The 64,065-nt window shown below is 46.8% G+C and overlaps 3 protein-coding genes across 6 annotated transcripts; 2 read left to right on the plus strand and 1 right to left on the minus strand.

Annotated features, from left to right (window-relative positions):
• Nucleotides 1–26,692: 26,692 nt before the first annotated feature.
• Nucleotides 26,693–30,212, minus strand: LOC123188313 (calreticulin). 2 transcript variants are annotated; one of them, XM_044600371.1, is made up of 4 exons: nt 29,560–30,212; nt 29,382–29,475; nt 28,482–28,631; nt 26,693–26,957 (listed from the first exon to the last, which is right to left on the minus strand). In XM_044600371.1, exons 2-4 carry the CDS (start codon nt 29,431–29,433, stop codon nt 26,845–26,847), a joined length of 315 nt encoding a protein of 104 aa, XP_044456306.1. In that variant the 5' UTR covers nt 29,434–29,475; nt 29,560–30,212; the 3' UTR covers nt 26,693–26,844. The 2 variants fall into 2 exon arrangements, with proteins under 2 accessions (XP_044456306.1, XP_044456298.1); XM_044600363.1 differs by having other exon boundaries at nt 29,382–29,472; nt 29,560–30,208.
• Nucleotides 30,213–38,538: 8,326 nt separating this feature from the next.
• Nucleotides 38,539–53,914, plus strand: LOC123188326 (protein unc-13 homolog). 3 transcript variants are annotated; one of them, XM_044600378.1, is made up of 28 exons: nt 38,546–38,799; nt 39,055–39,567; nt 41,883–41,956; nt 42,049–42,224; nt 42,302–42,366; nt 42,691–43,024; nt 43,483–43,549; nt 43,650–43,803; nt 44,274–44,441; nt 44,526–44,636; nt 44,744–44,953; nt 45,043–45,144; nt 45,796–46,026; nt 47,951–48,025; nt 48,489–48,560; nt 49,268–49,453; nt 49,530–49,688; nt 49,837–49,929; nt 50,142–50,213; nt 50,412–50,529; nt 50,816–50,994; nt 51,628–51,709; nt 51,834–51,944; nt 52,023–52,129; nt 52,347–52,424; nt 52,504–52,599; nt 52,877–52,972; nt 53,323–53,914. In XM_044600378.1, exons 2-28 carry the CDS (start codon nt 39,055–39,057, stop codon nt 53,491–53,493), a joined length of 3,900 nt encoding a protein of 1,299 aa, XP_044456313.1. In that variant the 5' UTR covers nt 38,546–38,799; the 3' UTR covers nt 53,494–53,914. The 3 variants fall into 3 exon arrangements, with proteins under 3 accessions (XP_044456323.1, XP_044456318.1, XP_044456313.1); XM_044600388.1 differs by lacking the exon at nt 39,055–39,567 and having other exon boundaries at nt 38,539–38,799; XM_044600383.1 differs by lacking the exons at nt 52,347–52,424; nt 52,504–52,599; nt 52,877–52,972; nt 53,323–53,914 and having other exon boundaries at nt 38,545–38,799; nt 51,834–51,928; nt 52,023–52,074.
• On the plus strand, nt 39,603–41,956 carry LOC123188344 (uncharacterized). Its single transcript, XM_044600402.1, has 2 exons — nt 39,603–41,186; nt 41,277–41,956. Exons 1-2 carry the CDS (start codon nt 40,830–40,832, stop codon nt 41,346–41,348), a joined length of 429 nt encoding a protein of 142 aa, XP_044456337.1. The 5' UTR covers nt 39,603–40,829; the 3' UTR covers nt 41,349–41,956.
• Nucleotides 53,915–64,065: the final 10,151 nt, after the last annotated feature.

Here is a 64,065-nt window from a genome sequence, read left to right on the forward strand (position 1 = left end):
GATATAATAAACCGGCCGCTGAACTGGATATTCCTTGCCTGCCTCTGTTGGAAATATGCCCTAGAGGCAATAATAAAAGTGTTATTATTATATTTCTTTGTTCATGATAATAGTCTTTTATTCATGCTATAACTGTATTATCCGGAAATCGTAATACACATGTGAATACATAGACCACAATCTGTCCCTAGTGAGCCTCTAGTTGACTAGCTCGTTGTGATCAACAGATAGTCATGGTTTCCTGGCTATGGACATTGGATGTCGTTGATAACGGGATCACATCATTAGGAGAATGATGTGATGGACAAGACCCAATCCTAAGCCTAGCACAAAGATCGTGTAGTTCGTATGCTAAAGCTTTTCTAATGTCAAGTATCTTTTCCTTAGACCATGAGATTGTGCAACTCCCGGATACCGTAGGAATGCTTTGGGTGTACCAAACGTCACAACGTAACTGGGTGGCTATAAAGGTGCATTACAGGTATCTCCGAAAGTGTCTGTTGGGTTGGCACGAATCGAGACTGGGATTTGTCACTCCGTGTAAACGGAGAGGTATCTCTGGGCCCACTCGGTAGGACATCATCATAATGTGCACAATGTGACCAAGGGGTTGATCACGGGATGATGTGTTACGGAACGAGTAAAGAGACTTGCCGGTAACGAGATTGAACAAGGTATCGGTATACCGACGATCGAATCTCGGGCAAGTAAAATACCGCTAGACAAAGGGAATTGTATACGGGATCGATTGAGTCCTTGACATCGTGGTTCATCCGATGAGATCATCGTGGAACATGTGGGAGCCAACATGGGTATCCAGATCCCGCTGTTGGTTATTGACCGGAGAACGTCTCGGTCATGTCTACATGTCTCCCGAACCCGTAGGGTCTACACACTTAAGGTTCGATGACGCTAGGGTTATAAAGGAAGTTTGTATGTGGTTACCGAATGTTGTTCGGAGTCCCGGATGAGATCCCGGACGTCACGAGGAGTTCCGGAATGGTCCGGAGGTAAAGATTTATATATGGGAAGTCCTGTTTTGGTCACCGGAAAAGTTTCGGGTTTTATCGGTAACGTACCGGGACCACCGGGAGGGTCCCGGGGGTCCACCAAGTGGGGCCACCGGCCCCGGAGGCTTGCATGGGCCTAGAGTGGAAAGGGACCAGCCCCAGAGTGGGCTGGTGCGCCTCCCACCCTTGCCCAAGGCGCAGCTAGGAGGGGAGAGGGGAAACCCTAGGCGCAGATGGGCCTATAGGCCCACCCTAGGGCGCGCCCCCTCTCTCCCCCTCTTGGCCGCCCCCTCCAAGTCCCATCTAGGGCTGGCCGCACCCCTTGGGGTGGGAAACCCTAAAGGGGGCGCAGCCCCCCTTCCCCCTATATATACTTGAGGTATTGGGGCTGCCCAAACATGAGAACTTCTCCCTCTTTGGTGCAGCCCTGCCTCTCCTCCTCCTCCTCTCCCGTGGTGCTTGGCGAAGCCCTGCTGGATTGCCACGCTCCTCCATCACCACCACGCCGTTGTGCTGCTGTTGGATGGAGTCTTCCTCAACCTCTCCCTCTCTCCTTGCTGGATCAAGGCGTGGGAGACGTCACCGGGCTGTACGTGTGTTGAACGCGGAGGTGCCGTCCGTTCGGCACTAGGATCTCCGGTGATTTGAATCACGACGAGTACGACTCCTTCAACCCCGTTCTCTTGAACGCTTCCGCTTAGCGATCTACAAGGGTATGTAGATGCACTCTCCTTCCCCTCGTTGCTGGTTTCTCCATAGATAGATCTTGGTGACACGTAGGAAAATTTTGAATTTCTGCTACGTTCCCCAACAGTGGCATCATGAGCTAGGTCTATTGCGTAGATTCTTTGCACGAGTAGAACACAAAGTAGTTGTGGGCGTTGATTTTGTTCAATATGCTTACCGTTACTAGTCCAATCTTGTTTCGACGGTATTGTGGGATGAAGCGGCCCGGACCGACCTTACACGTACTCTTACGTGAGACAGGTTCCACCGATTGACATGCACTTGGTGCATAAGGTGGCTAGCGGGTGCCAGTCTCTCCCACTTTAGTCGGAACGGATTCGATGAAAAGGGTCCTTATGAAGGGTAAATAGCAATTGGCATATCACGTTGTGGTTTTGCGTAGGTAAGAAACGTTCTTGCTAGAAACCCATAGCAGCCACGTAAAACATGCAAACAACAATTAGAGGACGTCTAACTTGTTTTTGCAGGGTATGCTTTGTGATGTGATATGGCCAAGAAGAATGTGATGAATGATATGTGATGTATGAGATTGATCATGTTCTTGTAATAGGATTCACGACTTGCATGTCGATGAGTATGACAACCGGCAGGAGCCATAGGAGTTGTCTTTATTTATTGTATGACCTGCGTGTCATTGAACAACGCCATGTAATTACTTTACTTTATTGCTAACCGGTAGCCATAGTAGTAGAAGTAATAGTTGGCGAGACAACTTCATGAAGACACGATGATGGAGATCATGATGATGGAGATCATGGTGTCATGCCGGTGACGATGATGATCATGGAGCCCCGAAGATGGAGATCAAAAGGAGCAAAATGATATTGGCCATATCATGTCACTATTTGATTGCATGTGATGTTTATCATGTTTATGCATCTTGTTTACTTAGGACGACGGTAGTAAATAAGATGATCCCTTACAAAATTTCAAGAAGTGTTCTCCCCTAACTGTGCACCGTTGCTACAGTTCGTCGCTTCTAAGCACCACGTGATGATCGGGTGTGATGGATTCTTACGTTCACATACAACGGGTGTAAGACAGTTTTACACAGCGAAAACACTTAGGGTTAACTTGACGAGCCTAGCATGTACAGACATGGCCTCGGAACACGGAGACCGAAAGGTCGAGCATGAGTCGTATAGTAGATACGATCAACATGAAGATGTTCACCGATGATGACTAGTCCGTCTCACGTGATGATCGGACACGGCCTAGTTGACTCGGATCATGTAATCACTTAGATGACCAGAGGGATGTCTATCTGAGTGGGAGTTCATAAGATGAACTTAATTATCCTGAACATAGTCAAAAGACCTTTGCAAATTATGTCGTAAGCTCGCGCTTTAGTTCCACTGTTTAGATATGTTCCTAGAGAAAATATAGTTGAAAGTTGACAGTAGCGATTATGCGGACAGTAGAAAGCTTATGTCCTTAATGCACCGCTCAGTGTGCTGAACCCCAAACGTCGTTTGTGGATGTTGCGAACATCGGACATACACGTTTTGATAACTACGTGATAGTTCAGTTAAATGGTTTAAGTAGAGGCACCAAAGACGTTTTTCGAAACATCGCGGAACATATGAGATGTTTCGAGGGCTGAAATTGGGATTTCAGGCTCGTGCCCACGTCAAGAGGTATAAGACCTCCGACGATTTTCTTAGCCTGCAAACTAAGGGAGAAAAGCTCAATCGTTGAGCTTGTGCTCAGATTGTCTGAGTGCAACAATCACTTGAATCGAGTGGGAGTTGATCTTCCAGATGAGATAGTGATGTTTCTCCAAAGTCATTGCCACCAAGCTGCTAGAGCTTCGTGATGAACTATAACAAATCAGGGATAGATATGATGATCCTTGAGATATTCATGATGTTTGACACCGCGAAAGTAGAAATCAAGAAGGAGCATCAATTGTTGATGGTTGGTGAAACCACTAGTTTCAAGAAGGGCAAGGGCAAGAAGGGATACTTCATGAAACGGCAAATCAGCTGCTGCTCCAGTGAAGAAACCCGAGGTTGAACCCAAACCCGAGACTAAGTGCTTCTGTAATAAGGGGAACAACCACTGGAGCAGAATTACCCTAGATACTTGGTAGATGAGAAGGCTGGCAAGGTCGATAGAAGTATATTGGATATACATTATGTTAATGTGTACTTTACTAGTACTCCTAGTAGCACCAGGGTATAAGATACCGGTTCGGTTGCTAAGTGTTAGTAACTCGAAATAAAAGCTACGGAATAAACGGAGACTAGCTAAAGGTGAGCTGACGATATGTGTTGGAAGTGTTTCCAAGTTGATGTGATCAAGCATCGCACGCTCCCTCTACCACAGATTGGTGTTAAACCTGAATAATTGTCATTTGGTGTTTGCGTTGAGCATAGACATGATTGGATTATGTCTATCGCAATACGGTTATTCATTTAAGGAGAATAATGGTTACTCTATTTATTTGAATAATACCTTCAATGGTCTTGCACCTAAAGGAATGGTTTATTGAATCTCGATCGTAGTGATACACATTTTCATGCCAAAAGATATAAGATAGTAATGATAGTACCACTTACTTGTGGCACTGCCATGTAAGTCATATTGGTATAAAACGCATGAAGAAGCTCCATGTTGATGGATCTTTGGACTCACTCGTTTTTGAAAAGTTTGAGACATGCGAACCATGTCTATTGGTGTATACGCATGAAGAAACTCCATGCAGATGGATCGTTTGGACTCACTTGATTTTGAATCACTTGAGATATGCAAATCATACCACATGGGCAAGATGACTGAAAAGCCTCGTTTTCAGTAAATGGAACAAGATAGCAACTTGTTGGAAGTAACACATTTTGATGTGTGCAGTCCAATGAGTGCTGAGGCATGCAGTGAATATCGTTATGTTCTTACTTCACAGATGATTCGAGTAGATGTTGAGTATATTTACTTGATGAAACACAAGTCTGAATTATTGAATGGTTCAAGTAATTTCAGAGTGAAGTAGAAGATCATTGTGACAAGAGGATAAAATGTCTATGATATGATCATAGAGATGAATATCTGAGTTACGAGTTTTGGCACACAATTAAGACATTGTGGAAATTGTTTCACAATTAATACCGCCTGGAACACCATAGTGTGATGGTGTGTCCGAACATCATAGTTGCACCCTATTGGATATGGTGCGTACCTTGATGTCTCTTATCGAATTACCACTATCATTCATGGGTTAGGCATTAGAGACAACCACATTCACTTTAAATAGGGCACCACGTAATTCCGTTGAGATGACACCATATGAATTATGGTTTAGAGAAACCTAAGTTGTCGTTTCTTAAAGGTTTGGGGCTGCGACGCTTATGTGAAAAAGTTTCAGGTTGATAAGCTCGAACCCAAAGCGGATAAAATGCATCTTCATAGGACACCCAAAACAGTTGGGTATACCTCCTAATTCAGATCCGAAAGCAATATGGATTGTTTCTTGAATCGGGTCCTTTCTCGAGGAAAGGTTTCTCTCGAAAAGTTGAGTGGGAGGATGGTGGAGACTTGATGAGGTTATTGAACCGTCACTGCAACTAGTGTAGCAGGGCACAGGAAGTTGTTCCTGTAGCACCTACACCAATTGAAGTAGAAGCTTATGATAGTGATCATGAAGTTTCGGATCAAGTCACTACCGTACCTCGTAGGGTGACAAGGATGCGTACTGCTTCAGAATGGTACAGTAATCCTGTCTTGAAGGTCATGTTGCTAGACAACAATGAACCTACGAGCTATGGAGAAGCGATGGTGGGCCCAAATTCCAATAAATGGTTAGAAGCCATGAAATCCGAGATAGGATCCATGTATCAGAACAAAGCATGGACTTTGGTGGACTTGCCCGATGATCGGCAAGCCATTGAGATAAATGGATCTTTAAGAAGAAGACGGACGTGGATGGTAATGTCACCATCTATGAAGCTCGACTTGTGGCGAAGAGTTTTTCACAAGTTCAAGGAGTTGACTACGATGAGATTTTCTCATCCGTAGCGATGCTTAAGTCCATCGGATTCATGTTAGCATTAGCTGCATTTATGAAATCTGGCAGATGGATGTCAAAACAAGTTTTCTTACCAGTTTTCGTAAGGAAAGGTTGTATGTGATACAATCAGAAAGTTTTTGTCGATCCTAAGGATGCTAAAAGGTATGCTAGCACCAGCGATCCTTCTAAGGACTGGAGTAAGCATCTCGGAGTTGGAATGTACTCTTTGATAAGATGATCAAAGATTTTGGGTCTATACAAAGTTTATGAGAAACATGTATTTCCAAAGAAGTGAGTGGGAGCACTATAGAATTTCTGATGAGTATATGTTGTTGACATATTGTTGATCAGAAATGATGTAGAATTTCTGGAAAGCATATAGGGTTATTTGAAAGGTGTTTTTCAATAGAAAACCTGGATTAAGCTACTTAAACATTGAGCATCAAGACCTATGAGGATAGATCAAAAACGCTTAATGGTACTTTCAAATGAGCATATACCTTGACATGATCTTGAAGGTGTTCAAGATGGATCAGTCAAAGAAGGAGTTCTTGCCTGAGTTGTAAGGTACGAAGTTAAGACTTAAAGCTCGACCACGGCAGAAAAGAGAGAAAGGACGAAGGTCGTCCCCTATGCTTTAGACGTAGGCTCTACAGTATGCTATGCTAAGTACCGCACCTGATGTGTGCCTTGCCACTTGTCTGGCAAGAGAGTACAAAGGTGATCAAGGAGTAGATCACCAGATAGCGGTCAAAATTGTCCTTGGAGTAATAAGGACATGTTTCTCGATTATGGAGGTGATAAAGAGTTCGGCGTAAAGGGTTACGTTGATGCAAGCTTTAACACCTATCCGAGTGACTCTGAGTAGCAAACCGGATACGTATAGTGGAGTAACCATTTGGAATAGCTCCAAGTGGAGCGTGGAAGCAGCATTTACAATATGACCTAGAGATTTGCGAAGTACATACGGATCTGAATGTTACAGATCCGTTGACTAAAACCTCTCTCACAAGCAGAACATGATCAAACCCCAGAACTCATTGAGTCTTAATCACATGATGATGTGAACTAGTTTAGTGACACTAGTAAACTCTTTGGATGTTGGTCACATGGTGATGTGACCTGTCAGTGTTAATCACATGATGATGTGAACTAGATTATTGACTCTAGTGCAAGTGGGGGACTGTTGGAAATATGCCCTAGAGGCAATAATAAAAGTGTTATTATTATATTTCTTTGTTCATGATAATAGTCTTTTACTCATGCTATAACTGTATTATCCGGAAATCGTAATACACGTGTGAATACATAGACCACAATATGTCCCTAGTGAGCCTCTAGTTGACTAGCTCGTTGTGATCAACAGATAGTCATGGTTTCCTGGCTATGGACATTGGATGTCATTGATAACGGGATCACATCATTAGGAGAATGATGTGATGGACAAGACCCAATCCTAAGCCTAGCACAAAGATCGTGTAGTTCGTATGCTAAAGCTTTTCTAATGTCAAGTATCTTTTCCTTAGACCATGAGATTGTGCAACTCCCGGATACCGTAGGAATGCTTTGGGTGTACCAAACGTCACAACGTAACTGGGTGGCTATAAAGGTGCATTACAGGTATCTCCGAAAGTGTCTGTTGGGTTGGCACGAATCGAGACTGGGATTTGTCACTCCGTGTAAACGGAGAGGTATCTCTGGGCCCACTCGGTAGGACATCATCATAATGTGCACAATGTGACCAAGGGGTTGATCACGGGATGATGTGTTACGGAACGAGTAAAGAGACTTGCCGGTAACGAGATTGAACAAGGTATCGGTATACCGACGATCGAATCTCGGGCAAGTACAATACCGCTAGACAAAGGGAATTGTATACGGGATCGATTGAGTCCTTGACATCGTGGTTCATCCGATGAGATCATCGTGGAACATGTGGGAGCCAACATGGGTATCCAGATCCCGCTGTTGGTTATTGACCGGAGAACGTCTCGGTCATGTCTACATGTCTCCCGAACCCGTAGGGTCTACACACTTAAGGTTCGATGACGCTAGGGTTATAAAGGAAGTTTGTATGTGGTTACCGAATGTTGTTCGGAGTCCCGGATGAGATCCCGGACGTCACGAGGAGTTCCGGAATGGTCCGGAGGTAAAGATTTATATATGGGAAGTCCTGTTTTGGTCACCGGAAAAGTTTCGGGTTTTATCGGTAACGTACCGGGACCACCGGGAGGGTCCCGGGGGTCCACCAAGTGGGGCCACCGGCCCCGGAGGCTTGCATGGGCCTAGAGTGGAAAGGGACCAGCCCCAGAGTGGACTGGTGCGCCTCCCACCCTTGCCCAAGGCGCAGCTAGGAGGGGAGAGGGGAAACCCTAGGCGCAGATGGGCCTATAGGCCCACCCTAGGGCGCGCCCCCTCTCTCCCCCTCTTGGCCGCCCCCTCCAAGTCCCATCTAGGGCTGGCCGCACCCCTTGGGGTGGGAAACCCTAAAGGGGGCGCAGCCCCCCTTCCCCCTATATATACTTGAGGTTATGGGGCTGCCAAGATATGAGAACTTCTCCCTCTATTGGTGCAGCCCTGCCTCTCCTCCTCCTCCTCTCCCGTGGTGCTTGGCGAAGCCCTGCTGGATTGCCACGCTCCTCCATCACCACCACGCCGTTGTGCTGCTATTGGATGGAGTCTTCCTCAACCTCTCCCTCTCTCCTTGCTGGATCAAGGCGTGGGAGACGTCACCGGGCTGTACGTGTGTTGAACGCGGAGGTGCCGTCCGTTCGGCACTAGGATCTCCGATGATTTGAATCACGACGAGTACGACTCCTTCAACCCCGTTCTCTTGAACACTTCCGCTTAGCGATCTACAAGGGTATGTAGATGCACTCTCCTTCCCCTCGTTGCTGGTTTCTCCATAGATAGATCTTGGTGACACGTAGGAAAATTTTGAATTTCTGCTACGTTACCCAACAGCCTCCTTGCGTTCCACCACAATAGCCACGCTAACTGCTCGAGCATTGGCTGCTACGTATAATAATAGTGGCTCCTTGTCGACCGGAGCTGCAAGAACAGGCGGATTGGCTAACTGCCGCTTCAAGTCCTCAAATGCTTCATCAGCAGCCGGACTCCAAATGAAATGGTCTGTCTTCCTCAGCATTTGGTACAAAGGAATGGCCTTCTCTCCGAGGCGGCTGATAAACCGGCTTAGTGCGGCGATTCGACCCGCCAAACGCTGAACATCATTGATGCACTTCGGTTTAGCCAGGGAGGTGATAGCTGTAATCTTCTCCGGATTGGCCTCAATTCCTCTATTAGACACCAGGAAACCCAGTAACTTGCCTGCCGGAACACCAAAAACACACTTGGCCGGATTAAGCATCATCTTGTAAACCCGCAAGTTGTCAAAGGTTTCCTTCAAGTCATCCACCAGCGTCTCCTTCTACCTTGACTTTACTACAATATCATCCACATAGGCGTGCACATTGCGGCCGATCTGTTTATGCAGGCAATTCTGTACACACCGTTGATAGGTGGCTTGGGCACTCTTGAGTCCGAAGGGCATAGATACATAGCAGAAGGCTCCAAAGGGAGTAATAAACGTTGTTTTCTCCTGGTCCTTAACCGCCATTTTGATCTGATGATATCTAGAGTATGCATCCAAAAAACTCAAACGCTCACAACCCGCCGTGGCATCAATGATCTGGTCAATGCGAGGGAGGGCAAAAGGATCCGCTGGACAGGCCCTGTTAAGATCTATGTAATCCACACACATACGCCAAGTGCCATTTTTCTTAAGAACCAGCACCAGATTAGCAAGCCACTTTGGATGGAACACCTCAATGATAAAGCCAGCTGCCAAAAGCCTGGCCACTTCCTCTCCATTGGCCTTTCGCCTTTCTTCGTTAAACCGGTGGAGGAATTGTTTCACCGGTTTATACTTAGGATCCACATTAAGAGTGTGCTCAGCGAGTTCCCTCGGTACACCTGGCATGTCGGATGGTTTCCATGCGAAGATGTCCCGATTCTCACGGATGAACTCGATGAGCGCGCTTTCCTATTTGGGATCCAAATTGGCACTGACAGTGAACTGCTTGGATGAATCGCCGGGCACGAAGTCAACAAGCTTGGTCTCAGCTGCCGATTTGAACTTCAGATCTGAATCATGCTCTGTAGTTGGCTTCTTCAATGGAGTCATATCCACCGGATCAACATTGTCCTTATAGTACTTCAACTCCTCCGTGGCACAGACCGACTCTGCATAAGCCGCATCACCTTCCTCACATTCCAAAGCGACCCTACGGCTCCCATAAACCGTTATTGTCCCGTTGTAACCCGGCATCTTGAGCTGCAAGTAGATATAACAAGGCCGCGCCATGAACTTGGCGTAAGCCGGCCGACCAAACAAGGCATGATACGGGCTCCGGATCTTCACCACCTCAAATGTTAGTTTTTCCGACCGGGAGTCGTGCTCGTCCCCAAAAGCCACATCCAGGGCTATCTTACCAACAGGATATGCAGATTTGCCAGGCACCACACCATGGAACACCGTATTAGACGGTCTGAGATCTTTGTCTGTTAAACCCATGCGGCGGAATGTCTCATAGTACAGTATGTTAATACTGCTTCCTCCATCCATGAGTACCTTGGTGAATTTATAACCCCCCACCTGAGGGTCTACCACTAATGCTAACTGGCCCGGATTATCAACCCGGGGCGGGTGATCCTCTCTGCTCCAGACGATAGGCTGCTCCGACCAGCGCAAGTAACGTGGTAAGGCCGGTTCAACAGAATTCACCGCTCGGTTGTGGAGTTTTTAGTCGCGTTTATCCAAGCTAGTTGTGAAAACATGATATTTCCCATTGTTCAACTGTTTTGGCTGGCTCTGATAACCCGACTGCTGCTGCTGCTGCTGCTGGCTGTTTTGATTATTCTGGTGATTGTGACCGCCCTGATTGCGACCTGAACCGGAAGCTCCATCATGATCCGGCCCATGAAAACCGGATCCTGAACCGCCACCTAACCCGTGATCATACCGGAAGGCATTACAGTTTTTAAACTCCCGCATGATATAACAATCCTTCCAAAGATGGTTAGCCGGCGCCTCCTTCGTCCCGTGCTTCGGGCAAGGCTGATTCAGCAAATAATTCAAGCGGCTTGCGTTAGGATTGGGAGCCCCATTACGATTTGCCGCTTTACCTCTGCGCCGCTGCCCCCTGTCCTGTGCGTTAGTGTTGGCCACAAAGTCCATGCTGCCATCCGCCTTGCGCTTGCCTCTGTTTCCATGACCCGCCGGTTTGTACTGCTGCTGTTTGGAGTTGCTATTCTTCCTTCCCTTCCCTGCTTCGTCATCATCAGTCTCGGGATCCTTGGTACTGTCCGAATCAGCATACTTCACTAGAGCAGCCATGAGGGTTCCCATGTCATTACAGAACCGCTTCATGCGTCCCAATTTCAATTTTAAAGGTTCAAACCGGCAGTTGCCTTCCAGGGTTAAGATCGCAGAGTCAGCATTAATCCTGTCAGACGAGTGCAAAATTTCCGAAACGCGGCGCACCCAATGGGTCGTTGATTCTCCTTCCCCCTGGACACAAGCCGCCAGGTCTACTATGGACTTGGGCTGCTTACACGTATCCTTGAAATTCTGGATAAACCAGGCCCGCAACTGGGCCCATGAGCCGACAGAATTGGGCGGTAGGCTCTTCAACCAGGTACGAGTCGTGCCTTCAAGCATCATGGTGAAGTATTTTGCACACGCGGCCTCATCCACGTCTAACATCTCCATGGCCATCTCATAACTCTCTATCCACGCTTCAGGGGATAAATCAGCGGTGTAATTCGGCACCTTGCGTGGACCTTTGAAATCTTTGGGCAGGCGCACATTGCGTAAAGCGGGGATTAAACAAGGCACTCCCAAAGCGGATGCGACTCCTGGTCCGGCGAAGGTGGTAGGGCGAACCTGTGTAAGTTGACCCGCATCATCCTGTGCTGCTAACTCGGCCTCCCTTCGTGCCCGGGCCCGGTCCACCACATCCTGAGCATCGCGAACACCACCTGCCGGGTTATTGCCGCGGGCCGCTTCACGGCCTCGCGCATTGCTCGATATGGCCGGTTCATCCATGCACCTGCTATAGCTCCGGCTTGGACGGGGCGTAGAGTGAATCCGATCACGGCTGTATGAATATGCTTCCTACTGAATCAGCGCGGTCCGGAGAAGCTCCTTAACCCGGTGCGTCTCTATTGCTTGCGGAGAGTCCCCTTCAACTGGGATAGCCTCTAATCGCGCGGCAGCTGCAACAAGGTTGTCCATAGGATTAGAATAATGACCTGGGGGCGTCTGGACCGGCGGAGGAATCACAATGTTCTGCTGAGGAGGTTCCATCAGGCGAGGTTGGACCGTCCCCCTGGTCCTGGTGCCTCAATCCGGTTTGTCTCCAGGTGCTGCGGCGGATTACTGGGTCCAGCTCCTGGAGTGTGAAAGAGATTCCGGGGATCAAACCCTAACGGCAGGCATGATCTGTGCTTCCGCTTTAAGACCTCCTGTGATGCGTTCTGGTCAAGCATGAGCTTATAAGCCTGGGCATCTAAAGCGGCCCGCTCTGCGGCCATCCTGTCTTTTTCTGCTGCCAGATCCGCTTTGGCTTGCACGATCTGCTCTCTCACCTTTGCAATTTCTGCATTATGGGCCTCCTGATCCGCCGGATTGTCCTCTGCCATAAGCGCGGCTAGTGCATCAAATAGATCAGATAGAACTTGAACCGGCGGGCGCACAAGGCCTCCTGCCCTTGCTACTGCCGCCGCTGCTGATCCGGAGAGCATCGCTGCGGCGGTCGAAGAGTGATTCGCCGTCTGTGTGCCGGCCATGAATATTCCAACCCGGTTGACCTGGCCCGGGGGGTCCGGAATACTGTCGCCATCGGAACAGCCCCTAACCTGGTCGTCTTGTAACTGGTATAGTGATTCGGTCTCTCCGGTCGAGGACTCGTCGCCGGAATAGACGACGGTCTCGCTACCGTGTTCTGACTCGTCCTCACGCTCTCCTTCGTGGATGACTCCAACGAAGGCACGCTTCACGGCCGGTTTAGCCTGGGTAGATCTTGCACGCTGAGCCGTCTCGACGAGGCCGATGCAGATGTCCGGCTCAGGCCCCGGCTCACCGATCTTGCCGATGAAAACGTGTATGCCACCAAAGGGGACCCGGTACCCGTACTCAATCGAATCGGCCTCGGGACCCCATCCTGCGTCGTCGATGTAGATCTTGCCACGACGACTCTTGGTCATCTGGCCCACAGCATAGCCTTCGAGTCCTTTGAGCTTGCCCTCCAAGATCGTTAAACCATCGTGCGATAGCCCCACGGTGGGCGCCAACTGTCGTGGATTTGTCACGGCAGATGTCCTAGCGAAAGGACTTAGTCGTGGAGCCATCGCCACGGGTTTACTTGAAGGGGTTAAAGCGGACACAAAGACACGAGGGTTTTATACTAGTTCGGCCCCTTCGATGAAGGTAAAAGCCTACGTCTAGTTGCGATGGAATTGATGTGGTCTCGATGGCTAGGGAGCAAACAAGCTTCGCCTAGACTCGAGTTGTCTTCTTTGAACCGCCGCCGGGTCGTCCCCTTATATACACGGGTGACACCCGTCGGTCCATAGAGTCCCAACCGGTCCGTACTCGTATCCCGGTTGGTATCTCTCTGTTCCTAACTTACAATACAAGTTACACATCAAGTCAGTTTACGGCTACAGGTTCTAAACCGGCTACAGGCCTTGGGCCTTCATCTGTTTATACCACTAATGGAGTTATCCCAGCCCAATCAGGCCGGTTCACGCCTAGTGGTCATATCCCCAACATTCGTGATGAACTATAATATGCAAGGGATGAACAAGACTATTCCCGAGCTCTTCGCAATGCTGAAAGTTGCGGAGGTAGAAATCAAAAAGGAGCATCAAGTGTTGATGGTCAACAAGACCACTAGTTTCAAGAAAAAGGGCAAAGGGAAGAAGAAGGGGAACTTCAAGAAGAACGGCAAGCAAGTTGCTGCTCAAGAGAAGAAACCCAAGTCTGGACCTAAGCCTGAAACTGAGTGCTTCTACTGCAAGCAGACTGGCCACTGGAAGCGGAATTGCCCCAAGTATTTGGCGGATAAGAAGGATGGCAAGGTGAACAAAGGTATATGTGATATACATGTTATTGATGTGTACCTTACTAATGCTCGCAGTAGCACCTGGGTATTTGATACTGGTTCTGTTGCTAATATTTGCAACTCGAAATAGGGACTACGGATTAAGCGAAGATTGGCTAAGGACGAGGTGACGATGCGCGTGGGAAACGGTTCCAAAGTCGATGTGATCGCGGTCGGCACGCTTCCTCTACATCTACCTTCGGGATTAGTATTAGACCTAAATAATTGTTATTTGGTGCCAGCGTTGAGCATGAACATTATATCTGGATCTTGTTTAATGCGAGACGGTTATTCATTTAAATCAGAGGATAATGGTTGTTCTATTTATATGAGTAACATCTTTTATGGTCATGCACCATTGAAGAGTGGTCTATTCTTGTTGAATCTCGATAGTAGTGATACAGATATTCATAATGTAGAAGCCAAAAGATGCAGAGTTGATAATGATAGTGCAACTTATTTGTGGCACTGCCGTTTGGGTCATATCGGTGTAAAGCGCATGAAGAAACTCCATACTGATGGACTTTTGGAACCACTTGATTATGAATCACTTGGTACTTGCGAACCGTGCCTCATGGGCAAGATGACTAAAACACCGTTCTCCGGTACTATGGAGAGAGCAACAGATTTATTGGAAATCATACATACAGATGTATGTGGTCTGATGAATGTTGAGGCTCGTGGCGGATATCGTTATTTTCTCACCTTCACAGATGACTTAAACAGATATGGGTATATCTACTTAATGAAACATAAGTCTGAAACATTTGAAAAGTTCAAAGAATTTCATAGTGAAGTTGAAAATCATCGTAACAAGAAAATAAAGTTTATACAATATGATCGTGGAGGAGAATATTTGAGTTACGAGTTTGGTGTACATTTGAAAAATTGTGGAATAGTTTCGCAACTCACGCCACCCGGAACACCACAGCGTAATGGTGTGTCCGAACGTCATAATCGTACTTTACTAGATATGGTGCGATCTATGATGTCTCTTACTGATTTACCGCTATCATTTTGGGGATACGCTCTAGAGACGGCCGCATTCACGTTAAATAGGGCACCATCAAAATCCGTTGAGACGACGCCTTATGAACTGTGGTTTGGCAAGAAACCAAAGTTGTCGTTTCTGAAAGTTTGGGGCTGCGATGCTTATGTGAAAAAGCTTCAACCTGATAAGCTCGAACTCAAATCAGAGAAATGTGTCTTCATAGGATATCCAAAGGAAACTATTGGATACACCTTCTATCACAGATCCGAAGGCAAGACTTTTGTTGCTAAATTCGGAAACTTTCTGGAGAAGGAGTTTCTCTTGAAAGAAGTGAGTGGGAGGAAAGTAGAACTTGACGAGGTAACTGTACCTGCTCCCTTATTGGAAAGTAGTACATCACAGAAAACTGTTTCTGCGACACCTACACCAATAAGTGAGGAAGTTAATGATAATGATCATGAAACTTCAGGACAAGATACTACTGAACCTCGTAGATCAACCAGAATGAGATCCGCGCCAGAGTGGTACGGTAATCCAGTTATGGAAGTCATGCTACTAGATCATGATGAACCTACGAACTATGAAGAAGCGATGGTGAGCCCAGATTCCGCAAAATGGCTTGAAGCCATGAAATCTGAGATGGGATCCATGTATGAGAACAAAGTATGGACTTTGGTTGACTTGCCCGATGATCGGCAAGCAATTGAGAATAAATGGATCTTCAAGAAGAAGACTGACGCTGACGGTAATATTACTGTCTACAAAGCTCGACTTGTCACAAAAGGTTTTCGACAAGTTCAAGGGGTTGACTACGATGAGACCTTCTCACCTGTAGCGATGCTTAAGTCTGTCCGAATCATGTTAGCAATTGCCGCATTTTATGATTATGAAATTCGGCAGATGGATGTAAAACTGCATTCCTGAATGGATTTTTGGAAGAAGAGTTGTATATGATGCAACCAGAAGGTTTTGTCGATCCAAAGGGAGCTAACAAAGTGTGCAAGCTCCAGCGATCCATTTATGGACTGGTGCAAGCCTCTCGGAGTTGGAATAAACGTTTTGATAGTGTGATCAAAGCATTTGGTTTTATACAGACTTTCGGAGAAACCTGTATTTACAAGAAAGTGAGTGGGAGCTCTGTAGCATTTCTGATATTATATGTGGATGACATATTACTGATTGGAAATGATATAGAATTTCTGGATAGCATAAAGGGATACTTGAATAAGAGTTTTTCAATGAAAGACCTCGGTGAATCTGCTTACATATTAGGCATAAAGATCTATAGAGATAGATCAAGACGCCTAATTGGACTTTCACAAAGCACATACCTTGACAAGATTTTGAAAAAGTTCAAAATGGATCAAGCAAAGAAAGGGTTATTGCCTGTGTTACAAGGTGTGAAGTTGAGTCAGACTCAATGCCCGACCACTACAGAAGATAGAGAGAAAATGAAAGATGTTCCCTATGCTTCAGCCATAGGCTCTATCATGTATGCAATGCTGCGTACCAGACCTGATGTGTGCCTTGCTATAAGCTTAGCAGGGAGGTACCAAAGTAATCCAGGAGTGGATCATTGGACAACGGTCAAGAACATCCTGAAATACCTGAAAAGGACTAAGGATATGTTTCTCGTATATGGAGGTGACAAAGAGCTCATCGTAAAAGGTTACGTTGATGCAAGCTTTGACACTGATCCGGACGATTCTAAATCGCAGACCGGATACGTGTTTACATTAAACGGTGGAACTGTCAGTTGGTGCAGTTCTAAACAAAGCGTCGTAGCGGGATCTACATGTGAAGCAGAGTACATAGCTGCTTCGGAAGCAGCAAATGAAGGAGTCTGGATGAAGGAGTTCATATCCGATCTAGGTGTCATACCTAGTGCATCGGGTCCAATGAAAATCTTTTGTGACAATACTGGTGCAATTGCCTTGGCAAAGGAATCCAGATTTCACAAGAGAACCAAGCACATCAAGAGACGCTTCAATTCCATCCGGGATCTAGTCCAGGTGGGAGACATAGAGATTTGCAAGATACATACGGATCTGAATGTTGCAGACCCATTGACTAAGCCTCTTCCACGAGCAAAACATGATCAGCACCAAGACTCCATGGGTGTTAGAATCATTACTATGTAATCTAGATTATTGACTCTAGTGCAAGTGGGAGACTGAAGGAAATATGCCCTAGAGGAAATAATAAAGTTATTATTTATTTCCTTATATCATGATAAATGTTTATTGTTCATGCTAGAATTGTATTAACCGGAAACATAATACATGTGTGAATACATAGACAAACTTAGTGTCACTAGTATGCCTCTACTTGACTAGCTCATTAATCAAAGATGGTTATGTTTCCTAACCATGAACAAAGAGTTGTTATTTGATTAACGGGATCACATCATTAGGTGAATGATCTGATTGACATGACCCATTCCATTAGCTTAGCACCCGATCGTTTAGTATGTTGCTATTGCTTTCTTCATGACTTATACATGTTCCTATGACTATGAGATTATGCAACTCCCGTTTGCCGGAGGAACACTTTGTGTGCTACCAAACGTCACAACGTAACTGGGTGATTATAAAGGAGCTCTACAGGTGTCTCCAAAGGTAGATGTTGGGTTGGCGTATTTCAAGAATAGGATTTGTCACTCCGATTGTCGAAGAGGTATCTCTGGGCCCTCTCGGTAATGCACATCACATAAGCCTTGCAAGCATTGCAACTAATGAGTTAGTTGCGAGATGATGTATTACGGAACGAGTAAAGAGACTTGCCGGTAACGAGATTGAACTAGGTATTGGATACCGACGATCGAATCTCGGGCAAGTAACATACCGATGACAAAGGGAACAACGTATGTTGTTATGCGGTCTGACCGATAAAGATCTTCATAGAATATGTAGGAGCCAATATGGGCATCCAGGTCCCGCTGTTGGTTATTGACCGGAGATTTGTCTCAGTCATGTCTGCATTGTTCTCGAACCGTAGGGTCCGCACGCTTAACGTTACGATGACAGTTATTATGAGTTTATGCATTTTGATGTACCGAAGTTAGCTCGGAGTCCCGGATGTGATCATGGACATGGCGAGGAGTCTCGAAATGGTCGAGACATAAAGATTGATATATTGGACGGCTATATTCGGACACCGGAAGTGTTCCGGGTGATTTCGGATAAAACCGGAGTGCCGGAGGGGTTACCGGAACCCCCCGGGGAAGTAATGGGCCTTATTGGGCCTGAGGGGAGAGAGAGGGCAGCAGCCCAAGAGGTGGCGCGCCCCCCCTCATGGGGAGTCCGAATTGGACTAGGAGGGGGGGCGGCCCCCCTTTCCCTCTCCCTCTCCCTCTCTTTCCTTCCCCCTTAAGTTTCCTAATTGGACTAGGAAAGGGGAGTCCTACTCCCACTAGGAGGAAGACTCCCCCTCCCCTTGGCACGCCCCATAGGGCCGGCCGGCCTCCCCCTTGCTCCTTTATATACGGGGGCAGGGGGGCACCCTAGGACATACAAGTTGATCCACGTGATCGTTCCTTAGCCGTGTGCGGTGCCCCCTGCCACCATATTCCACCTCGATCATATCGTTGCAGTGCTTAGGCGAAGCCCTGCGTCGGTAGAACATCATCATCATCACCATGCCGTTGTGCTGACGGAACTCATCCCCGAAGCTTTGCTGGATCGGAGCCCGGGGATCGTCATCGAGCTGTACGTGTGCTAAGAACTCGGAGGTGCCGGAGTAACGGTGCTTGGATCGGTCGGATCGGGAAGACGTACGACTACTTCCTCTACGTTGCGTCAACGCTTCCGTTGCGGTCTATGAAGGTATGTAGATAACACTCTCCCCTCTCGTTGCTATGCATCACCATGATCTTGCGTGTGCGTAGGAAAATTTTGAAATTACTACGTTCCCCAACATTAACCAGATAGAAAAGAAGAGGGTGACTCAGAATCAGAGGGGCACAAGGATAAGGAGTAAAATGAATCTTACGTTCCCTTCCACAATCAATTCCCTTATATAACTAAAGCAGTTCTAGACTCAACATCGACCGGTTTGGCTTGGTAATCCTACAGGCAATCAGGCTCTGATACCAAAGCTATCGGGACCTCGATCCTATGTCACACCAATCTAGCATAAGACGCATCATATCACTTTGTGGCCTCACGCACGGTAACCCACGGATGCCGCCTTTACCTTGGCCGGGACTGTTTTCACCTTTTGGCTCACGTATATGATTATGATGCTAGCATCCATATGACAGAGAACCCGGGTTGACATGACTAGTCATAAACCAAGGTGGCACAAACTTACAGGGACAGGCATACGTGACCCAGCAATGCACGTGTCGGCCAGCACCGAGTGTAACGAGTCGTAGCAAGGCTACAAAGGACTCCAGTAAACACCGTGTGACATTGCCCCATAGGGACAGACACAGGAGCAAAGAAGGACACATGTCGTTCAATCCATGTGTTCCGGATGGAAGCACTAGGAGGCATTTCCCCATAAGGAAGGCTACCAAGAATAAACAACTAGGTGTCGAATCCCACACATACCAAAGCATTTCAATAACATACACACAATATGCTCGATATGTGTAGACACAACATGACATCACAACATAACATAACTCTACGACTCAAAGTATTTCTTTAAGAAGCTCCGAGGAGCCATACATAGCATGATATTACAAACATGGGTCTCATGACCCTGCATGCAAAGTCATACAAGCAACGAGCAGAAGTATAAACATGTCTGAGTATAGACAGCTGAAAAGAAAGAAGGCTAGAAAGCATGTCTATCTACAAGACCCTCCATAGGAACCAGGCCTTTGTCTGGGACTCCCATGCTAATCGGTCAATGTCAAACTCATCGTAGAAACCACTAATGAGACTAATGTCTCCTCTGCAAAACATAGATTAAGCAAACGTGAGTACAAATGTACCCAACAAGACTTACATCAGAACTAACTACTTATGCATCAGTATCATCAAAGGGGGTGGTGGAGTATAACTGTAGCAAGCCAGCTTTGACTCAATGGCTATCCTAGACTACGACTACCAGTACTTTCTTTGAGGTGGGAAAGCACACATGAGTCCACATAGTCACCATATTAATACAGTACAATGGATCCACTCCCGTCTCCCTACGAGAAGGTCATCCATAGCACTCACGCTTATCTTGTGCATTTTAGAGTATCCATTTCAACTTGTCTATGAACAGTGTAAGCTTTGCAAGTAGTCCATATCCAAGGACGCAACTATCTAAATAGTTCATTACCCTGTAGGGGTGTACTTCTTCACACACGCTCTCGCCACTTTCCATCATGTACACGTCATGTATCTCGGCAACTTTCAAGCGGAGGCCTGGCGAGGGTGTCGACCACGACCTGACTAACCATACAAGACTCTAGTCCAGGTTTATCGCCTATTTGATACTGACCCGCAAGGAAGTCCGGCCGAGGTTTCCACTACGGCCTCAAACGATGTGTGCAGGGTTCCTAAACTGACTACGGTGGTTAGGAACTATTAAACGGCCATGTCAACACGACCGGCGGTTAAACGCCAGTGACCAAACCCTCGGTGGAGGCATTGGGTTTCATCTACAGGGGACGATTTTGTGCGCGGAAGGGCTCTATGGAGAGCTGGGAGTGTGTCATGTCCAATGGTGCAAGCGGTGGCACGCGAGGGGGGAGAGTTGGCGACGGCGTTGAGCCAGGCGGCTGCCGGAGCTCGGGCATGATGGTGGCGAGGCTACGGTGAACCATTTACACCACTGGAGGATGATACGGACTCGTGCAATTGCAACTACCACGGATGCATGCTCATGCACAAGCTTGGCTAGCTCTGTCCATGGCGGCGACATGGCTGGCGGAGGCAAGCTCATGTGTGTGGCGGCGGCAAGCTCAGTGTGTGGCGGCAGCACGACTAGAGGAGGGTCCCGAGAGGGGAAACAAGGAGGAAATGATGGCAGGCTCACAGCGGGGTCGTTCGGCATCTCAGCGGGCTTGGGGTCATCCTGTAGGCGGTGAAGCGACAACAGCGCTCTCGGGTGCCCGAGGTTGAAGATGAAGGCGATGGTGATGGTGCGGGGTTCCCAAGGTAGCGTATGTTGGCGAGGAGAAGCACTGAGAGGAGGCAGATCTGGTGGACACTCTGGTGGAGTGAAATGACGGCGGTGGCTGCGACTGCAACGAGCGGCGGTGACAACCATGCTCGGGTGTGCGTGAGTGAGAGAGCCAAGGGAGGATTAGGACGGGGCGGGGTGAGAGGGTGACTAGGGGTGTCATGGCGAAGTCTAGAGGGTCGGGGAGGCAGGCAGGCAAGCTGGAGGTGGCCGGCACGTGCCGGCGCGTGGCGACCACGCGTGTTTCGTCCTCCTGGCAAGGGGAGGAAGACGACCCTGCCCCTGGTGGGCTGGGCCAGGTAAGTACTCTCTCCCCTCTCTATCTTTTCTTATTTCTTTTTGTTTTTCAATTTTGTTCCTTGTTTTGGATTTAGTATAAATACGAGATAATTTCTAAAAATCCTGAAATAAATTGTGGGCACATTTTGAATTATTTCGAACAGCCCTCAACTATTTCCAGAATTATTAGAGCATCTAAAATATTTATAGCATTTAAATGCTTCAACTCAAATACATTATGATTTAATCTATAAATCCAAAAATGTCCCAAAAATGGGTGCATGGTTTTTGGCAGAGGGTTTCACCTTTAACAAAAATCATGGAATTTTCTGAAAGGCATTTTGGGTTCATCAAAAAGATTTCATTTGAACCTATTTGAATTTCATTTGGTGCTAGGATTTATCAGTCCCCATTTCAAATTAATTTGAATTTAAACATGATGCATGGATGATTATGCAATGACAAGCAAAGACTAATCTAGGGCTGTGATAGATTTTCTTTGCCAAAAAAAGCTCACATGATAACCTACATTTCGCATATCTTGCCTCTACTAATTTTGTCAAAATTCGGTGGCATGAATCCACTCCAACCATGAAAAAAACACATACAATCAGATAAAGATGTGAAAAGAAGAAGACTATGCTACCTTGCCGCTGGATGAGAAAATCTCACCGGAGAAAGAGAGCGAAGAGGAGGGGAGGTGGGGCGCAGGAGTTACCTTTAATCATTTAGGATGTGTTTGGTTTGAGGGCTATCCTCCCAAGGACAGGGATAGTCCTCTTTTCGGTGGCTGCCAGTGGGTGCAGCGGCGTCCCGCATAGGCCTGCCAAAGTGCTTAATTAGTACAACTTTGGCTAACAGCAACACAGCCTAATTAGAACTAGCTTTTTCTAATTTGTATACGGAGCGGGACGGGTTCGGGCGCCGTCTTGCATCTAAGGCGAGAAAAGATAATGTCAGCCAGGTGCACCGAATATTCCTCAAAAATAGGAATGCGGTGACCCGTGAAAAATGAGCGGCATCCACCCACGCGCGTGAAACGTATTTTTGGCTATATTGGCTCCCACTAGAAGAATACTGAGTAGAGTGTTTGTTGTGTTGATTCAGTTACAGTTCAGGTACATATACACAGATAGTCCCCTACATGCAGGGCACGATCAGCTAGAGATGCGAAGGACTAGGAACACACCCTGAAGACTAGGACTGCTAAGTTGCAGACTGCTGTTACAATGTACAAAGACGTGACAGTACAATTCAACACCCCCCCCCCCCCCGCGCAGTTGGAACGGCGGCTGGCAGAACATTCAAACTAGACCTAAACTCACTGAATACAATGGTTGGCAGCCCCTTGGTGAAAATGTCGGTGAACTGAGACGTCGTGGGAACATGCAACACCTTGGCCTCACCCAGAGCGACCCGATCACGAACGAAGTGGAGGTCGATCTCCACATGCTTCGTCCTCTAATGTTGAACTGGATTTGTAGAAAGATACATGGTACTCACATTGTCACAATAAACAATGGTGGCACGGCGAGGAGGTCGATGAAGCTCGGTGAGAAGTTGGCGTAGCTAGCAAGACTTGGCGATGCAGTTGGTGACGGTGCGATACTCGGCCTCCGCACTCGACCTCGAGACGGTGTGTTGACGCTTAGACGACCATGGGACCAGGTACGCGCCCAAGAACACACAAAAGTCGGACGTAGAGCACCGTGTATCCTGGCATCCTGCCCAATCAGGATCACTGTACTTGACCAAATCATGGGAAGAGGAGCGATCGATCTGCAGCCCATGATGAGTGGTGCCACGAAGATAGCGGAGGACCTGTTTCACAAGCTGGAAGTGGTTATCCATGGGGGCGTGCATGAAGAGGCAGATTTGCTGGACGACATATTGGATATCGGGGCGGGTGAGACAGAGGTATTGCAAGGCATCGGCTATTGATCGGTAATGAGAGGGGTCAGAGTAGGGGGAGCCGCCAGCACTCGAGGGTTTGGAGCGAGCGTCGGCTGGGGTGGAGATCGGATTGCATTGAAGCATATGGGCCCGGTCCAAGATCTCTAGGGCATATTGCTCTTGAGAAAGAAAAGGCCCATGTGCGTTTCTATGAACATTAATACCAAGGAAGTGGTGATGTCCCCAAGGTCACTCATCGAAAACTCACGTGAGAGGGAGGACACGAGAGACTGCAAGAGTGAGGTGGTGCTGGCAGTTAGTATGATGTCGTCAACATAGACAAGAAGGTAGGCCGTGGTGTCCCCATGGTGAAGAGTAAAGAGGCAGGTGTCACACTTGGATGAGACAAAGCCAAGAGTATGGAGGAAATTTGTGAAACGAAGGAACCATGTACGCGGGGCTTGCTTGAGACCGTAGAGGGATTTACGGAGACGACATACATGCTTGGGGTGAGAAGGATCGACAAAGCCAGAAGGTTGCTAGCAGTATACCGTTTCGGCGAGATCACCATGGAGAAAAGCATTTTTGACATCAAGTTGTTGAATGGGCCAATTGTTTGCCGTGGAGATGCTGAGGACGACACGGATGGTGGCTGTCTTGACGACGGGACTGAAGGTCTCATCATAGTCGACGCCATGTTGTTGAGTGAACCCACAAACCACCCAGCGAGCTTTGTACCGAGCAAGAGAGCCGTCCGGATGAAGTTTATGGCGGAAAATCCACTTCCTGGTCACCACGTTGACACCTGCAGGACAAGGCACCAAAGACCAAGTATCATTCCGCATTAAGGCAGTAAATTCATCATACATTGCAGCTCGCCAATGGGGATCCTTGAGGGCGGCGCGATAGGAGGAAGGAAGTGGGGAGACATCTGCGGAAACGGCCAAGGTATAGTGTTGTTTAGGCATGAGAAAACCTGGTTTTAGAGCGTGTTAGCATTTTATGTGGATTGTTGGGTGGGTGCACCGGTACAGCTTTGGGCGGTAGAGGCGGAAAAGGCTAGTCCATCATGGTGGGTGGCGTAGCATGATTGGGGGAGTGGCGCGTGGGGTGGAACACGAGGCTGATCCGGGCAGGAGTGGCGTGGTCAGGCTGGACTGATCCCGAGGAGGAGCCGGGCAGATTGGCATGGTGGGTGGGGTGTGAGCCCGAGAATGGTGCGATGCAGGCGTGGGAGGAGTGACTAGCGCGGGATCATAGGGCGTGGGACCTGGGCAGTGTGGGGAGGTAGGTGGGTTTGGGCGAAAGCCAGGTGGGTCGGCTGGTGGAGCGGGATTGGCGTGCGACGAATCTGGCACAGAGGCAGCGGGTACGAGGTAGGTGTGGGGGATCCCAGGAAGGGTGGATCAGGTGGCAGGCTGGGATCTGGTGTGACTGCCCGATCCATAGCGTGCATGTACGGGAAGGAGGACTCATCAAAAACAATGTGGCGAGAGATGATTACTTTTCAAGTGGATAAATCGAAGCACCTGTACCCCTTGTGTTCTCTAGGATAACCAAGGAAAATACAACGTGTGGAACGGGGGGAGAGCTTGTGTGACATGGTGGCGGAGAGGTTGGGATAGCAAAGGCACCCAAAGGTGCGGAGATGATCATACGTGGGATGTGTCCTGTAAAGAAGGAAATGCGGGGTAAAATGGTGGATGGCATGGGAGGGTCGTATGTTGAGGAGTGTAGTAGCAGTGTGGAGGGCTTCGACCCAAAAAGGGGGTGGAAGTTGCGCTTGGAGTAGGAGTGTACGAACAATTACGCTAGTGGTACGAAGGAGGCGCTCTGCTTTGCCATTTTGCGGAGAAGTGTGAGGATAGGAGAGACGAAATGACACACCGTGCAAGGAGAAGAAATCGCGGAGGGAGGAGGCGAGGAACTCGCCTCCATTGTCACACTGCAAACAACGGATCATCACACCGAATTGCGTTAGTATGAAAGAAAAGAAGCGTCGGAGAGTTAGACTTGTGTCTGATTTAGCACGCAAAGGAAACGTCCAAGAGTAGTGAGAGTAATCATCCAATATAATAAGGTAATAGGTATAGCCAGAAAAACTAACAATTGGTGAAGTCCATAAATCGCAATGTACAAGTTGGAATGGAGCAGTGGTGCAGGAGGAGGAGGTACGGAATGGAAGGCGCGTGTGTTTTCCAAATTGGCAGGCAGTACAAAGTGCGGAATCATGGGCATCATTCTTATTACATGCATCTAAGAAATCAAGAGAGAAACGAGCTAATGCGGAGGGACTAGGGTGCCCTAGCCGGCGGTGCCACAGGTCGGACGTCTGGACAGTGAGAGCCGTCGTGAAGGAGCCACCATTATTGTTGGAAAAGGGGTAGAGGTCGCCGCCACTATTGCACCTCATGAGAAGGGCCCGGGTTGCCAGATCCTTCATAGAAAAACCGGCGAGGTCAAACTCTACAAATACAAGATTATCACGAGTAAATTGGCATACAGATATAAGATTTTGGACAACATTAGAAGACATCAGTATTTTGGTGAGATGAAAGGGGCGAGGGGGAAGAAGAGCTGTACCAGTAGCAATAACAGGAAGACAGGCCCCATTGCCAATTATAATGTGATGAGAGTTAGGCAGTAATGGGGAACGAGACATGGAAAGGTTACCTGAGTCCCCGGTCACGTGAGAAGCAGCTCCAGAGTCCATCATCCACTCGGGAGCAGGTGGCAAGGCTGCGCCATAGCTCGGCGTGGCGTGCAGCATGGCGTTGGTGTCCCAGGCGTACGGCGCCAGGAGGATACGGCGCAGGAGGTGCAGCGGCAGCCCAGAGAACATGGCTGAATACGCCTGCGGGAGCACACCCGGGCGCGGCCCAAGAACCCCAGCCGAGTTCGGGGGGATCCATGGTCACTATAAGAAATATATCAACTTGTGACCTTGACTAGTGGTCACTGAAAGGTCATTGTTTTTCATTTGGGACCTTTTTTGACCAAAAACAAAAGGTCAAAAGCTGGCGGTCGTAAATTGAAATTAACGACCTTCTCTGTGAGAATGTCGTGGACGTTTACGACCAAAATATGCCTACAGTTTCGTTTTGGTCACTAGCAACCTCCCCAGGCCACGTAGGCATCCAACGTGGCAATCTGATATGGCACAAGAATTAGCCCGGTCCGATTCGCCGTTTTACATGAGCCGAGCCCAACAATTCGGCCTTTCTATATATTTTTTTTCTATTAATTTTAGTCAGCCACATGGACCAAGCCCAACATTTCGGCCTTTTTATCTTTTTTTCCAAATTATGTTTAACCAAATGAGTCCAGCCCAATATTTTTCAGGCTTTTTCTTTCTTGTCCAATCCACATTCATTTATTTTTGTTTCATTTTTTACCCAAAATATTTGTCCAATATAATTTGATCCTTGGCCTCTTTAAGGTCCAACTCCAGCCCATTTAACGAACATTTTCAAACCAGTTTGAATAACAATATGAATCACCACCAATTAGCTAAATATTACAGAAATATCTCAAAACTCACATTCTACAAATTTCCATCACATCCGTATTTTATACAGATCCAAGCAACCTACAACATTACGTATTCAAGCATTCAGTTGCTGGAATACTCTATAACAGGAATGAATAAATAGAACTATCTAGTGCTTCACAACAAGAAAACATGTAGTCTGCTTCTTCAAGTACTGCTTCTTCCTTAGCAATGACAGGCTGATGCAAAACATCTGGGCATTCAAAAGAGAACAAAAAGTATGTCACTGATATAAGAAATATTACACGAGTACTTTTAAAATAAAAACTAAAGGCACATGAGATGGAAACAAGTAATTTGAGATGGAAAGTTAGCCAACAGGATTTATATAAAAGATCTTTTTGCAGTACAATTATCTTATGTACATATGAATGACACCCAAGTAATTTGAGATGGAAACAAGTACATCTAGCAATCTAACATGTATAGTGGCACCAGCAAAAGAGCAAGACACGGAAGAATTTTAGCTTTACATAATGTTTACAAGAACAGGACCCTGATACAGGATTTAGCTTGTCCTCAACACTGTTAACAAGGTACTTTTAAAGTAGCTATGTGCATCAGCCTCACCAAGTCTTATCATGAATTGGTTGCTTTTAAAAACTATACTATATTTCTGGACAGCAAACTAAATAGACGGCTGCTCTCAAACCGTACATCCAAACAAAGCAAATAAGTACTCTACGGAAACCTTAGAACATGCTTTACAACTCATATGTAGAGGCCAACTTGAAATTATGAGCATAACGAACTCGTTTTTCAGTTAGAAGCTCGCTGCCCAAAACTGTCAGGTAGTGCAGTTTTTTAACTGAACCAAATTCAGTTTACACAGAGGTAAGTAAGGAACTACTCAAAAACAGAGGTGCTAACTATGTTTACACAGAAAAACGAGTATGGTGTCTATTTGCCAAACTTGCAGCAGCTAAGAATTCATTCCCCATAGAGAAAATGAACTGACTGAGACTATGATATGATTGTCAGCGGCCTACGTTTACGGTATCCTATTAACACAGCATAAAGAAAAGAGAGCATGTCCCGTCGTCATTAGATTGAATTTCTACTAGTACACAGTGCTAGAATCAGTATAACCTATGGAGTGACAAGCACTATAACCATACAAATAAAGTACTTTATCCCATACCTATATGCATAACACCGACGGAATAACAGCAGTATAAACAGTAGTATAGAAACTTAAACACTAGCATCACCTACTTATTAGTGACCAAGGAATTAATCCACAGTTGGTAGAGCAAAACAAAATCACAAGCACTACTAGCAGTAGCACGTGTAGCAGTAGATCACAGTCACTACATCCAGCATCACCAATCTTATTATATGCAAACAATCTTATTTTATTTGTTTATATTACTAAAACAAAGGTGTATGAGGTCAGATCAAGAACACTATTATTAAAACAGACGTCTTCCTTTATGTGAAGAAGTCTGCTCACTTCATTAATTAGTAGTAATCATTCCATGCTTATCAACCGTGTGCGTGTGCTTGATCATGGTCTGGAGATTACACGCATAGAGGAATAGAATCCTAAACACAATAGCATCAAACAGCGGTGGGTGCTCAACCCATTTACCATACACAAGCAACACTTAAACAATAGCATGTGCATATATAACTTGTGTCACATTAGGGGGTTCAGAATGTACTCAGTATATTCTAATAAATATAACATGACCGAATTTCTTCTGGTCAACATCACCTCCGAGCAACTTGATGTAACCACCACCGCAGACAAGCTTTTGCTCATGCTTCACCGTGAACTGCAGCACGAGTGTCTTCTCCTTGTTGCTGAACTCAGGGTACTCCGCCGAGATGGCATAGAACCTGTAGTCCTCTGAGGTTTGGATACCTACATCAAGATTCAAGAATCAAGGTTTCATTAGTAAATCATAAGAAAGAAAATCTCAAGTTAAGTTTTCCTGAATCAACTAAACTTCAATGTGTAGGTACTACCAAGTACCAACAACTTAAATGGCTAAGTTCCAGGCTTTGGTTCTACATGTCTACAGTTCTATATTTACCAACCCAATATGCCCAGTTTCCCACAGACCGATTCACAGTTTTTATAGCTTACAGGTTAAGCCTATGGAATCAAAGGAAATACACATTCTGGAATGCTAGGTACATGTTGGGTCAGCACTACAATGTTTCACACTTATTTTGCACACAAAAACATAGGACGTTTGTTGTACTCGATTAGGAAATAGTCACAATGGAGGGGTGAATAATTTCAACCTGCAGAAATAGTACTAACTATACTAGTCAGGGGCGAATTTGACAAGAGAAAGCATAGTAGTATCAAACTGAAACACCACACCACAAGAAGATGCATTACAACCAATTACTCCCATCCGTGGAACAAATTGCAAAAATAATTGACTCTGTTTGTGGCTATTTAACTAAGAAGTTGTTTGAACATGCTTGTTACAAGTAATCCAAAATTCAAGATTTTGTTATTGAATAAAGGGTAGACAGTTTACATAAATTTCAGCCAACCTATCCTCTACAACAGCAAAAGTAGGAGTTGTACTCCAAATCAAAGTGAAGCACATCAGGAGCTGCAAGACAGAGAAAGATAGTAGAAGAGGGGAGAGAGAACCTCCACGGCGTCGGCTGCAAGCAGTGCAGGGTTGCCTGAGCAGAACCTCCATGACATGGCCTTGGTTGGTGCTTCCCCACCCGCTCCTCTACTGCTACAAAAGAAGATAATTCAAGACAGGAGATTAGAGAGGGAAGTGAGAGATAGGAGGAAGGAGGGGGGAGGGGGATGAACTCACCGAACATGGCGGATCCAGCCGAGTAGAGGACGCAGCGGAACGAGGCAAGCTCGGCTCGGTGCTGCGCGGTGGCGGGAGACGCCGGGGCTCGACAGAATCAGGCGGCATACATGGAGCAGTCGCGAAGAACGAGGAGGTCGTGTGCACGCGAGAGTGGATGGTGGTCGGCGGCGTGGTACGAGGTGGTGGACGGGGGCGGCGAGAGTGGATGGCGGCAGCAGGTGGGTGGGGATGCGGACGCGGATCTAGGTAGTGGAGGGCAGGAGCCACTTGAGGGCGGGGAGGTGTGGGGAGTCGATGCAGGGGGGCGGCCATGGTGCGAGGGGCGGCGGCGACAGCGTCTATGTTTTTCGCGAGCTGTGTGGGCGTTGGAGGGAGGCAGCAAAGGAGGTGGAGGAGGAGCGGTGGTGGAAGGGGGAGACACCGCCCGGGGAGGTGAAGACCGTGCTGCTCCCGCTGCGCTGCCGCCCGTAGACTGGGCTCCCCGCCCGCAGACGGTTCATGGCGGGCTCGCCGGAGCAGGGAGCGATATGGGTAGAGGACGGCGGCGGATTGGATTGGGCTACGTGGGGGTAGGGATAGGGGCGGCGGCGGATTGAGATCTGAGGGAGGAAGAGGGTTAGGGTTGGAGAGAGGGTTAGGGTGAGAGGATGAGGCCGTGAGGGTGCCGTCCGATCCGGAAATATCCGACGGTGTATGATGCGTGATCCGCGTGAGAAGCCTATGCACCAATCAAAACGCAGTAAAAGCTTTGATAATCTTATGACCATCTCAATTGGTCAAAAATACATTTTTCATTTCAGTTTTGTTGTAAAGAACCTACCAACTCTTTGTTGCAAAATTGATCCTACCAACTCAAAGTACTCCCTCCGTTCCAAAATATAGCGCGTCCTCGGTTTCCGTGCTTCAACTTTGACCATTAATTTAATCAACGAGACCGACTGCGGCGGGCGAAAAAATTATACCAATGAATTCGTATTCAAAAAAAGTTTTTAATTATATAATTTTTGATCCCGCCGCAGTCGGTCTCGTGGGTTAAATTTATGGTCAAAGTTGAACCTCGAAAAGCGTGGGCGCGCTATATTTTGGAACGGAGGGAGTATCTATTTCATCACAGGAACACAAAAATTTTCGCAAGATTTCACACCTATTTAAGAACGTTCATATCGACAAATTTGACCACATTTATCAATAGCCTCTTATTTCGGGTAAACAATCGACATATTAGCCTCATGTTGTATGTTTAAATGACCCAATATTGTGTTCATATGTGTATCTTGGGACGACAAACAATGTTGATTTGAGGGGTTTTTATTTTCTTTACACAAAAAATCATTTTTCAATTTTTGGAGTGCCAATAATCGGGTTTTTTGTGAAGGCCCTATCATATATTTATTGCAAAATTGAACAAAATTATTTTTCTAAAATACTACGCCATATTTAATGAACAATTGACCAAATAGTTGGGTCTCAAAAGATTCGAGCCACCTCTCGTGAAAAAGACAAATTTTCGCTGATTCAGCAGGAAGCGGGTTGATTTTGAACTGCAGCCTCCTCATAGTTTGCTCTTTATTTTTTCCAAAAATAATTTCTAGGTACATAAGTATCTATTTTATCAAAGAAACACCAAAAAAATCCAAGATTCAACCACTAGCTAGGAACGGTCATTCCCGCCGTTTTGTCCGCATTTTGAAACGGGCATAAAAAATTCAAAACAAATCCAAAAATTAGGAAACCTTCGCATTCTGTCATTATATGTGGCCAAGTTTCCAGGAAAAATAACAAACTTGTAATACGTCAATTATTTTAAAAAAGTGTTCTCAGAAACGAGCTATCACGTGTGGAGATCAATGGCTTTCAAGCCAAATGATCAATCTTATGGCCACATTCATGGCATAGTTTGTTTAAATGATCTCATATTGTGCACAAGGGTGCATATTGAAATGGCAAATAATGTTGCCTAAGGAAGTTTTCATTTTCTTTGAACGAAAAAACCATTTTTCATTTTTCGAGTGCCCAAAAGGAGGTTTTTTTGTGAAGGACCTCCCAAATAATTGTTGCAAAATTGGACCAAATCAATTTTATAAAATACTAGGACATATTTAATTCACAACTGACAAAATGGTTGGGTGTAAAAAGTTTTGATCCACCTCTCATGAAAAAGACAAATTTCCGCCGATTCAGTTGGAAGCGGGTCAAACTTGAACTGTAGCTGCCTTGTAGTTTGCTCTTTATTTTTTCCAAAAATCATTTCTAGGTACATAAGTATCTATTTTATCAGAGAAACACCAAAAAAGTTCAATATTCAACCACTAGCTAGGAACGGTCATTCCCGCCGTTTTGACCGCATTTTAAAACGGGCATAAAAAATTCAAAAAAAATCAAAAAATTGGGAAACCTTCACATTATGTCATTATATGTGGCCAAGTTCCTAGGAAAAATAGCAAACTTGTAATACGGCAATTATTTTAAAAAAATGTTCTCAGAAATGAGTCATCATGCGTGAAGATTCATGGCTTTCAAGCCAAATAATCAATCTTATGGCCATATTTTTGGCATAGTTTGTTCAAATGATCTCATATTGTGCACAAGGGTGCATATTGGAATTTCAAACAATGTTGCCTAAGGGAGTTTTCATTTTCTTTGCACAGAAAATACATTTTCCATTTTCTGAGTGTCCGAAATGAGTTTTTTTGTGAAGGACCCACCATATATTTGTTGCAAAAATGAACCAAATCAATTTTATAAAATACTAGGACATATTTAATGCACAATTGACAAAATGGTTGGGTGTCAAAAGTTTTGATCCACCTCTGGTGAAAAAGACAAATTCCCGCCGATTTAGTAGGAAGCGGGTCAAATTTGAACTGCAGCTGCCACTACACCACAACACTTAATTGGGGGCAATTAACTGCCGGGAGAAGTATGTGAATAAGGGCAAATGATCAGCCGGGAAACTTGTTACTGACGGTAGAAGTACTTCAGGGCAGAAAAACTGCCGGTAGGACTTGGCGAATAAGGGCATAGAAACTGCCGGCAATGGTGTCCACATTGAAGGGCGCACTATCTGCCGGGACAAGTAAACATGGCCCATTTACTGCCGGGACAAGTAACCATGGCCCATGACGCGAGACCGAAATAAATGTGCACGGGGTGGCGAGAACGGCGCACCCCATGGGGCAAAATACCCAAGCCAGGGCTGCTGGCCGCGACCACCGGAGGAGTCACCGCGACCGCCGCCGTTACGGCCACCACGGCAACCGCGCCCGCAACCACCATGACCACGATGCATGTTGAGCTGTCTGCCGCCGCGACCACCGCCGCCGTTGGGCGCACGGTCGCCGCCACGCTCCTAATGATCGCCACTGGCGATCACCACGGTCACCCCCGCGATCATCCCCACGCCCGCCAGCACCGCCTTGGATGTTGACGGCGAGCACCTGCGAGCCGGTGGCGTGGCGCGCTTGTCGAGCGCGAGTTCGGCAAGGTCTAGGCTGGAGCGCACCTGGACGAACGGCGGTAGGGGCTGGGTGGCCTACAGGATGGTGGCCTGCATGGCAAACTTGTCGCCGAGGCCGTGGATCATTTGAAGTGTCAGGGTGCTGTCGTCAACAGCGTCGTCGATGTCGGCGAGCGCAGAGGCGAGGTGCTGAAGTTGGCGGAAGTAGTCGTGGATGGATTTGTCGCCATGGACGCAGGCCCGGAACTCCTGGCTCAGATGGAGTCGCCGCGCCGACTTGATTATTGAAGAAGTATTCATGGAGCCGTGACCAGATCAAGTACGCCGAGGACTCCGGCGGTGCGACAATGTCGAGGAGCTCCCCCTCGACAGTGGCCAGAAACCAGAGCACGGCCGTGTTGTCCACATCGCGCCAATCAGGATCAGCAAGCCGGGAGTCCGGCCCCTTCTAGACGTGGTCCTGGGCGTGATGGCGGGCGAGGAGGAAGCCGATGACCTTGCGCCAGCGGTTGAAGTTGGCGCCCAGATCGACCTTGAACTGGATGTAGTTGCTGATGTTGATGTCGTGGATCGAGGAGACGGTGGAGGAGGCGCCGGCAGTGGGGAGGGACGTGAGGGGCAGCGCACCGGCGTCAGTTGGAGCAACAAGAGGAAGAGAACCGACACGGGAGGGGTCTCCCGTGACCTGGGCGTGGGGACGAGTGGGAGACGCGACCGACGCGCCTCCACTGTTGGCAGCCAGCTCAGCGGCCCGTTCGGCGGCGAGGTCATCGCTGGTGACGGAGCCGACGGGGGAGGACACGGGAGTGGCGCTGGAGGAAGCCATGGGAGAGGAGGGTGAGAGAACTCAGCTCTTTTTTTGCTGCCTCCTTAGGGGATACAAGTAGTAGTATATGTTCAGACCCACAGACCACGCACACCACACGCACACACGCCACACTCACACACCCTGCTGGGAGCCTAAACTAGACCTACAACCTATATCCAGAGCGCCCGGTACAGGATTTCTATGTCGTCATGAGGCTCACATGCGCGGAGGGAGACTTCTTATTAGCGGAACACTGTTCCTATGAACAGTACCGCCGAGCACTGTTCTTATGAACAGTGCTCCGGTGAGACACCCGAAATTCGTCCCTACTTGGGATCGAACCCGGGCGGTAGGGCTGGCTGGCACCGCCGAGCTCAGCCACCAAGCTACGGCTCAGTCCTCGGGAAAACTCAGCTCTGATTACCAAGAAGAATAGTGTTCGTTGTGTTGATTCAGTTACAGTTCACGTACATATACACAGAGAGTCCCCTACATGCACGACACGATCAGCTAGAGATGCGAAGGACTAGGAACGCACCTTGAAGACTAGGACTGCTAAGAGCATCTCCAGCCACGCCCCCAACAGGCCCTCTCCAGGCGTTTTCTCCGCGCCGGCGCCCAAATCGGCCCAGCCGCGCCCCTAGGAGCCTGTTTTTCGCCTGTTTGGGCCGAAACTGGCGCCGACGGACCCAGGCCGAACCCGGCGCGCTGGGGGCGCCCGGGGGCGAGGCGAGCGGTTTTGGCACGAAAGAGCCGTGGGCTCGCCGAGTCAGCGACACGCGCCTCGTCTTCCCCCAGAACGCCTCGGTTTCCCGCAGGGAATCAATGGCAAGGTTGCCGCCGGTCAGCCTTGCCATTGATTCCTCATCACGGGCGGCGCGACGACGCCTCCCCTCCCGCCACACGTACACACGGCACACGCGTACACACTGCGCGGCGGGGCTATAAAACCAGCGCCTCCCCCTCGCCGCTGGCCACACCAGTCCTAGCCCAAACCAGTCGCCGAGCTCTGCCTTCCTCCCCGTCCGCCGGCGTTCCCCCCCTTCCCAGCGATGGCCGAACGCTTCCCTGGCGACGCGGCGACGGCCAACGGCTTCAGCCGCCGCTCGCTCCACGAGTGGGATGCGTACCTCTTGTTCGAGGCCAACATCCCGGCACCATCAGACATGCGTGCCGGGCCGACGGGGTGGAGGCTCAGCAACGGGGGCGTTCCCATCCCCCTGGTGCCCGACGTCGACGCGCGCCCCGCTATCTTCGCCGCTGAGGTGGACTGCGTGCGGGCGTCCCTGACGGAGGAGCATCGTGCCCCCCAGTACGCCACCGCAACCAGCGGCTGGCGTCCACCAACGGGGCGCCGGTGGTGGGCGGCGTCAAGAATAGCGATGGGCGCCGCGTATGGTCGAGCGCCCCCGACCGCTCGCTCCACGAGGTGCTCAAACACCTCGAGGGCGGCAACGACCCACCGCTGGCATACCCTGCCGCGGCGGCCGCCCAGGTCACCCGCCGGAGCGCCGGGCAATGGATGCCCAGGAGGTTCGGCTCCTCCTCGTCTTCCTCCTCTCGGTCCTCCTCCCGCTCATCCTCCCATTCATCCTCCCATTCCTCTGGCTCACCGGCGATGTTCGGCGTGAAGGCCGACCCCGCCGCGGAGACGCCGCTCGGCCGGCGCACCCGCAGCGCCGACATCGTCATCATCGAGGGCGATAGGCGCGCCTCCTCCTCGGCTCCTCCGCGCTACGTCAAGCCAAAGACGGAGCCGGGGCTCGCCGCTGTCAAGACGGAGCCGGGGCTTCCCGTCGTGAAGACGGAGCCCGGGCTCATCGATGGCGTCAAGGAGGAGGAGCTCGACGACGCGGCGGCCCTCAAATGGGCGCCTGAAGACTGGGCACGCACGGAGCTGGAGCGTTAGTGCCTCGCCTACGCGAGGTTCGAAGCTCGACGCCGTGGCCGGGACGAGGGAGGTGTCGTCGTCCTCGACGACAGCGACGACGACGCGCCGCCGCCAATGGTCCACCAGGGCGACGCCGGGCAGGGGTCCAGCAGGGGCGTCAAGAAGGAGAAGGCCGCCGCCGACGACGAGGATGGCGGCGACGTCGGCGATTTCTCCCCGCTCATCGACTTCTTCGCCCCTTAGTTGTTTTTTTATAACTTATGTAGCGTCGAACATGTCGAATATATGTCAAGTTTGCCGAATTTTAGCCAAACGTTTTGTCCAATTTGCCGAACTTTGCCCAATTCCATTTTAAAAAAATTGCGTCTGGGGCGACCCTGGGGCGAGCGGGCCGCTCGCCCCCACGCCAAGTTTAGCGCCGGCTCGCCCCCAGGCGGCGATTTTCCGTGCCCCCTGGGGAGCAACGGTTGGAGATGCTCAGAGCATCTCCAGCCGTTCGGCCCCCCAGGACGCATAAAAATCGCCCCCTGGGGGCGAGCCGGCGATACAATCGGCGCTGGGGCCGGTTTCGCGCCCAGTCGTCGCCACCGAAATTGGCCCACTTTTCAGCCTCGTTTCGGCGAATAAAGGGCCCATATGGGCGACAATAGGCCCATATTCGGCGTGGTTCGCCGTTGTTCGGCGTTCAATTATGCACATAAATTTTTTATCACATATTTCATCACAGAAATATCAAATACTTCAACAAAATAGTATAACAACAAATAGTTCAATACAAATTATATAGTTCAACAAATAAAAACTCATATTTCATCACACGTCGCGCCCGGTGTCGCCCTTGAGCCTCCATAGATGCTCTATCAGATCTTGCTGCAGTTGATGATGCACCTGTGGGTCTTGGATCTCCTGACGCATACTAAGATAGGCAGTCCAGGTTGCCTGTAGCTGGTGATCAACTTCGGCTAGAGGACCCTGCCTGTAGTATGGTTCAGTATCAAACACTGTGTCTTCTTGCTCGCTCTCGATGATCATGTTGTGCAAGATGACACAGCAAGTCATAATCTCCCATATTTGATCTTTCGACCAGGTCTGAGCGAGATACCGGACAACAGCAAATCGAGATTGGAGCACACCAAATGCCCGCTCGACATCCTTCCTGCAAGCCTCCTGAACCTTCGCAAACCAGGCGTTCTTGCCTCCTGGCACAGGGTTTATGATTGTCTTCACAAATGTCGACCATCTCGGATAGATGCCATCAGCTAGATAGTACCCCTTGTTGTAGTGTCGCCCATTGATCTCGAAGTTCACCGGAAGAGAATGACCTTCAACAAGCTTGGCAAAGACAAGAGAGCACTGCAGCACGTTGATGTCATTGTGAGTTCCTGGCATACCAAAGTAGGAGTGCCAAATCCAGAGGTCCTGTGTGGCCACCACCTCAAGTACCACACTGCAACCGCCTTTGGTGCCTTTGTACATCCCCTGCCAAGCAAATGGGCAATTCTTCCATTTCCAATGCATGCAGTCGATGCTTCCAAGCATCCCAGGAAATCCTCTTGCTGCATTCTGTGCTAGGATCCGAATAGTGTCTTCCACATTGGGTGTTCTCAAGTATTGCGGTCCAAACACTGCCACCACTGCCCGACAGAACTTGTAGAAACACTCTATGCTGGTGGACTCGGCCATGCGCCCATAGTCGTCGAGTGAATCACCAGGAGCTCCGTATGCAAGCATCCTCATCGCCGTCGTGCACTTCTGGATGGAGGTGAATCCAAGGGCCCCAGTGCAATCCATCTTGCACTTGAAGTAGTTGTTGAACTCCCAGATGGAATTCACAATCCCGAGGAAGAGCTTTCAGCTCATCCGATAACGGCGTCGAAATGTTTTCTCGCCGTAAAGTGGAACATCGGCTAAGTAGTCAGAGTAGAGCATGCAGTAGCCTTCGAGACGACGCCGGTTCTTTGCTTTCACCCGCCCCGGTGCCGAGCCACCTCGCCGCGGCTTTTCATTGCTCGCCAGCAGCTGGGCGAGGGCGGCGAGCACCATGAGATGCTCTTCTTCCTGGACGTCGGCCTCGGCTTCCTCCTCCAGCAGCGCGGCGAGCGCTTCCTCGTCATCCGAGTCCATCGCCGAGGCAGGCAAATCGCCGAACACCTTGCGCCCGGTGGGCGTGTCCCCGCCGCTAAACTGCCCCTCCGCGGCCGGAAACACCCAGCTGCTGTTGGAGGGGCTGCCGCGGCGAAGCTCTACTGTTTTTCCGGCGTGGAATGGCTATCTAGTGGTGAAAGGCGGCGGGCGGCGCCGGGATAAAGCTACTGGCAGCCGAGGGCGCGGGGGGTGGGAGGCAAATCGGGGAAGAAAACCTTGACTTTTTCCCTGACGGCGTGGGCCAGCCGCGCTTTTCCCTTGCGCCGGAGCCCCCAACTGCCCCCCAGTACGCCGGGTTCGGCCTGTGACCGCCGGACAAAAAGAAGTCCCGAGCCGGCGTTTTTCGGCGTCCTGGGGGCACGACTGGACCGTTTTTTCGGCGCCGACGCGGCAAAAACGCTTAGGGAGGGCCTGTTGGGGACGCGGCTGGAGATGCTCTAAGAGTGTATTTGGCAGCATGCATGAAGAGTATATAGGCCCAAAAATTCCCTATCCGACCCACTTTTCTTTGTTTGGTAGAGTGCATGGGCTCCCTTGAGCATAGTCGAACGGATGCAAAAAAGGCCCTCAGCATAGCTGAGTCCAAGCACCCCACACACGCCTGCCGGGTCGAGCGAGGCTGAGACCGCACAGGGAAAAAATTCTCCCCCCGACCCACTTTCCTCGAACGACCACCCCTCCCCCTTCCCTCGCGCGACCCCCTCCCCCCTCCCCTCGCCCGAGCCCTCCTGACCTAGCCGCCAGCGACCGCCCGCTAGCTACCCCGCCGCCAGTCCCCTTCCTTCTTCAACCTCTCCGCCGCCCTGCTGAAGGTGTCTACCTCGCCGCCGATCCGCCGCTGCGCCTGGCCGGGCCTACACTCGCCGCCGGCCCGCCCCTGCTCCTGGCCGGCCTCAACTCGCCGCCGCCGCCGGAGTAGACCCTGACACGGGAGAGGTAGCAGATCCGCCCCCTCCTTCCCTTCCTCCGCCTTCCTCTTCTCTTCCTTCCCCTACCCCTGTCCTTCCTGCCTCGGATCGGGATCTTGAACAGGGAACAGCCCTTGTTGTTGTACAGAGAAGATAGAGCAAAATATGCTTAATTGGAATATGATACTTTGATTTTATTTACTGTCTATCTTCTGTACAGAGAGAGCCTACTATGGTTAAGACAAAAATTTATGCATATGATACTTTGTTTGTATTGTCATAGATGGATGAATTGGCAAGAAAACGAAGGCAACTAATTGTGAGAGGAGCCGGTCTAGTGGCTGGATTGTATGCTTACATGATGGTCATGTTTAGAAGATCTAGGCAACAAACACCGAGGATAACCGTGGGCAGCATGGCCGATCGTGCCATATCTAGAGAGTCAAATTTGAGATACATTTATCACTCTAGTGACATAAATTGTTCAAATCAACTCAGAATGAGAAAAGCTCCGTTTTTCCGTTTGTGTGCTATATTTAGAGAGAGAAATTTGTTGTTGGATAGCATTCATACTTCTATTGAGGAACAAGTTGCCATGTTTCTTCTAATAGTTGGCCATAACCAAAGGTATAGGACACTACAACCTATCTTTAGAAGATCTATCGAAGTCATTAGTAGGTATTTTAAGGCAGTGCTTTATGCTGTTGGGGAGTTGAGAGATGAGATGATTCAGCCTCCCTCCAACCATTGCCATCGTAAAATACAAGAAAGCACCCGCTTCAATCCATATTTCAAGGTAATTTTTGAACCTCGTCACATATAATAATTCAACATTCCATAGATAAGTCAAGTGCATAGAACTCATAGTTCAACATTCTATAGAGCACTACTAGAACTTAACAGTTATACAACCCATAGTTACTGTCTTGGTTGTCAAAAGAGCTAATTCATACAACCCATAGTTACTGTTTTGGTTGCATATCTGGTGTAATGGAGGCTCGCACATGTTTACCATCAATAGCTCCAATATAATCCTATTTGGTGAAAACAAAAACCCAAAAATTAGGATCTAAACAAATTCATGCCTACAATGACAAAATGTAGTTGTCACATGGTCTCATACCTTAAAGTATGGATCCCACCGGTAGTTTCCTTCTATTTTGGTTTGGGTCTCCAATGAAGGCTTCCTAATAAGGTCATCTCTAAGCTCGCCAATAGCATGGAGTACCCTTTGGAAGTAACGGCTCACAACTTCACCGGATCTACCAAAACTGGCGCCAATTACCCTATTTCCAATGTTGTACCCAACGGTGTGCAAGAACATTGCTACTTGTTGCTCAATAGTCAAATGTATTGTGTCCTTTAGCAAGTTGCGATCCCTAAAGAGTTAACAAAACCTAAAGAAAGGTACTCTCCGAAGTCTAAGCATGTTCACGCAAGTTGTGTCATTCTTCCATATTTTGTTGTCAAAATACTCTCTTCTCATCCTATCTCTCTCATCAATTGGGGCATACGTAATTGCTTCTCTCCTTTTTCTTTTTCTGGATTGAACAACCAATGTTATCATGTTGATAAACCATTGTGCCGCAGCCGCATAAATTAACATCTTTGCCTTTCTGTCCATCTACAATGTAGTATAGGATTCAGCTATAATATGCAGTACAGGGTTTAGAGATAAAATATGCAGTATATGATTTACAGCTAAAATATGTTATCTTTTGTCTCGCTGTCCATCTACGTGTGAACAAGAATTCAATAGCACACCGTATGTGTACAAATGGCCAACTACTTAGAACCAAAACCAACATTCTTTTTCCACTGCCAAACATTTTACTAAAGAACAGAATAAGATTTAGGGGAGAAATAACCAGATTGTAGTTGTGCTGCTGCTGCTAGATGTACTGACGGTGGCCTTCAACTTTCCTGTGCCAGAAAATTAAATCAATCAGCGAACTACACATGAGCAGAGACCACGCATCACCAGCCCCTGCACGCACGGAACACTAGCACACATCTAGCACACGCAGCCGTGCGCACGCGGGCGAGCCGTTCAGACCCATGCAGGCAGCCGTGCGCACGCATCAGTCACCGGGCGCCCGCGCCTCCTCAAGCCCCCAGTCGCCGGTCTTGAGAACCAGCTGCGCCGCCGCCAGGCTTGAGATCCAGCCGCGTGCGCGCCTCCTGAGGCCCCCAGCTGCCGTCGGCCTTGAGATCCAGCCGCGCCGCCGCCTCAAACCCTTGCTCGCATCGCCCGGGGACACCCTTCGCAATGGTAGATCCGGTGAAGTTGTGAGCCGTTACTTCCAAAGGGTACTCCATGCTATTGGCGAGCTTAGAGATGACCTTATTAGGAAGCCTTCATTGGAGACCCAAACCAAAATAGAAGGAAACTACCGGTGGGATCCATACTTTAAGGTATGAGACCATGTGACAACTACATTTTGTCATTGTAGGCATGAATTTGTTTAGATCCTAATTTTTGGGTTTTTGTTTTTCACCAAATAGGATTATGTTGGAGCTATTGATGGTAAACATGTGCGAGCCTCCATTACACCAGATATGCAACCAAAACAGTAACTATGGGTTGTATGAATTAGCTCTTTTGACAACCAAGACAGTAACTATGGGTTGTATAACTGTTAAGTTCTAGTAGTGCTCTATAGAATGTTGAACTATGAGTTCTATGCACTTGACTTATCTATGGAATGTTGAATTATTATATGTGACGAGGTTCAAAAATTCTACTATTGTTTTGTTTTGGTTTGCTGTGAAAAAGTTAAGATTTTCGAAATTATGACTGCACATACTGTATTTTCCTTTCCATTGAAAAAGTGCAAATTATGAGGGTAATCTCACCACCTAAAATAAAAACGGTTACCACAACCCTTATCCTTCATTTGTCCCTCGAACCAAACACTTCAATGGCTATCCTCAGCCACTTTTCATCCTTTAAGTCAAACAAAACATGTGATAACCCCACCTTTCCGACCAAACAAAAAAAAGGGCTATCCCTAGCCACCTGGTTGGGGATACCCACAACCACCCTAGCATGTCTCTCAAACCAAACACATCCTTAGTTTACAATGGATTTTTGTTTTGTTTTGTTTGCAGGTTCATTGCGCCAGTGGCAAGCAGTTGATAGTCCATCCTCAGATTTTTGTCTCCCTTGCACGCAATATGGACGAGTAATGATCGCTTCAGAACATGCATCCTTCCATTCATAGGCGACGTTAAGCTTGTGTTGTAAACTAAGTTCACCATGTTTCAACTTGACCAGAGAAAATCCTGTTGAGCTGCTACAACGTTATCGCCGTGATCGCCATGTGTTGCTCAATTACATCCTTTCTGGTAACTTGATCAAGAAAGTTGTAATGCCGCCTGGTGCTATCTCTCTGGATGACGTGGATATTGATCAAGTCAGTGTTGATTATGTCCTCAATTGCGCTAAGAAAGGTGAAGTAGTTGTAGCCTCATTCAAGTATCTCACTTTGTCTCCTTATAGTTGTACTGATGATCCTTTGATGTTGTAGGGGATCCACTTGACCTTGGAGATGCCATCCGGCTTTATCATGACAGCCTTGATTACCCATATGTCGTGAGTTTATACTTAAGGTTTCTTTATGTATTGTATTTTTTTTCTTCTAAAAATTACCATTTGACAAAGGAGAAACAATATGATTTAGGAATTTCAAACATTCATGATACTGCCGCCTGTCTTACTTTACTAATCATTCTGCTGAATGCCCATGGATACCAAACGGCTCCTCATATGTGCATTTTTATATAATCTTCCCAATTTCAGTGTTGAAATTTTCACATTGGGCTACATGCTTGGTTCATTTGTTTTGCAGACCATGATCAGAGTCATTAAAATTCATTGCCCATTGAGTTTTCATATGCCTGAACTTTGTTTTTTCAGGATAACACTGGAGATGTCGAAGGGTTCTATTTACTTACAAGACCTGAATATTCTGGATCAGCACCAACAAGAGAACCACCCCCTGTCCCTGCCACTGCACCATTACCAGTTGTGGTACCACCACCAGTTGTTGAACAACCACAAATTGCTGTGCCATCATCAGTTGCAAACTTACCAAAATCATTATCATTGGACTCTCCCACCGAGGAATTAACCATAGATGACATTGAAGACTTTGAGGATGATGAAGGTGAATTCGATAGTCGAAGGGCTTCTAGGAGGCATCAAACTGATGCCAACGATATATCCTTGCGCTTACCATTATTTGAAACAGGTAATAGTTATTAATTGTCAACTATAAGTATTGCATGCCTCATAATAGATTAAACTAGACTAGCCATGCCTTATGTTCTGATACAATAATTATCATGCTATTGCTACTACAGACAATTTCGATGATCTTCTATCTGTCCCTTTTGCCTTTACATGCATTTTGTTGGTTGTCTCCTCATAACTTGCCAGTGATGCACTATTGCTTTCTTTAGTTTATTGAATCACGTGAAGGTGTTCACTTTCTTTATTGGAACAATAACTGGGTTGTCATTATTTGCTTCAGTTACTTCTTAAACATGTTAGTTTGTAGTATTATACTATTTGGATAAAAAAAGTTAAAGGCGTTTGCTTTAGTTAGTGATATAACTAGGCCATCGTTGATCTCTTTGTTTGACTCTGAATTCTGAACTATCGGCTAAAGAAAATTATTGAAAAACAACATCTGTCTTACTCTTCCAGGTATCACAGATGATGATCTTCGTGAAACAGCATATGAAATCCTTGTTGCTGCTGCTGGCGCTTCAGGGTAGGCCTGTGCAGTTCACTGTGTCGAGCATAGTGTTTTAATTAGAAGATAGCAGTTTCCAAGATTATCATAGTACTTAACCTATTTCTACTGCTTATAGGGGCCTTATAGTTCCAAAGAAAGAAAAGAAGAAAGAGAAGAGACACAGATTAATGAGGAAACTTGGCCGTAGTAAGAGTGAAAGTGCTGAATCGCAAACTCACCGGCAACCAGGTTTAGTTGGCCTGCTTGAAATCTTGAGAGCCCAACTTGAGGTGACTTGTCTTACCTCTGTTCCTGGTTAATAAATTGAAAGACAAAATTGCGCCTTTGTGTTTTCTGTTGTTCTGTACTATATATTTATTTCCCTCACTTGAAGTTGTATTTGTACATTTCAACATTAGTAGCTTGCAAATCTCTTGTGCTGTTTGAAACTGCATATAGTACAGCTCGTTGAGTTTAAGGTTACTGTTCCTTTTTTATATTTTTGTGAACAACCAAATCTAATATTTTTGTGAACAACCAAATCTAATATTTTTGTGAACAACCAAATTATATTTGTACATTTCAACATTAGTAGCTTGCAAATCTCTTGTGCTGTTTGAAACTGCATATATAGTACAACTCGTTGAGTTTAAGGTTACTGTTCCTTTTTATATTTTTGTGAACAACCAAATTTACTAAAGATACTCAGAATGCTAATCTTACATCTGCTTACCTCCTTCACCCCTCTGCTTTTGAATAGATAACGGAGTCCATGGATATTAGGACTAGACAGGGACTACTTAATGCTATGGTGGGTAAAGTCGGAAAACGGATGGACAATCTCTTGATACCACTGGAACTACTGTGCTGTATATCTAGAGCTGAATTTTCTGACATGAAGGCATATCTTCGTTGGCAGAAAAGACAGGTTAGCCATCCATTTGTGCTTTAAGGATTTTGAACCATACCTGCATGACTTAACAATATAAGGTCTGTTTGTGTCTTTGCTTAGCTGAACATGCTGGAGGAGGGCCTAATAAACCATCCTGTTGTTGGATTTGGAGAGTTAGGTCGAAAAGTCAATGAGCTAAGAAATCTTTTCAGAAAGATTGAAGAATCTGAGGTTTTATGCTTTACCCCAGTTAGTTATTATGGTTGATTTATTTATTCAAATAAGCACTATATGAACTATAAACTAAATGGAGGTTACGATGTTGTATTGTTTGCTAGTCGCTATCCCCATCTGCTGCGGAGGTTCAACGTACAGAATGCCTACGTTCACTGAGAGAAGTTGCTACATCTTTCTCTGAAAGGCCTGCTCGTGGCGATCTTACCGGTGAGGTTTGTCATTGGGCTGATGGTTACCATCTGAATGCCGCCTTGTATGAAAAAATGCTTGGCAGTGTTTTTGACACCTTAGATGAGGGAAAACTCACAGAGGCCAGTACTTCAAATCCCTGTTTGCCATTTTCCGCTGTCCACCCCATTGGTTGCAATATTTGTCTCATACTTTTACTTTTATCAACCAGGAGGTGGAAGAAATCCTTGAGCTCCTAAAGTCCACTTGGCGTATACTAGGAATCACAGAGACAATTCATGATACGTGCTATGCATGGGTATTATTCCGACAGGTAAAGCACTAACCGAGAAGAGGCTATCCTTGGTATTTTTTTGACATGTATCCTTCTTGGAGTATTTCGTGCTTATGCTGCGGCTAGCCTTAGATATCTCTACGGCAGCAATCAGATGTGTTTCTGGATTCTGGCATCTTGTTTTATTTTTAAGAATTCTGAGTGAGCCAAAGCAAGGGAGGATCTTCTCATCCTTATCCAGTTTTTAGTGACAGCGCTTCTAGCCTTTTCTCTTCATAATGTCAGTCTGTCAGAGAGTTTTTTGGAAAAAAAAAACCTTAGTGCAAACTCCACTTTTGTCTTCACCATTTTATGGAAATGATGCCTTTTTCCTTAGAGACAGTTATCTGAAAAAAAAACCTTAGTGCAAACTCCCCTTTTGCCTGTACCATTTGTGGAAATGATGCCTTTTCATAATAACACAGTTCAAGTTAAGCCTGTCATAATGTAGGATTATTGTTAAAGTGGTGAATCATATCTAAAACCAGTAACCACTGGGTCTTTAGTTTTTCTTGAGATCAAAAGATGCTCTTGCATAAACCACACTGGACTAAATATGTAGTCCTGTTCAGTAGCATGCTACTAATTTATTAGCTCATGAACCAAGTTACCATCACCATAGTATGATAATTAATGTGTTCTGCAACACAGTTTGTTTTTACAGGTGAGCAAGGACTCCTGAAAGTTGTGATTGAGCATTTGAGGAAGATACCCTTGAAGGAACAGCGTGGTCCACAAGAACGCTTACACTTGAAAAGTCTACGTAGTTCTGTTGATGCCGATGATAGCTGCCAGGACTTTACGTTTTTCCAGTCTTTCCTGTCTCCAGTTCAGAAATGGGTGGACAAGAAATTGAATGATTATCATCTGCACTTCTCAGAGGTTTGTTTTTCTCAATCCTGGTTTGCTGATGTGCACCTAACATGCATGGCAAGTGAACCTCTTTGAAACTTATCCTTTCATTTCAACAAGGAATAGATCTGGGTTTGTTTGCTTTATACAGTAAATATTTACCATGTCAGTGAAGATGAGTAATACAATCATGTACCACTTCGTGCAGGCTATGTCTGATTTGTTATTCACCACCGAATGTTGCAACACATATGCGCATAAGGCAAACCATCATTATTGCTGGTTACTTATCATTTTTTGTTACTGAATGACTGCATGTGCCTTGCTATGATAAAAATTGCAAATTGTATATTCAAGTATCCCATGGAATAGTTCGCAGGCATAGTTTCTCTTGTCAAGCTTGTCATGTTCATCTCTTGTTCTTGTTAGGCTCACGTGTGTTTCATATTTGATCTAACCTGCACATAGATTTGAGCGCATAATTTTCTTCTAGTCCACCATTTTTTTCATTTGCGTTACACACATGCGCGGGTGGTTTTACAGTCCTTCAACCCAGGGCTTGACGGCGGTATGATGCTGTGTTCTGTGTCTCAGATGAATCTTCTTTGATCCGCCACAGTACTCGCGTGTGGGCATCCACTACAAGCCCTACAACTATTGTAGAGGTATAGGAGCCTCATGTTACATGAGTGCACACTTTTGCACCGAACACACATATGTATTTACTTTGATTAAATATCTGGCACACCATGTCGATCCTAGAGGTTGAACCCTGGTGGGTGGGAACTGTTTGAGAGAATTGTATTGTTGTTACTCTTTATAATATTCCTTTTGTCCTAGAATTCCTACTATCTCCTCTCATGTACATGTATGTATTAGACCTAGAGTCCATGGAATAGATTTAGTCATTATTCATATCATGGTATGAAGAGCTGGCTTCTAAGGTTCAATTTTTTCGTTTCACTTGTCTCCTTCAAGATCGATCTGGTTGATTCTCTCTGCTCTGTGTTCTTCTGCATGCCACGAGTGTGCGCAGCCATCATGCCATCTGTACAATGTCGGTTTCTTTTCTGATGGACGCTGCTTTTCACCACGCCATATCTGCCCTCTGTTTCTGCTGAGCTTCCATGCTCCTCTCCCGAGCTCTGCCGCCGCAACCTTCTTCCTCAGGTTGCTGAGCAGGCATTCTGCTCTATTTTCAGAGTGCTCTGTCTGTATGTAGATGCTCTTTAAAAAAATGCCATCTTCTAGTTCTTCATTGGGCAATGTCTCTGTTCCCCTCCGCCTGGTGATCTTTGATAGCATCAATTACCATGGCATGGCCATTCACGCGCACCTTCATATCCAATCAGTGACTGAGATTTTCTTACTGGTAAGGTGCAGTGCCTGCCTTCCTTTCCCTGTCACGCATGTACTCGCATGGTACTGCTGAAGAGAATGATGCTCAGAAAAAGAAGGCTTTTAAGGATGCTCACAAGCATGCACTTGGTCATCATAATGAGGTTATGGAGTCGTGCAATACCCAGTTTGCTGCCTACAAGCCATTGCTTGCTAAGTCCAACTAACCTTCTCCTGGTGAGGCATCATCTTTTCCTGATGCACCATCTTCTCTTCAGTATGCCCTTCACGCTCGTCCCGGTACGCCTATTGACCTCCTTGGTTTTTGCAGGCGTGGGCTCTTGCCGCGCTGACTTTGTTTCTGTGATGTTCTTCATCAGGAATGGCAGCATGCAATGGTAGAGGAGTTTGCTGCCCTTGAACTCACTATTCATAACAGGACCGAACACCCTCACTCCCACCGTGCATGTTGCTATTTCTGTTCTGTTCAGACTACCATTTGGGATCTGCTATCTCTAAGCTAGTGTAGATTCTAGTGGACCTGTTCATCTCTTATTTTTGTTTGTACTGACGATCTTACCTTTTCCCCACATTAAATTTGTCTTTACATCTGCAGGGTCCCAGTATGATGGTTGATATCGTAACAGTAGCAATGCTTACTAGGCGAATCCTTGGTGAAGAAAATGACAAGGTGCTGAAGCTTTACATTCAATCCTTCATTTCTCATCCAACATACCTTTTGTAATCTAAAAGTCGGACCGTCTGCCTGTGGCTAGTGTACGTATGAGCAGTGGCGGACCGTGAGTGAAATCCAAGGAGGGGCCAAAACAGGTAGACAGATTAGAGAGGCCGGGAGATTTATTTTTTTTGGGGGGGGGGACCCTCCTTGGTCCCGCCGATGCTCCGCCAGTGCATATGAGCACCACCGCTTCCAGGCATTTCTTGAGCAGAAGTCACTTGAGTACAAACAAATCTAGTAGTGTTCCTCACAAAATGGTCTCTAACCACCACACTTCTCGTCTTCTAACTTGTGGTAGTATACAGTAGCAACCTTTTGTTCTCAATAGGCGCTGCAGAATGTGGAAAACCAGAGCTTTAGCGTTTGCACATACATACAAATCTGATTTGGCACCGGTTTTGCTTTTCTGCATCAGGCAATGGAGTCACCTGATCGAGACCAGATTGACCGTTACATCACTTCTTCTGTCAAAAGTGCTTTCATGAAGGTGACCTTATTTGCAGCTGTAATTATTCTTTTGTAGTGTAGCTCTAATATTGCTGATTTTCATTCTTTCCTGATGTATTTTTCTCATTTTACCATGAGATGGATATAATAAGATCACTTATTCACCCATGCCTGCTTATGCAGACCTTGAATGTTGGTCCATTATAGTATACATGTATCTTGGATTTGTCGTGTTGTATTTGATCACCTTCACTTCTAGAAATCTATGTTATTGCCACCGTTGGCGAAATTCTTTGCAGTTAGAGGTGTTTGATCACTTTGTATATTTGAATGTGGCATGACCTCTGTTATATTTAGTAGGACTGTATTTTGGTTCTTTGCCCCAAATTTTGTGTATGCTTTTTGGCCTTTTGGTCTAGAGGGTTTGTTCTGGTCTTTTCCTGGTCACTGTATTCCTCAAAAGTCAAAAGTCAGTATGACATGAGGCCTTCTATGCAATATTCATGTTCTACGTGCGTATAAGAGTTTAAGCACGTGGTTTCATCTGCATATCAAAGGATATAAATGCTAGACTCTATATCTTCATATTTTTACTGTTAATTGTAACTTTTTTTCTGGTCAGGTCATTAGTTTTTTAGTGTACTGGAGTGGAAACCCATATAGTGCAATCTGTAGTTGTATAGGTCATGTACTTTTCTAGTTCCATCTATATGTCAACACTATGGATTATTTTTTGTTTTGTTTCAGATTGCACATTTCGTAGAGATTAAAGCAGACACATCACATGAGCATGTTTTAGCATCTCTAGCTGAGGAGACGAAGAAGCTTTTGAAGATAGAGACAAACATTTTTTCCCCAGTTTTGTCAAGATGGCATCCACAGGCAGCAGTTCTTTCCGCTTCCCTTCTCCATAAACTGTATGGAAACAAATTGGTAAGTTATAATAAATAACTATTAAATCCATCACAACCTTGTGAGGCTGCATGCTTACGTTAAGTTGTTGTGGCAGGGACCTTTTCTTGAGCATTCTGAGCATCTTACGGAGGACGTAGTTTCTGTATTTCCGGCAGCTGATTCTTTGGAGCAGTACATAATGTCAGTGATGGCTTCTGTTGTGGGTGACGATGGTTTGGACAGTCTATGTAGACAAAAGCTAGTTCCTTATGAGGTTAGATCTTTTCTTCCTCAACTACAAACAATCACAAAAACGCAAATTGCTTGGGTGTCACTTTGACAATTGACATGCTATGTTCATGCCCCCCCATGGGGCTTCTTGTTATGTTTATCCTGATTTGCTGCCTTTTTGTTTATCTCAGATTGAAAGTAAATCGGGCACGGTTGTTTTACGCTGGGTGAATGGGCAACTGGAGAGAGTTGAAACTTGGGTTAAAAGGGCTGCTGAACAAGAGGTTAGCACATTTCCTTTCGTATATGACTGTTTTTTAGTTTGTGTAAGCATCTTATTTGGTATGCTAGAGCATTTTGTTTTACTGCCACTTGTTACAATATATCCTTTTCCCCTGCCACCTGTCTTTGCTTCCTAACATTACTTTGGTACTCATCGAGTGTTCTTGTAAATTTTCCGCACCATTTTCTCTATGCTAAATTTTATGTTTGGCAGACTTGGGATCCTATATCCCCTCAACAACGCCATGGGGGTTCTATTGTTGAAGTCTATAGAATCATAGAAGAGGTGTTGCTTCTGTCCTCCATTACTTCTTTAATTTTTTGTTCATTAATTTCTCCTTACAGGTTAATATCTAATGTTATTTCTCTTCTATGCCACAATATTTCAAAGTTATGTACATGTCTTAATTGTTTAAAATATATATTTTTGCTTGATAAATGACCTGTATTTGTGAAAGTAATGATCACTTGTGAACTATTGCAGACTGCAGATCAGTTTTTTGCATTCAAGGTTCCTATGCGAATTGGGGAATTAAATAGCTTCTGTCGTGGCATTGACAAGGCATTTCAAATTTATACACAACTTGTTACTCAACCCATAGGTTTGTATCATCACCATTTTCTTTCTCCTTAAGTATGTTTCTGTTTATCTTGCTGGACGTCTATATATTTTTTCTTTCTCCTAAAGTCACATATTATCTTGTTGTAGAGCACAAACCTATAAAATTGTGCTTTAGATAGATGGTCCCTGCTAAATAGTATAGTTGAGATAGTATCTAGTATGGAGAAAAGAAATATCTATCTCATTTGTTTTAACCCGCATGCTTTGGTTTAACCCTCTTTATTTTCTCTAGCTCTTAATTGATAATGGTTTTTGTGTGCTTGCAGTTGACAAAGAAGATTTAGTTCCACCTGTTCCTGTCCTTACTCGATATAAAAAGGAGCTTGGAATCAAAGCTTTCGTAAAAAAGGAAATCCAAGAAGTCAGACCTGTTGATGAGAGAAAATCGAGTGAAATAGTTCAACTTACAATGTCAAAGCTATGTGTGCGGCTTAACAGTCTATATGTGAGTTTGTTACTTACAACTGATGCTGCTATGTTACTTTTATTTAGAACGACTTACCAAGTTCCTGGGCAATTTTTGGTACACAAAGATGTAAATGAGAAGGAAAAAACACATAGCAATTTTCATACAAGATTTATTTTGGAATGGTTGACACTCACGCTGGAGCAGTATTTCCTTAAATTTTTTAGACTTCAGATATGGAGTTGATAATTATGCTGCTAACCTGCTACAGCTTACAGTCACATTAAATATATCTTTTTTAACTGGCTGTATCTTTCACGGTTTCTGGTTTGATGCTGTTCCCTTTTGAATGTAGTTAATATTAAGTTGTTTCATTATTAGTAATATTGGTTATCAGTAATTTTACATGGAATCATTGCAGAAATTTTCTATTAATTGTGCTGATGGCTCTGGACTTGACACAATATTCTAGTATCGAGTCAATAGCTGGTACTGGCTGTTGCCATGATTTACATCAACAGGATCCATGTCATTCTTTCATAATTAACCATGATTTACATCAACAAGACTCATGCCATTCTTTTGATAATTGACGTTCTTGCTATTCGCTTGTTCATTTTGATTACTTTGAGAGTTTCTGAACTGGATGTTTTTTTATTAATATCCAAACAGTATGCTATAAGCCAGCTAGGCAAGTTGGAGGACAGCATAAGTGAGCGGTGGGCTAAAAGGCAAAGTGACAAAATTAACATCAGTAAGTGTGCATTTTAAAAAAAGTAATCAGTTTATCCACATAGATTGCCACTTAATCTGTTTGGTCTTGTCCACATAGATCAAACTAGTTCATTTATATATTCAAAATATTTGGACTGTGTTAGGACGATCAATGAACGGCAAGTCAAAGGGTGTAGTCTCCAATCAGAAGAATCAATTTGATGGCAGTAGAAAAGAAATCAATGCTGCTATTGATCGGGTATGTGAATTTACAGGTAAGAAAAATATGTATGCACACTTACTTGGAAGCTGATAGCTTGTCAATGTTGAAGTTTGCATCTTTTCTTTCGTAGGGTTAAAGGTCATATTTTGGGACCTCCAACAGCCATTCATCGACAATATGTACAAAAACAATGTTTTACAAGCTCGATTGGACACTATTGTCGAAGTGCTTGATTTGGTACGTTCATAAGTTCGCATGCGAGGAAATGGACGGTTTTTATGTCGGAATTTCGGTTTTCGCCAAATGCTAAAGCATATGCTGATACCTCATACTTTGGACAAGCATATTTATTAGCATTTCTTTCTAAAGGTTTCCACTTGTAGTCTAGTTGGTAAGCTACTAAGCTTCTGCCGAACTAATTGGCATTTATTTGATGTCAATGCTCACTCTTTAGGTGCTTGCTCAACTCTGTGACGTCATTGTGGAGCAACTGCGAGATCGTGTGGTTACAGGGCTTCTGCAAGCATCCCTGGTGATAATTTTGGCTGTTGAGATCAGTGAGATGCTGTAAAAAGTTTTGATTATAATTTTGTCGTAATCTCTTTTGGTAGGATGGCTTAGTTCGGGTAATACTAGATGGAGGTCCTACACGCGTCTTCTCTCCGAATGATGCCCCTCTTTTGGAGGAAGATCTTGAAATTCTGAAGGTATATTGTTGTCTGAAGACATCTTGGCTGCTTTTGTATCTGGAACATCTTGCCTTGTCTTTATTATCCGACCAATAAATATATTGTTGCCTTAAGGTATATACAAGGGACATCTTGTGTGTGGCTGTATCATTCTATAACGAACATGCTTATCATGTGTCTGGAACATATATTTAATCTTGCCTTGTTTTTATTGTCCGACCGATAAAATGTTGTCTTAACCCGTGCTGACTACTTGTTTGCTTACCTAAAAAAGTTACCCCTTTTTTTGCCGTAGGAATTCTTCATATCTGGTGGAGATGGGCTGCCTCGTGGAACTGTTGAGAATTTGGTCTCGCGTGTTCGTCCTGTAATAAATCTGATCAAGCAAGAGGTAATTTTGGATTAAATTTCTCATGAACCTTTTGGGGGAATTGGTCAATGCTGATAGAACAAGTGCACCGTTGTTTTTCGAGAAGCACCATCTATAATGAGCTTGCCATATCTCCAGTTATACGCACAATGCTTTAAATGCCTACTAGAGTGAACTTAGTAATTTTTTTTTTGTTCAAACTAGCTACAATTCAATTCTAGAAAATATTCCATAATTGAATCAAAGACTGCTCAGCAGTGTGCCATCGAGTTGTTAAGACTTGGGACTGGGGATGCTGTAGTATAAGAAATTGAGTATCCTTTTGCTGTAAATCATATTTGTAAATGACTAGATGTCATTTCTTATCCTAGACCCGTGTGCTTATTGATGATCTGCGCGAAGTTACTCAAGGGGGCAAAAGCAAATTCGGAAGCGACTCCAAAACCCTGCTGAGGGTCCTGTGCCACAGAAATGATTCAGAGGCATCACACTATGTGAAGAAGCATTTCAAGATACCCAGTTCAGCTCCCCCGAGCACCTGATTTATGGGGAAAATCTGGAAACACCTCAAAGGTACATATAATGGATGGAACGGTGCTCGGCCTTGCAACCTAGGAAGCTTATTTTGTAATAATTGTGCATTATTAGCAGTCGGAGCTAGGGAACCATAGGCTAGTTTTGATTCATGGGCATTGTCTTGATTGATTGCTTCTCCCCAGGAAAGATTTAGATGTCTTACCTTTGTTTCTTTGGGGAGTTTTTAGCTGGATTTTGATGGCGTTTCTGTCTGATGGGAATGTTGGTCTGTTTGCGTGGTTTCAGAAGTGATGCTTACAATTCTGTAGGTGGTTGTTTTATTGTTATGACCAATGTGATTTTTTGCAGTCATTTGTTGTGGTGTGTAATGTTAGTGTGAAGTTTATAAAAATTGGAGAAGGTCCACTTTTGATTTCATGAACTCAACTTGAATCTCCCTCTGATTTGAAGCTCAGCTCTAGGAAATTTGAGTTCATTTTCGTGTAATAACCAAGTTCATCTCGTTTTTCACAAGAATGTAACTTTGACGCAGCGATGGTTACAGAAACCCAAGGATTCGTGAAACAAATATATACTAGTAGTAACGTTGTCATATGTAGTAAATTAGTAACCTCATGAAAAACACAAGAAATAATTTGTGAAAAAACGCACACTAAAGAAAATTTTGCATTATCACATATATATACTGTACATCGTAGTACAAACTGTTTTGCGGTCGAGCAGCCAGTGGCCGTGCAGGTTGTTGGCGTACTAGGCGTAGCCCTTGTGCTTCCCCGTGGCGGCGGCAAGGTTGAAGGAGAGGACAGGGCCGATGAGCTTGCAGGCGTCTCCTCGGCTTTGAAGGAGATGTTGCCGACGTAGACGACGCGGCTGCAGCGCGAGTTGGCGGCGGCGGCGGCGGCGGCCATGCTGTCCATGATTTGGCAGCTTGAGGCGATCGAGATGTGCTGGATCAAGGCTTTGGCGAAATCTATAGAGTCGAATCATCATCGTTCAAGACTCGGATTCCACGTCCTTCTCTTTTCGAATCGCGTCTCATGTCGTAAGTCGGTTCAAGGGCGCCTAGTTTAGGGACGCGTCGTAATAAGTCAGTGTCCTTGAGACACTAATTTTGCAAGCACCCCAATGTCTGATGTCCATGGGAGGGACCCATCAAACAATCCTAAGTACTTCCTCCGTATCGAAATACTTGTAGTTGGGGAAACTTGTACTAATTCTCCCCAACTACAAATATTTCGATATGGAGGTAGTAATAAGGAAAACGCTTGCGTTTGGCCCATGCCGAATGCTTCAGCCGGTCGTCTTCACACATACACGTATTCATTTCTCTCTTCTTCTTTATTTCAGAAAAAAACATCGCAACCTCATTCATGGCGACTGTAGCCTTCGTCCACCCCCTTGTCGAGCGCCTCCAGCCAGATCTGTGCTGTTCCTCCAAGCTGGCGTGCCTCCCCTGTCGGATCTTGTCCGCCGGCTGTCATGGAGTCGCCGGCCACCCCTTCCCGTCAACATGGGGGCGATCCCCTTCCCGTTCCTCACATGTTTCTCCTCTGGCGAGCGGCTGCCGCCTCCCACGCCACCTTCTTAACAAACCTCCGGTCCGCTGCATCCCATGCCACCGGTGTTGGAGACGACAAAAGCTATGACCAAAGACAACGATGTTGCAACCGGCGACGAGAAAAGCTACGATCAGAAACGAAGATGTTGCAACCGGCAACGAGAAAAGCTACTACCAGAGATGATGATGTTGCAACCGGCAACGAGAAAAGCTACGACCGGCGACGAGAAAAGCTACGACCAGAGACGACGATGTTGCAACCGGCGGCGAGAAAAGCCACGACCAGCGACGAGAAAGTTGGGTCAGCCGCTGCGCAACACTAAAAGCTGCAATCGACGATCGATAATGTTACCACCAGCATTGTCGAAAGCTTCAACCAGAGACGACGGGGATCGAGGGCCCGCCACCAAGCAACCTCGGAAGCTGCAACCAATGATGAAGAAAAAACTTCAACCGGCTAAAAAAAGCTTCGACCGGTGATATAAAAGGCTTCAACCGGTGACAGCGAAACGAAAAAAAGCTGCAATCGTTGACACAGAAGTTTCAACCATACATGTGAAAAGCTTTAACTAGTGACCGGCGAGAAAAAAGCTGCAGTGGCGAGCCGTTGATGCACACGACGTTTTCTATGCATCAATCGTGCTGTGGCGGATGCTGGAACCGGCACCCTCGCCACTGCTGCATAGGGAGGGGCGGACCAGTGGCGCCAATGTTGCAACCGGTGAGCGGCGACGGCGAGCGGCCCGGTGTTGCAACCGGCGAGCAGCGACAGCGAGCGGCGGCGGTGAATCCTAGGAGTGCTTCAAGCTCTCCATCGCTCACATTTTGACAGGGGGTGCGGCGGCACTCGTTGCGGCCTTTCGTTTCTCCTATGTGGAAGGCGGACGAAGTGAGGTGGAGCGATCTGACGGCTCCCGTGTGACCGGCCCAAATTTGGGCCGGCACACCACTGCCTATCATCGCACACGTTGGCACGAAGTACTATGGCCCTAACGTTATTTACAACTAAAGTTGCCATCCGAAAAGAAAAAAATACCCCCCCCCCCAATCGAAACTTGTCGTCTAAAAAGGAAGTTGTTATGACAACTAAAAGTTACCGTCCTCAGGTTACTAAACTTGTCATAAAAAACGTTTGAAGTTGTCATGTGTTCGTGCCACATGTGTGTCACTTATCAGGGTCCCAAACAATTCGTTCACGGGGGTAATGGGAAGTTTTGCATTTTTGTTTTGTTTTGAGAAACCTCTTCACGCTTTATTCAACCGAAATGTTCAGAGGAATGGTTACAATGTCAGGTGGTGAAACTAACACTACTAGGAAAATGCCTACTAGTGGCGCATCAGTTTTGTTTACTAATGGCGCACTACTGGTGCGCCACTAGTACCACGCCACTAGTATTTTTACTAATGGCACACCACTGGTGCGCCATTAGTATCTGGTATACTAATGGCGCACCACGCCATGCGCCATTAGTATGCCTCCCAGGGGATCATATTTACCCACGTGCTTTGGCATACTAATGGCGCATTATGGGGTGATGCGCCATTAGTATCCTTTGGTATACTAATGGCGCACTGTGTAGTGATGCGCCATTAGTATCCTTTGGCATACTAATGGCGCACTTTGAGGTGATGCGCCATTAGTATGAATATTAGTTTTTTTTTACTTTTCTGATTTTTGCACAGGTTACAAAATATATTATTGGACATAATATAGACAGCAGCACACAGCAACAACAGATTCATCGAATACAATAGAAGATTAGTCTTCGAATACAATTCATCATATTAGTCTCCGAGTTCAAAAGACCGAACAAAGATAAAACATTACAAGTCTCGAGACCGCGAGTAGCGAGTTTGTCTTTACATTACAAGTCGATATCGATCATCTAAACTACCATCACATAGAAGAGAGCTGCGGTCATCACGATGAGCATCATCGCGATGAAACTGGTCTTCATCCGGTTCCTCCAACGCTCCCTCCTCTCTCCCGCTAGATAGCGGGCGTATCTAGATTCCGCCTCCGTCCTAGTGGTGTATCCTTTGTAACTGTTACCGCTGAAACGGTGAACCTGTCTCCGACACTCCTCCCAGTCGTCGTAGACTCCGGGAACCTTACCCTTGTACACGACATACGACGGCATCTCTATGCACAAGCCAAACAACAGACAATACATAAGCAATATATAAGTATGCAACAAAAGGATCGGAAGAGAAAAGCAAGACATTAATAGCACGATTCATGGTCCTACTAATAAATAGCATCGATTACATCTAAGTTGAACGACTGTCCAAACCAAAGAGACATACAATTCATTAAAGTTTAATTACAACATGAGCCAATCAATGTTTCAGAACTACACATAGCATCACTACTTTCGACTCGACTCATGGGACCGGAGCGTGGATGAAGCCGCCGTCTGTCGTGATGGTCATGAAATCGCGGGCGTTGTCAGCCTGCATTTGTAGCGTTGTGTCTATCTCACTGTTGGACGGTTGATATCTGAGGTAGAACTGCCCCGAGGTATGAAGGACATCTTGATGGATGATGTCCGCTAACTCCGACTGGATGCGAAAGAATTCTTGTCTGATGTCCGCGTCCTGGATTGCCGACAAGCTCGCGGCCCAATCTTTGAGATTATCTGGTAGCAGAAGGTGATGATGGTCCCGTACGATCGCCCGCATGTGATGGAGGGCGTAGTAGGCATCCTTCTGACCGCCAGGCGGCTGCTTGACGCAGCAGAACTTAGTATTGTGGGCAAACACGTGCCTGCCGTACCTACGAACTGGCCTGGTGAAGGTGCCTCCAGATTTGGCGTAGCCGGGGAGAACATCATCAAGAACTTTCTTGATATTTGTGTAGTCCATCTTGGAATCACAGTTCGGGTCGAAATACGTGGCCATGGAATATTTCGGGCTTAAGAGGATGAGTGTGCAATGTGTGTCACTGCACAGAACACAGAATGTTAGAAAAAAGAAAGAACGATCGAAATGTAAGAAATCATTTGTTTCGGGGCGGTTAAGGGATGACTTACTCGGGAAAGTAAGACACGAGGAAGTTATCCTTATCTGGGTTTGCCAGAATGACGCCTTTGAGGTGTGAACTCGCGGCTTGGCGGTCCCCAGCGCTGCCCAAGAGGTTGGCACACATGTAGAAGGGGTCGACTATCATGATGTCCGGGGGCCTGTCTCTAATGATCCGCATCTCCATACTCAGCGAAAACAGCCGAACGAAGGTGTAGTGCAGCGGATGAAGGTTAAACATAGTAAAGATGTCATCAAACCGCAGGATGATCGTACCCCCGATGGCGCCATCGACAAAGCCCTTGCCCTCTGGCACCTTGGCCACGAAAACTGGGCATGCCACATCATTCTCTCTGAGACGCTGCTTCTCCAAAGAAAGAACACTGTCATGCAGACTCCGCATAACACCAGTTGTAGCATTGAGCATATTTGTCGGTAGCATCGCCCTACCCACCACATGCACCCTCCTCGAGATATCCTTAGGTGAAGGTGGCCCGTCCTGAGCACGGATCGTACTCGGTGCCGGCTGGCTCGTACCGGCGCCCTTTTTAGCCTTTCGTTTCCGTCCCTTCTTCTTGATCTGCTGTAATGGGACCGAGTTCTGCTCACAGACCGCCTTCTTGAGCGTGTTGGGGCTGATAATATTTGGCACCTCAGCTATCTGAGGCTCGGTGAAGGCGGCAGCTGGAGGCGTCTCCTGAGAACTGAACGCCAGACGACGCCTGTTGCAACTGGGTTTCTCCGCCGTACCAGCTAGATCGCGGTCGTCTTGGTTGGGTTCTTGAGAAGGAGGCCCGCAGAACTCGTCACCGTACCCATGTTCGGCAAAGTACTTATCGACGTTGGTAAATGTACCGTCGTCGTTGTCGTCGTCGTCCGGATCCTGTGCCATATGCATGTCCGGATCCTGTGCCATAGGGATGTCCGGCATGTCCGGTAGCGTTGCGACGTTCTTGCCATGGCTTGGCGCCGGCACGACTGACGGTCTTGTCTGTGGGGTGGTGTCCCCCGCCCCAAACAAATCTGGCTCTTCGGCCAAAGCAGGGGACAACTTACGCAGGCGCTGAGGGTCATCTCTTCTTCTTCATTGGCCCCAGTGGGTCGAATCGGAGGTAACAACTCGTCGCAGCCTGGCAGCACCCGAACCACTTAAACCCTATACACTGTGGGTGGCATCGGATTACCGTGGAACATGGGGTTGCCCGGTTGAACGATTCTGCCCTTGGCGACATCGACCAACTCGCCGCCCACGAACTGCAGGAGAGTGCAAGGAGCGTCGGCAGCGCCCTAAGAAAACATGTAGGGCGTCATGGATGCCCAGTCAAAGGCAAGGAGATGAAGTCATTGGCCGAGAGGCTTAGTTACCATGATGCCGTCGAGCTCGGCTAATGTCGAGGCACCGCCAACGGCGGGCGTGCAACTGACGGAGGGGCCGCTTGCTGGCGAGGTGCCGGCCGGCGTACACCTGGGTGCATTAAGCTCCAATGCCCGTGCTAGTGCCGGAGACACGAATACCGCCTCCGCCGGAGACACCAATGGCGCCGCCTGCGCGTTGTGCGAGTTGCTGGCCGTGAAGCTGGGAACCGGGGGAGGCCCCTGTTGGCCGCCCGCAATCCACGTCGTCAGCCCATGAATCAACGTAGGCACCATGGCGTTGAGCTTCGTCCCCAGTTGTTGTTCCACTTGCTCTTGGACAAGCTCCGGAATCCGCGCCACTTGTGCCTTGAGTGCTTCAACCTCGCGCGACTGGCTTTCCGATCTGGTCTTTTTCTCCTTTCGCCCACTAGCGGTATAGTATGACGACCATTTTGTGGACAAGCCTTTCCCGCCCACACGACCAGCTGACGTCGGCTTACTGAGCTTATCCTTGTTTTTCATTACGTTCAACGCCCTATTCAAAGGGGTGTCGAAAGGGGAGTTTTGAGACGACCCCGTGCTACTGCTTTCATTGTCCTGCGGAAGGAATGCGAACCATTTAGAAATATTGGGGATTAATTAGAATGCAACCATATGGAGCTAATTACGCGGGGGTGTATTCCTTCCCAGAACAAGCTCAAGCGCCTTGGTCTTCGGATCCGTGGTAAGCTCCTTTGTTACCGGGTCCTCCTTGTATTGGGCCCTGAGAAAGTTCCTGGTCTGCTTTTCACGGTATTTCTCGAAGCGGGGCGGTAGGCCTTGCTCGGCACGCTCCGCGTCCTCCTTGTCCCATATAGGCTCCGCCACTCTATAACCGTCGGGACCGAGTTGGTCGACCCCTAAGTTCAACTACCGCATTTCTTTCCCCCACTGACTTGATTCGAAGGTTGCGGGGCTCTCGCACTTGATCTTGAACTCCTTGTAGTCATCTTCGCTCATCAAAGGATATTTTGCCTTGATCTTCTCATAACTATCACCTTTTTAATCATTGCCTTCACCGTGCTTTTCCAAGTAGACGGGCCATGCTCATCCTCGTGAGGGCAGCACCGTTCACTTTATTCCCTGAGAGGCGTGTGTTTGCAAACTCAGCGGGGAACTTGTATCGTTCGTGCAGCTTTGTGAAGAGGAGGCTGCGCAAATTCCCTCGGTCCTTATGCCTTGGGTTCTTGGTGTTGATCGAGACGGTGCTCCGGAGAATGCACCCGAGCTGAACCGAGTACCCCTTGACTACGTGTTTGGGCGCCGTCGGATGCCCGTCGGAGTTCACTTCAGTAAATTCCTCCCTAACGGTGCCAAGCACGCTCGGGCGCCGGTCCTTCCGTTGCCTCTTCGGTTGGCTGCCATCTGTGCGTGCGCCCCCATCATCAGTGGTGGCATCCGCGGCTCCATCATCAGTGGTGTCATCCCCGATGCCACTAGGGTTTGTGTAGTCAGGATCGGTGTCTTCCGCGACGTCCTCATAGCGGTGAGGTTCATCCTCCAACTCCTGGGACAACTCCCAGAATTGCTTGCCGCCCAAACCGCCGGCCTCATCGTTGTGGGCCATGTTTCGCTCTAAATAGGAAAAAAGTTTGGTCAAAAAGTTGGTTATTGTCAAGGAACAAGATCATGGTCTCATCATTTAGCGTTTTTCGAGACTGAGGCATCCTAAAAGCTAAGCTTTTATTATTTAGGGTTTGTCGACACCGAGGCACCCTAAAAGCCTAAGCGTACATCATTTAGGTTCTCATTGACACTGAGGCACCCTATAGAAGCCAAGTTAAGTTTTCATCATTTAGGGTTTATCGATGCCGAGGCACCCTAGGTTGGGCCTAATCACTTGGCTCTATTGCCACCTATGTTGGGTTTATCATCTAGGGTTTATCGATGCTAAGGAGAATTCTAAGTTGGGCCTAATCACTTGGCTCTATTGCCACCTATGGTTTAATTCAGCAAGAATGGCGGGACAGTTGATCCTACTTAACTAAGTACTAAGATACCCCGGCCCATGCATTAGTCGCAAGTACCCCATATGTCCTATTTTTAGCAAAGTCATGCTAAAATTCACGGAAAATTTCAGCATGCATATGGAGTACCCGAATTTGCCGGAACGGAAGTTAATTGACATTCCGGCAAACTCAAGGGCCTCTCGGGATACAGCAGCAGCATCACAAGTTGACAAAATTACACCATGATGATACCAAATTCTTGTAGCAGTACAATGAGTTCACAGGATAAAAAAATCATCCACATTCACCAACCCAAACTGGTGGAGATACAGCAAACCAGAACATAGCCTCTTAAATTATTTGTTATAAGGTTGTGATTCCATGATGTTATAAGGTACCTGTTTTGATCAGAAGCAGCAATTGCCACAAAATAATTTCACACACATATTCCAACAAGCACTTCAAAACAGTAGAATATTTACTAGCATGTGTCTGCCAAACTGCAACTATGTGATAGTGAACAACACAAGAGGTGCTGCTGCTCAGGGCTTCAATTTGAAATACTACTGGAAGATAACTAACTAAAAATATGTGGAAGTGGAGCATTACTACTCTACAGAAAGATAACGCAATGTAACAAAAGTGTAACTCTATCTATCTACAATGAGTGGAAATGGCCAAGCTTAAACAACTTACTACTTAACCAATTCTTAGGCAGACCATACACAACACGGTGGCTCATAACGCACCAACAAGTCAGATAACAAGAGCAGTTTAGCACCACTGATACAGTGCTCCAGCTACCAAACCAAACAAGTAATCAATGATAGAGCAGAACCATACAGTCAGTCCCGTGACCCTCACCATACATGTCACTATGATAGAGCATTTGAAGGGAAAATCACATGTTAGGCACACATAGTGATATGGGGCACATTCAGATTCATACTAGTACAGCATGCACATAGAAATGGTGCTCTTTTTTACTATCTAATTCTGTCAAAATGCAAGCATGTGTTGCAAACAAGTAGGTGGCTCTGCTCGCGCACGCCGTCTGTAAAGAAAGAAGAGTGGATTACTAGATCACAAAATTTCCTAGAGAGCTCCAACCGGCGCAAGCACAGCAACATCAATGTGGGGGAGGCAAGGCGCAGTCGTCGCTAAAATGATGGGCAATTGAACCAACCTACAACAATTTCAGACTACAGTTGCCGATAATTACCAACTCCTAACAGTTTTAGACTACAACAGTTTCAGTTAACTGTTTTTTAAACTACAACAATTTCAGTGAACTTTTCCTCGGACTATAACATGTGATGCATAGACATTGAACTTTTGTAGGAAAAAAATAATTACTGAATGTGGCCGGTCCCAGCCACCAACAAATGTGGCCACTGCCATATCGTTCAAGATATGATCCATACATCCTATGGAATGTTACATGTCTGTCTTGGATAGGATGCAGGTGTACATGGACCAGAAATAAATCTAGTACTAAGGAATTTACAGAAGATGTGTAGTGCAATGCAAGAACCCCAAGTCTGCGACTTACCTGGCCGATGCACGAAATTCGGTTGTAGCTGAGGTTGAGCACGCGAAGCTTCGTCAGTTCCCGAAGCCCCTTGACGTTGCCGATCTTGTTCCGTGACAGATCCAGCGAGTGCAGGCCCTTCGGCAGCGATCCAGGGGAGATATGAACTGCATGATGAACAGAACAACCCAAATTCAGCGGAGCACGGGAGCACGCGAGCGCACGAGCACGCGGGAACGGCGGCCGCACCTAACCCTAGGTCGCCGCCCCGTGGGGGCATGGGGATGAGCGGGGGAGAGAGGGAGGGAGGGAGAGACTAACCAGGACGCGCGGGGAGGCTCACGCCGCCGTCGAGGAGCGCGTCCGACGAGGCTAGCCGCCGTCGAGGGGCAGCTCCGACGAGAGAGATTTGGTGGTGGCCGGAGCGGAGACGACGGAGGGCGGAGACGGCGAGCTTGGGGGAGGCGGGGATAGATGGCGGGGAGGTCGCGGGCTTCTAGGGTTTCGAGGGAGGCGAGGAAGGCGGCGCTCGGGAGGGAGGCGAGGGAGGCGGCGCTCGGGGGGAGGCAGCGCTCGAGGGGGAGGAAGGGGAGAGGGAGGCGGCGGGGGCGCGTGGGCGGTTGCGGCGCAGTGGGTCGGGGCAGCAGCGGTGACGACGCGGTGGAGGGAGGGACGAGGGAGGGAGCGGCGCGGTGGAGGGAGAGGGAAGTGTCTGGCGAGAGGGAGGGACGAAGTGTATAGATGTGGAAGATTGCTAATGGCGCACCCCTAGGCGGTGCGCCATTAGAATGTTTTTTTCATAGCAATGGCGCACCAGTGGGACAGTGCGCCATAAGTATACTTTTTTTAGATAGCAATGGCGCAACAGCCACCCGTGCGCCATAAGTAAGAATTTTCTTTACTTTTTAAAAATGAATATGAATGTGAATATGAAACAGTAATATTTTTTTTATAAAAACATTAATAATTGTTGTTTAACAACAATTGTAGTCTACACTTTATTATTATTATTTTTTAAAAATGAATATGAATATGAAACAGTAATATTTTTTTATAAAAACAGTAATAATTGTTGTTTAACAACAATTGTAGTCTACACTTTTAAAAAAAATGAACATGAATA

Source organism: Triticum aestivum, chromosome 1A, assembly GCF_018294505.1.
Source record: "Triticum aestivum cultivar Chinese Spring chromosome 1A, IWGSC CS RefSeq v2.1, whole genome shotgun sequence".
In the NCBI taxonomy this organism is placed as follows: domain Eukaryota; kingdom Viridiplantae; phylum Streptophyta; class Magnoliopsida; order Poales; family Poaceae; genus Triticum; species Triticum aestivum.

Excerpts from the sequence above, each read along its gene's own strand:
- LOC123188313 (XM_044600371.1), bottom strand. The coding sequence starts at position 29,433 with ATGGAGGTTCTGCTCAGGCAACCCTGCACTGCTTGCAGCCGACGCCGT. Across the intron at positions 28,632-29,381 it reads TTGCAGCCGACGCCGTGGAG|GTATCCAAACCTCAGAGGAC; the intron begins GTTCTCTCTCCC and ends ATCTTGATGTAG. Across the intron at positions 26,958-28,481 it reads TTACATCAAGTTGCTCGGAG|ATGTTTTGCATCAGCCTGTC; the intron begins GTGATGTTGACC and ends TTGAATGCCCAG.
- LOC123188326 (XM_044600378.1), top strand. The coding sequence starts at position 39,055 with ATGGATGAATTGGCAAGAAAACGAAGGCAACTAATTGTGAGAGGAGCC. Across the intron at positions 39,568-41,882 it reads GCTTCAATCCATATTTCAAG|GTTCATTGCGCCAGTGGCAA; the intron begins GTAATTTTTGAA and ends TTTTGTTTGCAG. Across the intron at positions 44,954-45,042 it reads ATGAGGGAAAACTCACAGAG|GAGGTGGAAGAAATCCTTGA; the intron begins GCCAGTACTTCA and ends TTTATCAACCAG.
- LOC123188344 (XM_044600402.1), top strand. The coding sequence starts at position 40,830 with ATGCAGGCAGCCGTGCGCACGCATCAGTCACCGGGCGCCCGCGCCTCC. Across the intron at positions 41,187-41,276 it reads GGTGGGATCCATACTTTAAG|GATTATGTTGGAGCTATTGA; the intron begins GTATGAGACCAT and ends TTCACCAAATAG.